The sequence below is a fragment of the Borostomias antarcticus genome (genome assembly GCF_949987555.1).
Source record: "Borostomias antarcticus genome assembly, chromosome: 5".
Taxonomy (NCBI): Eukaryota; Metazoa; Chordata; class Actinopteri; order Stomiiformes; family Stomiidae; genus Borostomias; species Borostomias antarcticus.
Window position 1 is genome coordinate 31,190,204 of NC_140238.1, and position 61,335 is coordinate 31,251,538.

General features: G+C 45.3%; 3 protein-coding genes across 5 annotated transcripts in view; all 3 read left to right on the top strand.

Annotated features, from left to right (window-relative positions):
* Positions 1–4,199: 4,199 nt before the first annotated feature.
* LOC311309393 (metalloproteinase inhibitor 2-like) lies at positions 4,200–14,222 on the top strand. The gene is made up of 5 exons (XM_084438662.1): positions 4,200–4,553; positions 11,626–11,726; positions 11,883–11,991; positions 12,200–12,324; positions 12,721–14,222. The coding sequence occupies exons 1-5, from the start codon at positions 4,427–4,429 to the stop codon at positions 12,916–12,918; spliced, it is 660 nt and encodes a 219-aa protein (XP_084294788.1). The 5' UTR covers positions 4,200–4,426; the 3' UTR covers positions 12,919–14,222.
* A 928-nt stretch (positions 14,223–15,150) lies between these two features.
* Positions 15,151–42,774, top strand: usp36 (ubiquitin specific peptidase 36). Of its 3 annotated transcripts, XM_084438845.1 has the most exons (20): positions 15,158–15,243; positions 17,058–17,186; positions 22,452–22,717; positions 23,048–23,269; positions 23,407–23,517; positions 26,692–26,794; positions 26,944–27,011; positions 27,114–27,184; positions 27,320–27,402; positions 27,495–27,747; positions 27,870–27,970; positions 28,054–28,192; positions 29,076–29,438; positions 29,980–30,201; positions 32,548–32,669; positions 35,678–36,598; positions 37,451–37,653; positions 39,213–39,410; positions 39,744–39,859; positions 40,456–42,774. In XM_084438845.1, the coding sequence occupies exons 3-20, from the start codon at positions 22,465–22,467 to the stop codon at positions 40,585–40,587; spliced, it is 3,681 nt and encodes a 1,226-aa protein (XP_084294971.1). In that variant the 5' UTR covers positions 15,158–15,243; positions 17,058–17,186; positions 22,452–22,464; the 3' UTR covers positions 40,588–42,774. The 3 variants fall into 3 exon arrangements, with proteins under 3 accessions (XP_084294972.1, XP_084294971.1, XP_084294973.1); XM_084438846.1 differs by lacking the exon at positions 17,058–17,186 and having other exon boundaries at positions 15,151–15,243; XM_084438847.1 differs by lacking the exon at positions 40,456–42,774 and having other exon boundaries at positions 39,213–39,481; positions 39,744–39,793.
* A 15,888-nt stretch (positions 42,775–58,662) lies between these two features.
* The window catches only part of cyth1a (cytohesin 1a), a 33,734-nt gene continuing 31,061 nt past the window's right edge, over positions 58,663–61,335 (top strand). Inside the window, exon 1 of the mRNA XM_084438243.1 lies at positions 58,663–58,846. Coding sequence (XP_084294369.1) covers positions 58,819–58,846 — 28 coding nt within the window. The 5' untranslated portion in view covers positions 58,663–58,818. The remainder of the gene's footprint in view (positions 58,847–61,335) is intronic.

Below are 61,335 nucleotides of genomic sequence, written 5' to 3' on the forward strand. Positions count from 1 at the left end.
ATACTTCATATAGTTCTGTCATTCAGGTACCGGGTGGCCTGGGGGAAGAAACTCTTCCTGAGTCTCCCTGTGCCTGCCATGTGGTACTGTCCCTCTTCCCTATCCGTAGCAGAGAGTCCATTGTCATGACATCAGCTGTAGATGTTGCCCAGCAGCAGAGCAGGTTGTCAAAGTACCACAGCACTTCACCGAAAACGGGTGTAGTACCTCGATATAGTGTTAAAATAGCAATTCAAGCCTTGCTATTTCAGACACGAACTTTGTGCCCATGTCTGCACAGAGAGAGAGAGAGAGAGAGAGAGAAAGTGTCCTCTCTTATCACTGAATCATGGAATATTCCAGGCATATGTGAGTAGTCAATAGTCATGGTACGTTTCCATTTCTAATTGTCAGAGGGTTTAGAATGATGCAAGCGGACTTGTCTGAGCAGGTCGGGAAAAAAAGCATGAATCACAAGAATTCGTACGGGTGAGTTATTATTGAAAGTTTATTGGGATAACCCCTTGAGATGAATCATCTCGTTTTCAAGGGGGATCCAGCTCAAAACATACAATACAACACAACACAATACAACACAGTACAAAGCAATTCAACACGACACAATACAACACAGTACAACGCAATACAACACAGTTGTTTCTGGGATTGCGTCTACACTGTACGTGAGGGAAGAGGTGCTCCGCATATTACTGATGTGATACAGGAAGTAATAGTTTAGTCTGGTGAGGATGGATGATGGAGTATATGAATCATCTAATTATATGCACACCCGTTTGACAAAGTGTGTTTTTGTTAGCCTCAGAAGAGTTTCATATTTCAAAAACCTTTCAAGTTCAAAATTAAATCAGATATGTTTCTGTTTTGCTATCAGTAATAACTCGTAAGATATTTGTCTCTGTATTGATATTTACAAGCCACTGCATTGCAACAACTTTACCAGATAGGCAGGACTCAACACCTCCAAAGCTCAGTGATGTACCTGTATAACTCCATCATCACAGCCTTGGGAATAATTAATAATAATTATAATTACAGTATAGGGATCTTTAATCAGCCACACAGCAAGTGACACACACATGTACACAGGTAAACGGCAACACCGGTAGAATTTGTCCTCTACATTTTCCCATCCCAGCCGTCCTCCTCCAGGGGCATCCAGGCCCAGATAGCAAGCGGATGTGTAATGATTCTGGGCCGTATATGGGCCGGAACTAAGCCACAAGGGCCAGATCTGGCTTGTATATGGCCCAGATCCGCTTGCTATCTGGGGGAGCAGTGGGCAGCCTCGTCAGTGGCGCCCAGGAAGTCTTAAGTGCTCGGTTCAGGTCCTGGTCATACAGGGACAGAAGAATATCTGTTCATCTGAATGGGTTTTTATGTATTGGGTTCTTGGGAGGAAACCCTCGCGAACACGGGGAGAACATGTGTGACCCAGGTGAGACCCCGCCTTGATGTGTCGTCTGAGTTCAAAAGATCACATAGCCTCCCTGACCTCTCCCTGGCGACATAAGTATGACTCATACGCACACTTGCACAACATCAGTCTCGATGTCCTAACATCAGTAAATGCCTGGTGAATGTCAAGTACTTTCCCCCTCCAGGAAAAGTGATGTTAATTTCCTTGTCATATCCTGGTCGACCTTGTGTTAGTAATAGGTTAGATGAAAGCGCACGCACATGGAGGTATTTCGTGAAAGTAGAAGTTCCCCTGTTGTGGTGAATAAGTAACGACATTACGGTAGCCTACGTAGCCACCACCGAAATTTCACTTGAAATATGACTGTGCATTCACTGAGGTTGCGCTACAGACAGACGTCAGACTGTTGACTCATCATCACATAGCACACATTGAAGACCACTTGACCCCAAATCTCTAATGGCAACACCCTGTCTGGCTCTTCCTGGTTACAGCAGAAAGACCCAGTCATGTACTGTGCCACCGCAAATGTCCAACTCCAACTCATCATACCGAGCCGGAAACCATATCCGGTGTTTTAGTCAGGGAAATCTCTCGTGAGATGTAGCTTTGCTGATAAATGGAAGACTGTGGGAAGGGTCCAGTGGGCTACATCTGGCACTAATTTAAGGAAGCAAAAAACAGGCAGAGCAGTGACAGAGAGGGCGGAGGAGGAGGTGGAGGGCAGGGTGGTGGTGCTCAGGTCACCGTTGAGCCCATTCCTCTCAAAACTGCACGAGCAATGATGGAGGATCAGGGAGGATGTGGGTCACTGCCACCGCACCCACAATTCCCCACAATGAGACCCTCGTTTTTCTGTCTCGCTGGGTACTTCCTTTAGAGAGTATTTCTGTCCTTGCGAGTCTATAATTTGGGCCGGTGAAGTCCGACCATTTCCATACCCCTCCGGGTGCTTGTAGTGTGTGTCTACAGAGGAGCTGCTTACATTGCAATTCTTTGCCAAATTCAGTCCAGCCTCACTGTACAAATGAAAACCTCACGTCCATTCAATAATACAAACAGATATAAACTAGTGAATGCAGGCCTGTATACTTCTTGTGCTATGTTTTTTTGTTTACTGTTGACTTTCTGTAATAGCCTAATAATAAAGCATAGGAAGCCATATCTTCAACAGAATTCCCCAAATGTTTTCCCACGATAAGAGGTGAGAAATGTTTATCAACAACATGTCCGCTTCATGCCATCAAAATGCTGGAGTCGGAGTGGGTAGGAGGTGAAGGTGTCTGGATTAGGACCGGCGGCCAGGACAGAGCTGTGATCTGAGCCGAGTGCACCACATCAGTCGGCATCACGGCGCAGAGGAAGCTGGTTGTTTTGACAGGGGGGTGGCTGGCCTTGCCCAGAAATAGAGACGCCTACTGTTCCCCGGTGGCTTTGGGCACACTGTGGAACGGAGACGAAAGCATATTTCTACCCATTTGATCTGGGATCTACCACTTCCTTTCACATCGGCTTGATTTGCTCCCTAAATCCCAGATGCTCGGCTCAGACATACTCCTCAGGCTTAATCCAAGCACATTTCTGGATGAGTTGTCAACATCTGAGTGCGTCAGGTGTCAAACGATTGCAGGGGTTTAGATGAATCATGCTGGTTTGTGAAAGGGAATTTTACAACCTGCTACCTTGCGAGCACCATCTGATTTCCCTATGACTGAAGCAAGTACAAGTAAGATACCTTGGTTAGGGATGCAGCCCCCCCCCCCCTCTCCCATGTACAGACATGGAGTAGGACAGACCTGTGGAAAAGCAACCCAGCAAAAAATACTTAATTGTGGAAAAGACTGGAGAACCCAATGGACCTACAGACTAAAGCCAACGATGATGTCAGAGATGTGGAGCAAGGCGACCACAGCAGATACAACTCATTCTGATCTGTCCTGCTCATTATTCACTGGAAGGCCCCGTCATGCACTCTTCGTGATCTCTGCCACTCGGCCAGAAACAACATTTGAGACCAGAAACAACATTTGAGGCCACAAACCCGACTCCTTTCTTGGAGTGGTGTTGCAGTGGTAAAGTTTCCAACAAAGGGACCATCCAGTTTTGTGCCTGAGTAGCAGATGAGAAATGCCCAAAGAATTTGACTATAGCATAGGCCTACCCTTTCTTTCAGTCGGGCGGGGCAAGGGAGGATAATATGGGGAGCTTATGCTGGGGGAATCGCTACCAGATTGAATCTATTAACTTTAATGGGATGATGTCACCCCTGTTGCCCATAGGCCCCCCCTTTCCCCGTCTCTCCCTTTTTCTTTCTTTCTTTCTTTCTCTCTCTCTCTCTCTCTCTCTCCCTCCATTATTTCCATGTGTTGTGGTATCTTATTCTTCTTAGCTACTGTATTTCTGTTTGGCAATGGTACACTAGGCAATCATTGTACACAGCATAAAGGCACATGATGTACCGCATGTGGGACTATAGTTTACTAGTGCAAAATCTTTTAATAGGCTACAAGATACCTACTTCTAAACAATTCAAAGAATAATCAAAATACTTTTGTGAAGTAAAATATGAATACAAATGTGATGACTACATATAGGCTACAATATTAACAAATATGTGTCAATTATGTATCTTGGTGATGAAATTAAACTTGAATTGCTACAACTCATTCAACATCCCTGCGCTGACAGAGCGCTCATTGGCTGAGCCTACAAAGGGGGAGGAGCTCAGACAGCAATATAAAGAGACTGTTCTCGATCGTAGCAGAAAACAGATTTCAAGGAGGTGTCTGTTTGGGTGCAGTCTTCAATGGAAGTGGACACGTACATGATGCCTATCATACTTTGACAAGTGGAGCTTTTTTGATGTTCACCGGCAAGGCACAGTTTACGACTCTTTGAAAACCTTAAGGGCATTCTGTCTAGCTACTGTAGCCTACAGTGTGTAGATTATTCCTCAGTCACACGACTGCTGTAAATATCTTCCTTATAGCAGACGAAATAATTTAAAGAATGACTTGGACAGTTAGCAGTTGCATCACTCTAGTCCTTCTATTCCTTTGGCGGGTGGAAGAAATAGCGGAGGCTTGCAGTTGCTCCCCTGCGCATCCCCAACAGGCATTTTGCAATGCAGATGTCGGTAAGTAGCCTATTGGCAGTATTTTTGTCGCCTACTTCCACACAGCCATTTGAATTCACGTGTGAAAATAGAAGTGCGCGAGACTGTATTGGTCTACGCCCCATTGGGAATGCTTAATTAATGGGTCGACTGGCCCATTTATTAAAAAGTGATGCTAGTCACTTTCATTTTCGGGACAACAGGCCTACAGGTAGCCTATAGCCTATAGTTTCCACCACCTGGGCCTTGATAGTTCCATGCTGCTGGTAAGAGACGCACCTCTTTTAAAAAGCTGTTATTCTGGTCCATGTGTTCCCACCAGTCAATCTAAACACCTAGCGCTAAACCCAAGTGTTATGACTGGACCACACATAAAAAAAGTTAATTTTGAAAGATGTAATGGCTGGTCGGGAGCTAATAGGCCTAGGGGATATGAGATCATCTTGCATGTCTCCTCTTTACCCCTTTCAAGTTTAGTCAGGCTAGAGAGAGCTTTAGAAATTCTCCCAGTTCAGGGCTTGTTGTGGAAAAACCTACAGTAGCCTATGCCAAATTCATTCTGATGACCCAAGGAAGCATGTGGAGTTTTAGGGTGAGGTCAGTGGTGTAAACTACAGATCCCAATTTAATACCTAAAGAAAACAAAACAATGGAAACCCCTTACACTTGTATTCGATATTTCTTTGCCAATGACCTTGTGAATCCTGCTGCAGTCAACAGCTTTGACTTTACATAAACTTATGCTAACAAGAATCTCAACAGGGACTGACTTGTCTGGCTATTCAAATAGGGGTTTGCTGACCGTCTTTTTTTTCTCCGTTGTGAGCTTGCCACTGAGTGTGGTATGTACAGTATGTATACAACAGTTTACTTATTCATAAATTCTGCCATATGTTTCCAGAAGAAAACACCTTCCTCTGTCTAACATTTCTGGAAATGAATTAGGAACCTAGCTTCATAGAAGTTCGCTGAAATGAACTTTTGTGCTTCATTAAACTGGCAATTGCATAGACAGTTTGGACAGTTCAACTGCACCTCTCATGATCTGTGAACTAAACACGCCTTTTTCCGAATAGGTTTTTCGCAGAAGTAGCCTATATCGCATTCGTTTGCAATAAATATTGCAAAACAATATCTTTGAGACACCTCAATATTTCAGTAAATCCAGTGACGACATTCAATTTCCTCTTCTCTGACCATGCCATTTCCAAAGCAATCAGACCATCTAGAACCTCCAGATAACTGACATGACCTCCTCTGAACCTCTTGCCTAATATCTCTTTTGGCTAAAGGGTGGTGGTCCACCATTACAAACAATTCCATCTATTCAAACAGACTACAGTATTATAACAGGATAAGGAATGGAACAAAAGCAAATATCTGTCATTATATCCTCATGATGTGAAATCGCTCCCTCGGGCTTGAAGCTCTGGAAAGCCGGTCTCATGTCATGTGTTATCCTCATCATACTGTCTGCTGCATAATGCTGAGTTAAGGGGTGTACCTGAACGCCGTTGAGGAGGGAACGCAAACCATTTGGGAGCTGGAAAGTAGGCTGGCTGAACTCGGATTCCTGGTCTGAATTCAGCCCCTCCAAGCTTTGTAAACAGCTGAAAAATATTCAATTGAGTCTTTCATGGCCAGGTCACTTATTTGAAGGGGAGATAGTCATGATAATATTAGCTGATTATTGGTATGGTTATTATTATTTTGTTCTACCTTGTTGGCCAGACCAACACGCGAGAGGGGAAAGCAGAGAGGAGAGTCAGTCTCCTGTAATTACAGGACAAGCATGTGTACACATCCCTCTTGCCTATTGTCTTAAATGCTTTCTCAAACTAGTCTGTTTATTGTTTGTGGAACTGGAGAATTACATCCAGTTCCCTGGTTCTGTGCCAGTCGACCAGTCAATTCTGCCCTTTGGTCAACCGTGTCCAGTAAACATTGTCATTTCCTATAATGATTTTTATCTCTGGACAGAGAGTCATTGCTCATGAAGTTCAACTGACATTTAGAGGTTGATAGGGTTAGGGTCACACACACACACACACACACACACAGTTGTCTTGTCATTCAGTGGGTCATTAAATGGGCGGCTTTGTCTCAGGAGGTAGAGCAGATTGTCCAATGATCGTAGGGTTGGCGGTTTGAATCCCGGTCCCTCCTGTCCACATATCCAAGTGTCCTTGGTCAAGACACTGAACCCCAAATTGCTCCCAATGAGCAGGCTAGCACCTTGCATGGCAGTTGCCGCCATTGGTGTGTGAATGAGAGGCCATTATAAAGTGCTTTGGATAAAAGCGCTATATAAGTGGAGTCCATTTACCATTCAATGGCCTCCTAGCCTGGTAGCTAGTAGCCTGGAGTTTTAGGATGAGTCACTTTGTGGTCCCCACAGGTTAAACAAGAATTACAAGAAGAACACTTTAAATGGGAAGACATATTTGAGCTGCTTTTAAGACACCTCACTGTATAACACACATGCTGCTTTGGAGGGACCACAAACTGGGGGGAAATCCATAGGTCACTGATTTTGAATGCACCATTAATCCATAACTCATTATGGTTTCTGTTTGTCAGTTTTCTCTACTTGTCCCTGTTGTTGTTGCTGTTGTTGTTGTTTTACATTCTAAGGGCCAGTGAACATGCTCTGTTATCCTATTGTAGCCTAGTTGTTCCTCATCTTGAGGCCAGTGGTTTGGTTTCAATACTGTTATGGAGCCAGAGCCAGTGGCAGTGCTGAACAGAGAGTGCGTAACATGCATCTCTTTTCAGATCCTAATGTTGTGTGTCATCCATACATCCTCAACAGGCCTCCTGGGACTCATTAGAGCAGTCCTTGTACAATAACAGCTCCACTCTTCCAACATCTCCACTGTAAGAAATCAGATGGATGGTTACTGGGAACAGTTCAGTCATTCAGAGATGAGGCACAATTGTATTTCCCTTGGTGCTAAAACCTATGCAAATATATCAGCTGACTGTAGGAAATGGGCTGTGTAAATCATAGACTGATTGTTGAAGTGTTTCTGTGAGTGAGTGAGTCATGATTACCTCCGCCCCAGCAACAGCGCAGGGAGAGGGGTAATGTTTTTGGTGGTGTGTGTCATGTTTATTTGTCTCTTAGCAGGATTACACAAAAACTACTGGAATGATTTTTATGAAACTCAGTGGAAGGGTTTAACATGATCCATCTTAGAAACCCTTACATTTTGGAGTGGATCCGAATCACAGGGGAGGTCCACGAAACGTTTCTTGGTTTGCCCATTCACCTCCATTCAAATTTTGGACTAGGATTATGAAAAAATTACCTGAATGATTTTCGTGAACTCAGTTGAGGGGTGTAGCATGGCTGATCTGAATCATGGGGCGGGTCCATGAGCCGTTGTTGGTTTGTTTGTTTGTTAGCAGGATTATGCAAAACTATCTGACCTATTTTCTTGAAACTCAGTGGAGCGATGTAGTATGGGCCAACCTATAATGCAATCAATTTTGGAGTGGATCCGAATCACAGGGCGGGTCCATGAGCCGCCCAAAGACGGCTAGCCATTCACCTCCATTCATTTTTTTAGACCAGGTTTATGTTACAACTACCTGACTGATTTTCATGAAACTCAGTGGAGGGGTATAGCATGGGTCAACTAACAACCCATTCAATTCTGAAGCAGATCCGGATCATGGGGAGGGTCCACGAGCCCAAACACAGCCAGGCCAGCCATTCACCTCCATTCATTTCTTGGACTAGGATTATGCCAAAACTACCAAACCGCTTTTCATGAAACTCGGTGGAGGGGTGTAGCATGGGCCAATTTAGAACCTAATCAATTTTAGAGCTGATCCAAATCACGGGGCGGGTCCACAAACTGCCCAAACATGGCCGGCCATTCACCTCCATTCATTTTTTGGACTCTGAATTCCCCCATATTCATTGTCAATGAGAGGGGGGGGGTTAAAACAGCCATATCTCGAGATGGGAAGGTCACAGAGACACGGAGTTTGGACTGATTTGGTCTCAACCTAACAAATGCAGCAATACCAAACATGTCCTGCTCACACGCACACAGAGCCTTCATGGGCAGAGGTCTGTTCTCTGAGCATCATTTCTTGTTTTAAAGTATTTTAGGTGAGTCCGAATTTAGAATCAGGGAGAAGGATCATCTAGTGAGTGTCAGTGGTGCTTCAAGTTCGGTTTGAGAACAGCCCAGTTGACAACTTGAGATTCACTGAATACAGACACAGAATACATCTATCCCTCATTTTCAAGGTTAAAACTGACACCGTCGGTATTCGATGAGAGGCAGCAAGAGCGTGAATCCATAGCCCTGGCCCTGCATGTGGCCCATTTCACCAGGCCTTCTTACAATAGCAGGGGATAAGTGGTGGTTCCTGGCTTCACTGAGCATGGCCCTGCGCACCCAGGGAAGAGATGGTCACCAATGACTCTGCAAACGGACTTTGTGAGACTCTATCCCCTCCCTTCTCTCTCTCTCTGTTCTTCCCTGTAGCCGTAACACTAGCACTGTGTGTCTCAGAGAGGCGGCGAGGGTGGAAAAGTGTGTGTTTGTCCTTGTGTGTGTGCGTTGCGTTGCTTGCTTGCTTGATTATTGTGAAGGATCACTCAGTGCAGTTCGGGATCCCCAGGGCACCTTTGGCATCCTGTGTGTGTGGCCTAGAGAAAAGGTACTCTGTGCTCCAGGCTGGGAGTGTGTGTATGTGGAGTCTGTATGGCTGCCCTCTGAGAGTGGCCCTGATGCACATGGAAAAGCATGCAAACCTGGATGGAGCAGGGAGTCTTTGGCACTTCTTACTGAACTGAATCCTACTAGTAACTCTCTCTCTTCCTCCCTACCTCTACTATATCTTTGTTTGTGCTAGTATATGACTTTGCTATGCAAGCCTGTCATCCCCCTTCCTACTTACTGGGGATAATTCTACCACTGCATTGTGATTGATATTCCTGTCACTCCCTTTCTCTCTTTCCTTGTCTGCAGAATGCAGATGTCCTACTTCTCTCCATCACTCTCCCTAATCTCATCTCCTAGTACACACACTCTCTCCATCACTGTCTTTGATCCCATCTCCTCGTATACACACTCTACATCACTCTCTTTAATCTCGTCTCCTAGTACACACTCCATCATTGTATTTAATCCCATCTCTTCGTACACACTCTCTCCATCACTCTCTCTAATCCCATCTCCTAGTACACCCTCTCTCCATCACTCTCTCTAATCCCATCTCCTAGTATACACTCTCTCCATCACTGTCTTTAATCCCATCTCCTAGTATACACACTCTCCATCACTCTCTTTAATCCCATCTCCTAGTATACACAATCTCTATTACTCTCTCTAATCCCATCTCCTAGTACACACTCTCACCATCACTCCTAGTACACACTCTCTCCATCACTTTCTCTAATCCCATCTCCTAGTATACACATTCTCTCCATCACTCCTAGTACACACTGTCACCATCATCATCACTCTCTCTAATCCCATCTCCTAGTATACACACTCTCTATTACTCTCTCTAATCCCATCTCCTAGTACACACTCTCACCATCACTCCTAGAACACACTCTCTCCATCACTTTCTCTAATCCCATCTCCTAGTATACACATTCTCTCCATCACTCCTAGTACACACTGTCACCATCATCATCACTCTCTCTAATCCCATCTCCTAGTACACACTCTCTCTAATCCCATCTCAGTATACACTCTCTCCATCATTCTCTCTAATCCCATCTCCAAGTACACTCTCTCTAATCCCATCTCTCCTAGTATACTCTCCCTAATCCCATCTCCTAGTATACTCTCTCTCTCTAATCCCATCTCCTAGTATACACACTCTCCCCATCTTTCTCTCTAATCCCATCTCCTAGTACACAGTCTCTCTCTAATCACTTCTCCAGTATACTCTCTCTTCACCCCTTTCTGTCCCTCCCTTCGTTTCCCTTCTTTCAGCAGTTGACTTTTTAAACCCTTAAAAGGAGATGTTCTCTAAGCCTGTATTATAATCGAATTGGGGAACATATGGCTCACAGCCTCCTACCTTGGTCAAAAAATAAAAAGCGCCTCTAAAGCTTACTTGGTAAGGTAGCAGCTCTAAGACAGGCCGCAGCTGCCATCCTGGGAAAATGTCTTGATCCGAGAGCGGACATCTGTTTGACATTACCCCTGTCCCCTGTGTGCTATACAAATAAAGTTTGATTTGATTTGATCTGTGTCAGTGCCCTGCCTGAAGACAGGGCTTTGAAAGCATCAAGGTGAACTTCTTCACCCTTAGTTTGAGTCACGAGTTGTTACCCCTCAGTCGTGTCTGCCACCTCTCCATGTGCAGGCAATGAATACTAAAGTACTAATAAAGTCACTGTCGCTGTATGCGTCCGAAAAATAATGAAGTGCAGGCTGTTGAACGGGCTGTATGCCACTACAGAGCAAAGCTCATCTGTTTGGCACTGACTCTGTTTTTCCACTTCCAGCAAAGCTTCTCGTATATCTCCGATTTTGACTGAAGCAGAGGGTTAGGAGAAGCAGAGAATAACAGGAGAGAGTGAGAGGTTGTGAGAGGTGTGCATGTCAGCACCTTCACCCAGCCAGAGGCAGACAGGCGGGCAGGCGGGTAGAAGGGCAAGGGGGCATTCTGGGTACGTTTTTCAAAGATCGCTGACTGGTTTCCTCCCGTGTCGGCTCCGGAGCCTGGGAGCAGGCAGCGTACATTCCTCTCTCTCTCTCTCTGATTGCAGCTGATCAAACACTCACGTGACTCTTGTGTTCTTCTCAGCACCTGGCACCAGCCAAATCTGCAGATGAAGATCGCCAAAGCACAAGCAGGCTTGCTGAAATAAAGCAAAGTTGAAACGAGAGTGACGCGGAAAAAGCAAAGCTTAGCTTAGACAAAGAGAAAAAGACACAATTCACCAAGTCATTTTTGTTCATTGAAAGTGGCCCAGAATGATTGTGCTGTGTGCCTTCCTTGAAGTTCTCGAGGAGATACTCGACTTGTCAATAATGCACTGTAAATGTCTCTCTTCTGTAATAATGCACTGTCTCTCAACTGTCATGTCTCTCTTCTGTACCCTTTCCAGTGATCAGGGCAAAGGTTGTTGCAGGCAACGAGTTTGACTCAGGCAACGATGTCTATGGCAACCCAATCAAACGATTCAAGTATGACATCAAACAGGTCAAGGTACTGTATTACAGGTTTATTTAGGGTTATTCTGATGGTGAAACTTTCAACCACAGAATCCATCCAGTGATGTCTCAATACGGTCGCACAATGCAGCGCTCATGTTTATGTCTGTCTACAGAACCTCATCTTTCTCTCCTCTATTTGATTTGGTAGATGTTCAAAGGTCCTAGCCGGGATATTGACGCCATCTTCACGGCCCCCTCCTCAGCAATGTGTGGAGTGACACTGGAGACCAATGGAAAAAAGGAGTACCTCTTCACAGGTGGGTCTCAGACTACATTACCCATCCAACACCATTACAAACTCAATGGGACAACCTAGAGAAATGTTTACCTTTATCATGGCCCACTCTGGACTATTGCTTATCCAAAAGACTCTTGCTCTACAGCCTCATATCCAGAATTCTCAAGAGTTTATTAATTCACTATGATTTTATTATGCCTTGCTGGATATCTATTTTCCCACTTCAGGTAAGCTGGAGAGTGATGGAACAATGCATGTGACCCTGTGCGACTTCATTGAGTCTTGGGAGGCCATGAGTGCGACACAGAAGAAGAGCTTGACTCAGCGCTATGAAATGGGCTGTGACTGCAAGGTAAGACTGGGATTGTAAAGCGAAAGGGACTGTAATTATTTTGCTATCTCTCACTATCCACATGTCCACAGTTCACTCATTTGAAATGAGTGTAATAATCTAGAGGTGTCAGTAAAGTCAAAAAAGAAAAGTTAATCCAGGCACTCAAAATAAGTATTCGGGAGGGAAGTGGTAATTGTAAAAAGCCTCTAATATATCGGGCTTACATAATTAAAAATGTTGACATGTTTCGACCTTGTCGGTCTTCATCGGGAAATGACGTGTCAGCAAAGTATTTATATGTCAGTCTAGCAAATATGTGCAATGTTACATATACAGCATAGGACTGCAAGAGCCTAATTATCTCAGCCTCTCTCCCTGCTCAGATAACTTAATTGTGAATGATTGATCCCACAGATCACACGCTGCACCTCCATCCCGTGTGCGATCAACTCCCCAGAGGAATGCCTGTGGACTGACTGGGTGATTGAGAAGAGCATCAGTGGACCCCAGGCCAAACACTTCGCCTGTATCAAGAGGAGTGATGGTTCGTGCGCCTGGTACAGAGGATCCGCACCACCCAAGAAGGAGTTCCTGGACATTGAAGACCCCTAAGTCGACAACTTCCTGCTGACAAGTCACTGCTCCGCGTGACCGAAGAGGCCTGCAATTTAAAAAATAAATAAATAAAGCAATTATTTTTTATTATTTTTTATGAATCAGTAAATAATTGTTCATATCACCAAGGGCATACAAATTGATTAGTTGCAGGAAATAAAAATGTGTATAAGGGCAACAATTCTATGAAAACAGCACTTACTGATCACCACCCCAAAATGTCCAAGGCTCTTACTTGTCACCACTTGTATGATTAAAATAAAAAGAAACTACAAATCTAAATGTACCTTTCCAGGTCTCATGTGCCATTCATTCCTCGCTAGCTACCTGAACCAAAGGTGTTATTGAAACATAAATGGCAAAGTGTTGTTTTATTGTGTTGCTGTGATCATACATTAAATTATATTCCTGCAAAATATCACCCTACCCAAAAGCTTGAAGTGGTTTTGCAGTAGCTTGTTTTGATTTTACACTAGTGGTTCAGATTAGTTTTAATGCCGATAACCAACTGAAACATATAGTCACTGATTTTTTTTGTCTTTGCATTATGATTTTGATAATGATTCTTGCTTCAGTAGGATGGAAATGTAATATAAAAGTGTGGTATTACAAAGAGGGCCACACTGACCACATTGTTGTAATCACTATATTTGCTTAAACTCTTCATTTATTGTGATATTTACCTGCCTATTTGTTACAATGAACCCTTACATGTTCCTTCAATGAACATGGCAGACCTGTCTAGGTCAACACAGTGCTATGCTTTTGTTATAAGCGTTCAGTATTTTTCCTGTATTCACAGTAGCTTTTAACCTGTTATCTTGGATAGAGTTGTGCACTTTGAACAGAGTTGTTGCAGCAGACACGTTTTTTTTAGTGTGTTCTGATTACAGGGGGATTGAATCCTCCGACTTTACTTTGTATTTTATGTCTTATTGCAGCTGTGATGCCTGTCATGTGTGCTTGGTTATGTATTTCTATCTCTTTGTACTGCTTTGTTGAACAAGATTTAAAAATATATATTTAAGGAAGGTGGATGTTTCATTTTACTATTATACAAATTGTAATGGTTTTGATTATAAAGAAATACATTATCGGAACATTCTAAAGAATCAGTTTTCCACTCATATCAGACCTTTTATCAAATACATCGAGCATCTTTCTGATGTGTTTATATGAAGCATTCAAAAGCATTTAACTTTACTGACTACAGGGCTCAGCATTAAGGGGTCTCTGTGAATGAAGGACACATACAGTAGGCTAGCTAAATACCATAGCCATTCAAGCTGCTCTAATTACTCCAGCAAAGGCCAAAATGCATGTTTACACCAATTATAGTTGGTTACATTGTTTGGCTTTAGCACATTCTATAGTATAACTTCCATCTGGAAACAATTTCAAGTGATGTATCCTTGAAATGAACGTGGCATCCATTCTTTATGACTGTATCTTATCTTTTTTGAATTAGATGAGAATGGCTAGATGTCCCGTGCTGGATTCACATGGGACTTTGTAAAGAGGCATATTTTTGCATGCATACGTTTTTTTTGGGTCATTTAAAATGTATTGTATTTTAAGAAGATGAAAAAAACAAGTAAATAAAAGGTTAGAACAATCCTTCAACGTGTGTTTGACTACTCATTTTTGCTGATGGCTTCAGAACCACATTCCAATACACACGCTTGATGGCCTATCAGTGATATTAGATAAAGAGGGCAATGGCGCCCTCCTTAGGAACACAGAGACAAATGTAGAGACATGGCATAATAGCACTAGGTCCGCACTTCCTCGGATCTAATAGTCCATGAGGACAGTGCAAAGATCGATTGGCCATTTTAGCCTGCAACATACAGTAGTATGCACAATTCAAACCCCCGAAAGTCGCATGTGTCATATTTGAAAAACGACGTAGCCTACTTAAAATGCGCATACATTGTCATGCAACAAAATGATATCATGTACAACCTGAATGTCCTTGTGACAGTACAAGAGTATATTTGATAGACAAAATGATATAAGACTCCTGGACTGCTGTGCAGTTCAACACTATCGCTTTCCGGACGTCACATTGGCTATTTTGTTGCTCCATCAGCAGGACAGAAGATTGACCACTGATTGGCTGGTCACACGAGTGAACGAATCGTCTCCTCCTGACTCGCACTAGGATTGGCTGCAGCGTTACGCCAGTCATCGTTGCTCACGCCCCTCTCATAATGCAGCATGGGCGAAAGAATGTAACAAAATGAAGGAACTGTTTGCTCAAAAACGTAGCGAGTGCCAGTAACGCCAAACAGTTCTTGATTTCGGATGATTAAACGAAAGGTGAGTGTTCGGTCAAAATTTAGCTACAGTACGTCGATGATGATCAGTTCAACGCGCATTTTGTCAGCCTATTTTATAACGTAATCCCAGTGTGACCAATGTGAGGGTGGGCAATGTAGAGAACCACATTGCAGCATTGAGACGACGCTTTCGCCACGTTAGCGGACAGGCTAACTAGCAGCAGTAACGTTAGCTAGCTAGCTAGCAAGAACAGATATCAAGCTGGCTAGTTACCGTGGCTTACAAGGCAGTGAGTTGTCGAAAAATCATGCCATTGTATTTTTTTTTAATCATGCTTTGACAATACGTAGTATTGAAATGTACAACGCTGTTTGTTTGAAGCTAAATATGTGATACAGTAAAGAGAAGCATGACCAAATGGCTTGCTAGCTAACGTTAGCCAGACTGGTCCGCATGTAGCTAACGTTAGTCAGCTGTCTAGCCCTCGTTACTGGAGCTACTAGCCTCTTGCGACTCACATTGCTGCCCACACAGCTGCCGCGTGGGGAGTGGGGGTACACGTTTGCAGACACGTTGTCATGTAGTTTGCGACGTGTTGACATTAACATTACTGAACATTTGATCGTAACATTGGGTCATTGGGTAGGTAGTTAGCCGCCTACATAGCCGTGACGCCTAAACGTCAGTTGAAGTTAAATTAAATGTTGCTAGCTGGGTCTAGCTAGTCTCAGGCTCAGATGCCTAGCTAGCTCACTGACTAACGTTAGCTATATCGAGCAGTACCACTAGTAGCTAGACGGTACTAGGTAGTTAATGGCTGCGCTAGTAATGGCTTTTTTGTAAACACTTTGTAGATAGGTAAGTTTGTGACCCACTGCAAGTTGTCAGTGCACTGCCAAGTTTTAAATGAACACTTGCTTGAGATTCCAGAAATGCCACTCACGATTAAGCAACACACTAGGAGACATTTATCTCTGCAGTTGAAGTGGCCCCTCTACAGATGAGAATCATTCATAGACTAGGTTTATGAATGTCTACACATAGAAAGGAAAGTTGGATGGAATGGAAATGTTACCTACATGTTTTATCGAGTCTTACTCAGGTGTGCAGTGATTGAACCCTTTTGCTAGATTGAACCCTTTTGCTAGACTATCGTGAGTAGGGAAATGTGTTGACCTACAATAATTAAGTGTATCCAGCACGATTGCCCAGTTACGTTACATACATGCACTGTTTTTTCTTTTCTTGCCTACTTGAAGGAGCTAGCATTGAAAGGTCTACTATTCCATGTCTGTTGCAACTGTAATGTAATCCTCAAATGTTACTAATGAGTGACAGTAGGCTAGTCAAGTTCCTCAGAACACATAGCCTGGTGATTAACAGTGTGGTCAGCGTGGCCCTATCCATATCCATCTTACTGAAGCAAGAATCTTGTCATCAAACAAATCATAAGGAAAACACACACACAACCTTTGTACCTGTGTTAGTCCATGGTATTAAGGGGTTGTTAAGGTTTTCATAAAAGCCATGGGGCAAGGCAAGTTTATTTGTATAGCACATTTCAGCAACAAGGCGATTCAAAGTGCTTTACATGAGACATTAAAAGCATCAAGACAGTGCAAGAAACACATAAAAGGTCATATAAAACGCAAATGCAAAAAGCTGTTTAAAACAAAATGCAGGTGAATTTTATTCATAAAGCACATTTTAAAAGCAACTCGCATTGACCAAAGTGCCGTACAAATTGGAGCAGGCAGTACAATCACAATGAAAAAAGACAAAAAACACTCACATGAGCAATGCGTAAAATTAATAAGTGTTAATAACATTATGTTTCACCCCTATTGGATCAGGCAGGTGAATAAACCGTACCGATTCCCGTCTGGTGACTGGTCCTCCAGTTACGTCACTGCAGTCAGCTGTGCCATCTCCCCGTGGGCTGTGTCATTCTTAATTGTATCAGTACCAGGCAGCACATGAAGGTTGGTGTGCCCTTGTGCATGCTATGCATGTACAGCCCTCCCTCCTTCCCTCCCTCCATCCCTCCCTCCTCACTACGTCACTCCCCCTCTGATGAGCAACGCTCTGATGCTCCCCCTCTCTGCTATTGGTCATTTTTGTGAATAAATGTCCAATAGCCTGTCTCCAATCTGTGTTCAATTGTCTGTGTGTTTATCTCTCTGTTGTTGTCAGTGCTTTCTTGCTATGGACATATGTTTTATTTTTTACAGGCCCTAGCTCGTGAAGGATTTCTAGTTGTCTTTTATGTTCCTCATAAGATGGATTACTCTACCCAGACACTATATCCTAGGTCTAGCATATTACTGTTGAAGGTAGGGCTGGCCCGAATGTCATTTTTTAGGGATCAACTGTTCATTGGTGTTTGCGAAGGAAGCTCCAAACGTTCGTTCTCAAAGAGGGAAAAAAAAAAAAAAAGCGTTGATTTGAAATCTCTTAGTGGTTAATATGAGATGAGCACGTTCCCACTTTCAACTGTATCATGGCTAAGCGGCACGTGCTAAGATTATTCCACAGCAATCGCACTAAAGGATGCAGGCAGAGACGTTTCTGCACTCTGCAATTTCTTTATCGGCCTTGTGAGCACAGAGATCGGCATATGCCGATTTACCTCAAAAGGGCATTATAGTGGTCCAATTAATCTGCCTGCTGATTGGTCAACCTTAATAAATAGCCTTAATAATGGTCACGGAGTGTCTCATGACATAGGCCTTACCTAGCCTATACTCTATTCAGGTTGTGTGCCAAGAAGATGGGTTTGAGAAGGGAATTCTTCGTCTTGTTGACAATATATCCAGCGTATACGCTCCGCTATTTCCACATAGCAGATTTCTTCGCCATAGTGCTTAACAGCGTTACACATACACTGAAGCATTTATAGATTGAGTGTGTTATAGATTTATTCTAATAATTAAGAAAAGAGTAGTCGAGAATCCCAAGGTTCATCTTTGAAAGTCCAAGCTGGTTACCTTTATTCCAGATAAGTTACGAGTTTGCAAAGTCGGGCTCAAAGAGAAAGGAACATCCACCAAGAGCCAAGATTATCAGGAAAACGGAGCATTATAAACGGTGTGGGTGTGACCATACCTGTATATGCAAATACCTCACTAGCCAATTATCAGTGATAAGGCTAGGTCAGAGGGTCAACAGTAAAGTGAACAAGAGAGATCCGAGATAGTTGGGAGGAGGGGACCCTTGGGGGAGGTCTCCTGCCATAAAGTCAATTAGAAGGCCTGGAGATAGGGGTCAGGGCAATAATCAGGACAGCTGGTCACATTACACAATGTCTTACACAGAGAATACACTCATTTGAATGTATCTTACAAGTGACTCATATTGTGTGTGCTCTTTATTTTTTTTAAATTTATTTTGTTCATAACATGATGCAGTTATCTAGGCTTAATAGGCTACCCTATCCTAAAATAATAAACAATTCTGAACTGAGAAACACATTCTGAACATTTCGAGCTTGAAATGTCTGAATTGAGATTCGATTGTCAATACAACGAACCTTTGAACGTTCGGGGCCAGCTCTAGCTGAAGGACTGAGCTAAAAACAAAGCAGTACATCATAGTTGTCAAGGAAAACTCTTTTCTGGTTCAGAGATTTGGCTATTTGCTTTAGTTCATCTGGCTATCCGTATTGTGTTGAGTACTGAGATTGGGCCAGACGTTGAATGATTTCTGTCACTATACACAGTCATCATTTCCCATTGAACCCAGTCAGCCAGCCTGCTGCCACACACACCGGAAATGACCTGCCCGGAGTCGATCACTCCCCAAACGGCTGACACATGCAGACGGCGGTTGAGAAAACGTGCATGCTCTTGTTTTCTGCACAGACGCTGCGTTTTTATTGAAGGGGTTCTGTTAAAGTGACAGTTCTAACATAATTATGTCGGCCTACATGAACGTTGCCAGTGTTATTTTGGACTTATTTTTTCTAGGCTACTTGCGTGTCATCCTGAAGTCAGTGGTGTTCAGATTGCATGATGAATAGGCATGTAAGCTAAAGCTCAGACCACGACCGCTGATTGTACTACATACTGTATTACAACGGCGCAGACATTGTTTAAATGGCATCGCACACACATCACACTTTACTCGGCACACATTATTCTCACCACACTCCATTCTGTATTATATTGATACATGCTTTTGTACTTTTTCTTTGTTTTGCATATACTGGTACTATTTTGTATTTCCACTGCCCTGTCCTGCACCCTGTCTAATCTTGTCTCCATCAGTGTATGCATGTAACGTAATGACGTTTAGCCCTATTTGTGGTCTGTCTACCATGAATCTGAAACATACTCATACAACATAATTTCACTGATCATTCCAGTATTGACCAAGCGGCAGTTTTTGTGCAGGCTCTCACTGGGCTACAATGGAAGGTAATGAGGCACACGTACATATGATGAATGTGCTTTTCTGAGACGGAAAGCACAGGGTGTAATCTTACCAGTCTCAGAATGCTCTCCTGTGAAATGTATCGCAATCCGAGTATTTTTAAGCGTTTGGCTTGACTCGCACATAGTCCTCTGTGGGAACAGTGAAAACAAGCGCCAGGGCAATGCCCATGTCCAAGCCATGCCAAACATGTAAAAATATTCGGATTGCGATACATTTCACAGGTGAGCATACTGAGACTGGTAAGATTACACCCTGTGCTTTCCGTCTCGGAAAACCATTTTATCATAGTTTTTCCAACGCATTTACGTGTGCCCCATCGACTTCCATTGTAGCCCAGTGAAAGCCTGCATAGGGCTAAATGTCCAAGATGGCACACTACCCCTTAAGCTAATTCATGGTATGGATAAACCATACACATGTTAATAAACTGATCTTGAATCATGACTGTGTGACAGAGCAGGCCTTCACTTGTTGTGATGGAGTGGTGAGGTATTGCAATCAGATTGATTGCTGTAGGCAACAGACAACACGAGTATCTGACCTGTGAGTCATGGCGGTTGCATCCACCCCTCCCTTCCTCATTCCCTTCCTCCCTCCCTCTCCTCCACCCCTCCCTCGTTGCCTTCTCCGTTTCTTCTTTCTCCTTGAGCGCTCATGCACACTCCCACTCTTAAACATTTTGCCTCCCTGTGCCTGCTGCTGCCTCGTCTTGCATAACTGCAGGGACAGCCTCCAAGTACCAACCTGGCTCCTAAGAGGCACTTAGCTGTTCACTTCAAGTATGTCCATAACACTGGGCCTCGGAGCCTGCCCTGAAGCCGAGCCAGTCGTGGACAGGAACCCGACTCGGCGGGCGCTAGGCCGAGCTGCAGCGGACTGGATGTAGAGAATACCAGATCCTGTTCCCCAAGATGCGGTTTATGGTAGCTCGCTCGCAGCTGGTTACTCGCTGCTTGTTTTTCCGCTCGTCGCAAGGTTCAAAGATTATGCGCAAATAAATCGGACAACAAATACATTCACCACAGAAACCTCTTCCCAGTAGCCTTGGTGGATCATATAGCAAGGACAACTTTTTTTTTTGCTATTAAATATCAGCCGTTGATAGCTCAGCGCGAGTGAGATTTGTAAAATCAGCTTTGCTTTACAGCGCAGTGCGCACAGGTGAATGAGCTTGGTGATGTGCGCAGCTCGCATTAAAAATGCAGTCTTTCTCAGCGGACCTGCTGCTGCTGTGCATCATAAACGAAACATGCTGTAAAATGATTTGTGGGACTCTAGCCTGCTAGGTACAGTTAGCATACTAATTAGCTAACATTTGTCATGTAGTGTCGGCCCATGAAATACCATGATGGTGAAATGCAGCGGCAGGGATAAGTGCTGGAGGTTACCCTCTGTAGGAAGCTAGCAAAGTCAATGTGGCCCAGCTGGCATAAATGCTCATTTCTGTGGGATAGTTAGCAAAGTATTTTGTCTGTCAGTATATGTCTACGCGACACAAAAGGCTGCACATATGTTTTGAGGCTGGTAAAAAAAAAAATTGTCAGGTAGAATTTTCATCTACCAGACATTTGGCTGTTGAGCTACTTCCACTCAGTTGTAAAGGTGTTGGACAGGTTTATTGATTTTGATACACTTGAGCCCTGTGTGGTATTCATTGCCAACCCTTTCATGGAGGTAGATGTGCAGTAGATGGGGTTTCAGAGCGGATGGCGGAACTGTTCAGTCTCAATCCTATGGAGAGGGAAGTTAAATCTTAAAAATCATCTTCAAAAACGTAAAAGCTCAACAACATGTACAACATTTTGGAGCCTGGTAGACCCAAAAAGCTATAAGAACATTCACAAACCTTCATTTCCTGCATTCTGGTGAATTTTCTGTGCACTGTACTGGATTAGCTTGTCTGCCTAACTATATTAGCCTACATTATCCACTTTCATTGTGTATTTATTTTTAAATGACAAACGGCCTTGAACATTTGCGTGGGTACTTCAAGGCACTGTGACTATAATGTAGGTTGTCAGGCCAAACTTGTAGGCTACTGCAGACTATCGGTTTTATGTCAATGAATGGAGAAGAGGTTCCACACTCCCATAGAGAAAGCATTGTCTGTTTGATAGTCTCTCCAGGCTCAAATATTATGTTGGATCGCTGCACTCTGTAAACTACAGAGTCTGTGCCACTTTGCCGACCAAGCTGGTGTTCTGAGGGCGTATCGACGGGTCAGAATTGACAGGTCGTAGCAGCAATGAATTGCCAGGATTTGAACACCAGATTTTTGAATGAAGTATCCCAGACCCATAGTGATCTACAGCATTAGTTACCGTAGCTTACTTAGTTTATCAGCAAAACTCTCATGGGTCTGGCGTTGAGACTACATGTTTGATATATGTTTGATAACCTGAGTTTGATGAGTTTGAAGTCAAGCTTTGTCCCAGTCCAACCAGTCCTGTGTTTCTGCATCCCTCCTAAGTCAAGATATGGCTGTTTAAGTCATGAGGGTTTAAGTCATGGGGGGAAACTTTTGCTACCACAAACAACGCCACACCTGAGTGTAACTTGCAAATAGTGTGAATGGAAAAAAGGCTGCACTAGAAAAATAATGTGCACTCGCACAAACGCTCCCAATTATACACTGATCAAAGAAATTACAGGAACACCCAGAGGCATCATGCCTATAGAACTTGAGGGGGCACGTGCCCCCTCAGATTTTTTTTTTTTTTTTTAATATATATATATATTTTAGAAATGGGTGCATGTCGTTTCAAATGAGCTACTAAACCAGTCCAACGCAATTTCTCCCGTCTTCTCCTCAGTGATGCCCCAACAATGCCGATAGTGGACAAACTCAAGGAGGCCCTGAAACCCGGGCGCAAGGACTCCAGCGACGAGGGGGACCTCAACAAACTGCTGGTCTCTTCCGCCAAGAAGGTCCTTCTGCAGAAGATTGAGTTCGAGCCGGCCAGCAAGGGCTTCTCTTACCAGCTAGACAACCTCAAGGCCAAGTATGTGATCCTTAACCCCCGGACTGAGGGGGCCTCTGGACAGAGGGCCACAGAGCCTGCCCAGATCAAGAGGCAAGGTACGGTGCATTTAGAGATTAAATGTTTCAATCCACAGTATTATTTTTTTTTTGTCTTTCTCAGCTCACTATGCACAGTTAAAGGACTGGTTTGGTATTTAGCATTATACGCCATGTTATAAGGGGTTTTACGATCATATACAATATCAACGTTTTGACAAACTTTGCACTCGTTATGACATGTCGCTGCTAACGCACGATGGATCTCTAGGTGCATCTAGAAAATCGCCGTGGGACGTTTTATATGTAAATAACCTTATAATTATAACATGGCTTACGCTAAATACAGAACCAGAAAGACGAATGTGGTTCTCCTCACTCCTATGACAGCGTCTGAGAACGTGGTCGGGAGCCAGAGTGATGGGATCCCTGCCCCACAGAAGATGCTCTTCCCAGGGAACAGGCTGTCCATGAGGTGGGAACGTGTGTACAGGGTGGGGGCAGGCCTCCATAACCTGGGCAACACCTGCTTCCTCAACTCGACGGTGCAGTGCCTGACCTACACACCGCCCCTGGCCAACTACCTACTGTCCAAGGAGCATAGCCGTGCCTGTGAGTAGCTCTCTACACGGCTATTGTAGCGTTTGAAGCCCTGAGGGTGTGCTACGTGACTCTGATTTTGTGTCGTGGTGTTGCACCCCTTCTTTATTCGGTGTGATTGTTTAACTCTCTGTCCTTCTGTGTTTCAGGTCACCAGTCGGGATTCTGTATGATATGTATAATGCAGAACCACATCATCCAAGCCTTTGCCAACACGGGCAATGCCATCAAGCCTGTCTCCTTCATCAGAGACTTGAAGAGTAAGAACCTCCTCCACTACAACAGATAGGATCATGAATTAACTTGAGAGCCAGTGTTCGGGATGTTTTATAAATCTTTTTTTTTTTTTTTAATTAAAAAGTATAATAAAAAATATTATACAAAAATGGCGAGGCTCGGCGAGAGAGAGCACCCCGGTTACCGGGCTTGTCATTTTTGGCATCTGGTGGTAGGCTAGCTAGCTAATTCAGGGCAAGACGGATATAAGGTGTTTTTTTGTTTGTTTTTTTTAAAGAAAAGGGATGAAGGCGACGAGGCGCGGGCAAGGCTAGAGGAGGCGGCGGATGAGTTCTCTCCTGTCGCTGTAGCAGCAGATGACACATGAGAGTGCCACCGCCTCGTCTACAAGCTCCGCCGGGGGTGGGGTGGGGTGGGGGGGGGCACAAGAGAAAGCACCACGAATAATTGATAGTCTATCGTGTAAAATAAATTGATAAATAACATGCTTATTAGCTAATCATCACATAAAATTTGAGATTTGGTTAGCCTTGATTTTGTCTGGCATATGCTGATTGCATCCTCAGATCGGACTGGAGAGGAGAGAGGAGGAAAGAGCAGAGGAGATGGGGAGTGTGACAGGCAGGTGACACTCCCAAGGAGCTACTGTAGAGGTGAAGGAGGAGGAGAGTAGGCCTATCAGATAGGCATATAGGACAAGAGTTTACACAGTCTGTCAAATTCGTCACAGTTTAAAAAGAGAAATAGTGACGGAAAATACACAACATCCAAGAGAGAGAAGTGACAGTTGCTAGACCAAAAACTATAAACTGAAGAAAGAAGAAAGTTCTGCACACGGTTTCCAAAGATCCCAAGTGATTTATTTAAAGCACAACGTTTCAGCCAGCGTGGGCTTCTTAAGGTGCAAGCGTTGAGCTTTAAATAAATCACTTGGGAGCTTTGGAAACTGTGTGCAGACCTCTCTTCTTTCTACAGTTCAAAAAGAGCCCTTGTCAGAGAATAGAGACGGAAGCTTTGAGACCAGGGTGGGTCAATTTTCAAAATTAGCGATATACAATCTAGAATATGACTGCATCATCAACGTCAAGGGAAGGGCTCTTGTATTTGATTTCATGCTGTGAAAGCCAGCCTACCTGACCGGAACCTTGTGGTAGAGCACAGTGCCTCACATCGATCTTAAACATTAATTTTACCCTGGAAGAATCTGGTGGAATTATCGGGAGAAAATCTAAAGATTTCTGGGGATAAGCAGCTAGGTAGTTAGCGAGCTATTGATTGCAAGTAGCCTATTTTGTTCAAGTTGAGTTACAGTAGGCCTTTATGTAAAATTTAGCATGCGCCAAACTCAAACTCTTCTTGGAGCTAAGTTGATTCTTAGAAATGCCCCTGCTGAGAATCTATTGATCAATATGGTATAGGATAAAGTCTCATTGTGTGATGACTCAAATCTTTTATTTTTGTCATTGTCAGCATAGTAGTGCTGAAATCCAAACTGGCCCCTACTAATAATTGCAGCGGCTGGCACCCCAGACAGGCCTGCGTATTGGCTTCACGGTTCACGTAGCTGGAGGTGCTCCCGAGACTCCGGCAGCGTGACTCTAGCGATGACATAACACCCCGAGTGGAGGTGTGTGATGACGGCAGCTGGCGACTGCAGCAGCACATGGGAGGAGCTGCAGCAGCCCGTAGACTGAACACGGTAGAGGGAGCAGGGCGGCTCCTCCTCCTGTGAGCTCACCCGGATTCAGAGAGGCACTGGTGCTCTACTCTCGAGGGAGTACCTCTCCTCCTCCCTCCGCTATCGTGGCTTTGTCCACCTCTCCCTCCTCCTCTATCCCCCCCCCCCCCACACACACACACACACACACACAACCTCTACCCACCTCTCTCCTTATCTATTGCTGCAGTACCCTCTGTTTCCTCCTGGGTCCCCCCCCCCCTACCCCCCTTTCCGATGCCCTCTCTGTCTCCTTGTGACTGCGGGCTGGGAAGCAGCATTAGCGCAAAGCATAACATTTACAATATACGGCCTTCTGTGCTAACACGGTCGCTTTTTACATTACCTCGGAATAGAAGAGACGGGCTACACCTTTTCTTTCACTCCTTTCTGACACCTATTCTCTCTTCTTTCTCACCTCGGCTCTCATAGTTTATCGGTCTGTGTTCCCCTCTTCTCGCTGTCTGGTGGCAGGGGACTCGGAAAGCACCGAGCAGGTCATAAGCATCTGTTTATCTTCCGCCTGAGGCTATGGGCTTTTTAACGATCAGGTTATTATGGCGGCTGAGCCCCCGAAAAGTCGTCGAGCCGAATCATCAGTCGGAGACCCTCAAGTCGACTGAGATTCTTGAAGTCAAGTCGTTTTTTTTGCTCTGTCAAGATGCGCTGGTGGGCTAAGACGGCATACCTGCCTTGTGATTTCTATAGGACATACCTGCCTTGTGATTTATACAGGACAGGCCAATCATTCGTATTAGACCTAGGCTATTACTGGAGCTATTTGTTGTGCAGTAAAAGGAGAATTAAGAGTGATATAGAGGAGGGAAGGCAATCCTTCACCCCTCCGCTGTGAGCCTGGACGACTGTGAGTCAGCAATCACCTGCATTTCCCAAACGGAATATCGCAGCACACAACTGCTTTCCTAGATCAATCATCTTGATATTCGCTGGAAAAAAGATTTTCCCCACAGACAGATTGAGCTCTAACGTCCACAAAAATGCTTGTGACAGCCAAAACAGTTCCTTGTTGACTGCTGCCCAACGCATGAGCCTATTCGTGCACGCTTTGAAATGCGCAGTTGAGGAGACTTATCGTCAAGTCGTCCAACCTTAATGTAGGCTATGGGAAACACTGCATAAAAACATGGGGGCATCTGAAGTACATGGACAATGTGGGCTAGATGATTCATGTTTAGCAAGAAAACAGGCGTCTTTTATTGTGCTGCCTGCGAGTTTGAGTTAGTTTGACAGCTGTCCCGACTCCCGCGGTCTCCCCTCAGCCTAACGTTAGACATATGGGGGGGAAAAAGGAGGAACGAATCATTGAATCTCTGGTTTGAATAGGCGAATTCGACTCACAAAATTCGGAGTCGGGTACAGCCCTAGATATCATCTCATCAGTGTAGTATCTCCCAGCAATAGATCAGAGGTCTTTGACTGTGACATAATATAATGTAAGTGGTATGGTATGTTCTTTCAGAGATCGCCAGGCATTTTCGCTTTGGGAGCCAGGAGGATGCCCATGAATTTTTGCGCTACACCATCGATGCCATGCAGAAAGCCTGCCTGAACGGCTATCCCAAGTAAGCTTCTATTGATTTAAAATGAGCGAGTGGGTGTTGGAGCTCTTGAGTGCTTCTAGTCTGAGTTAGCGTATGCTGGTTAGTTACATAACCGTGACTTGGGTCTCCTTTACCCTGTATTTTCTCTTCCCTTTCTCTGCTATTTGTAGGTTAGACAGGCAGACACAGGCCACCACCTTGGTTCACCAGATCTTTGGAGGTTACCTCAGGTCACGAGGTACATCATCCCAGATTCACTGCGATGGCAGCCATTTTGAACGACGCCCCAAATTGCAATCAAATTCTGAGACCACATTTTTGCCCGTTCTCTCTCTTTCAGTCAAGTGTTCCATTTGCAAAAGTGTGTCCGACACGTACGACCCTTACCTGGACATCGCTGTCGAGATCCGGGTAACTCGCTAACACCTGTACTCTCTCAATCCTCCTTGAATAATGCATGTTTTTTTTTCTCTGTCGCCTCAAATTAACTGATCTGATTTGTTTGATGGCACAAGCGTTTCTAAGTCCTACCTCTGTCTCTTTCAGCAAGCAGCAAACATCGTCAGAGCCCTTGAGCTATTTGTCAAGCCTGACGTTCTCAGTGGGGAGAACGCTTACATGTGTGCCAAGTAAGCTCACTGTATCCCTTTTGAATTGCTTCGAATAGTCTACTGAATTAGCATTACTGCGGTGAACATTCACTCTTCGCTTTTCTCATCAGGTGTAAGAAAAAAGTTCCGGCCACAAAGCGGTTCACGGTCCACCGGGCGTCCAACGTGCTGACCCTCTCTCTCAAGAGGTTCGCCAACTTCAGCGGAGGGAAGATCACCAAGGACGTGGGCTACCCGGAGTTCCTCAACATCCGCCCCTACATGTCCCAGAGTTTGGGCGACCCCGTCATGTATGGCCTCTACGCTGTGCTGGTGCACTCTGGGTACAGCTGTCACGCCGGCCACTACTACTGCTATGTCAAGGTGAGGAGTTTGGGTGTGCCGAAGCTCAGATTCGTTTTTTCCCCTGAAGGCTTGCTAGTTCCGCAGTGCGGTTTAATGTGTTAATGTCCCTGAAACGTCGTTTTTCTTCTTTGCACTTGTAGGCCAGCAACGGGCAATGGTACCAGATGAACGACTCTATGGCCCATTCTAGCAACATCAAAGTAGTTCTTAACCAGCAGGCCTATGTCCTCTTCTACCTTAGGTAAGCTATCTGTCAGGTCATTCTGATCCATCTGCTGGATTTCGATCTGTCTGATGTATTAACCCAACAACTCTGTCTATAAGGATCCCCGACACCAAGAAGAATGTGGACGGGCAAATCACAAAGCAGGGAATGGTGCATTCTGGGAAGAACAGTGTGTTGGGTGAGCAGCTGAAGAAGAGCAACCTGAACGGGCCCCTCTCCTCCCCACAGGTCACCAAGGTATGGGACATGATGGTGGAAACCGTCCAATCGTACGAGGCGCAGACAATTTTACAGAATGTTTAGTAGCGGGTTCTGAATAGGCAGTAGGTTTCTCCTAGAATAGGCAGTAGGTTTCTCCTAGAATAGGCAGTAGGTTTCTCCTAGAATAGGCAGTAGGTTTCCCCTAGAATAGGCAGTAGGTTTCTCCTAGAATAGGCAGTAGGTTTCCCCTAGAATAGGCAGTAGGTTTCTCCTAGAATAGGCAGTAGGTTTCTCCTAGAATAGGCAGTAGGTTTCTCCTAGAATAGGCAGTAGGTTTCTCCTAGAATAGGCAGTAGGTTTCTCCTAGAATAGGCAGTAGGTTTCCCCTAGAATGTTTTTTTAAAGCCTGGTGGTTTGCACCTGGGGGGGGTCGATGAGCGCCAGGCCTGTACGATTATAGGGGAAACACTGTAAAATGCATGCAGACTCAGGGTTTTTCCAGGCTCAGAATGGGTCTTTGGGGGGGGTGCGCAAACAATTTTTGGGGGAAACCTCCGTTTTATTCTGAGTAGCCTACCAGCATGTATAGGCCTATATTCTTAACTGATCTCTTAGTAGTTGTTCAAACCATAGACAATGCAAGAAAGAGGGATGGGTTGCACTTGAACCAAGCTATCAAACACATTTGGAGAGGATTTGAACTTTATATCATATTTTTATTCTAAATTTTTTGCATTTTAGCACTGATGATTTTCCTTTGGCTCTGGCTAAAATCTCTTTGGGGGGGGGGGGGCGCCGACGCCGTAAAATCTCTTTGGGGGGGGGGGCAAAAAACCCTCTATGCAGGAAGAACCCTGAGTCTATTTCCCATAGTGCTTGATAATCTGATGGCGCTCTGCTGGGTTTGTCACTTGCACAGAAGCTGGAGCCCTCCCAGCTGCGTAAGATCCAGTCCATGGACGGGGGCCTGGGTTTCCCCTTGTCCAGGAACGGCGTGGGCGTGGGCCAGCAGCCCAAGCTGTCCAACGGGATGTCCTCCGTCCACGGACCCCCCAAGGCGCCCGGCGGACCCACCGTGATCGAGGAGCCCTTCAAGAAGCTGAAGAAGCCCTCTCCCCAGGGCCAGGCCCAGTCCCGCTGCAGCACCCCCGCCCCCTCCAACGGCGTCGGGAGATCAGAGGGAGACAGGAGGCATGCTGGGAACGACGGCCGGGGTCTGGCAGCATCTACCTCACTCAAGTCCCTGTCAGACTCCTCCTCAGCGGACACCTCCGACTCCAAGGTACACACACATTGCGGTAACACTTTACAATAAAGGTACATTAATAAGCATTAGTTAATGCATTATTAAGCATTAAGTAACAGTTAACTAATGTCTCTATTAACCATTTACTAATGTTATTTATGTTAACTAAGGTTAACTCACCTAACCCTAACCCTAACCTTAACTAAGGTATTAATTGACATTAGTAACCTAACCTAACCCTAAATAAGCATTAGTTAACTAATGTTTTTTGTGACCCACATTTCCATTACATGTCCATTTAATGGACAATAAAGTTTATAACCCCCTCCCCTCCTGCAATGGCCGTATTTGGAACTGGAGTGAAAGATGAAAGTTGGATTTAGAGTTGTTTTTTTTAAGAGATGGGAGCAAGAGAAAGCTGGGGTACAGTCTCTGGCTGCACCTAAAGAGATGAAGAAGACTTTTTCAGAAGGCTGGGGATGTTGACAGACTCCACTTATTGCAATTCAATTTAAATTACTTGTGATTTGGGTATGTTATTTCGCTAGAACAACACAGTTGTCATTGTGTGTGTCAGGATTCCGTCGGTCCTAAAAGTGCGCCCGTCGGGGAGACCTCCGCCCCCCCCAGGAGTGGCTCCAACGGTATGGCGTCCCCGGCTAAGAGCGTGGAGCGCGTCGGCACGGAGGAGCAGAAAACTGTCAAGCTAAAACCGCCGGCCCTCAACAACATAACGTCTGAACCCACCAGCACCATGTCCCCACCACCCGCCAAGAAGCTGGCGCTGTCCGCCAAGAAGGTATGACGAGCCGGCTACGCTGGCGGTGTCGCAACACCCTGCCCCCTCTCCTCTGTCTTGTCTTGGTTGCCTGCTGCCTAAACTTCACCCCTGTCCCTTCGTTGTAAATGTCCTGTTGATATGCCCCCATAAGGCCTTGACACACCAACCCGACATCAAAGAATTAGCGCCGACGAGGACAACTGTGGCGTCGCCTCGCGTCGCCTGTTTCAGGGCCGACACGTTTCACTTGAACACACCAAGCGGACGACAGCCAGCAGCCGACGAACGTGTACGTTACGCTCGCGTGAGACGAAATAACTCCACACCACCAGGTGGCAGTAGGCTAGTCTGTATCGTCAAGGGAAAACGGAAGACCGCCGTATGTGTAAACCGTAAACAATGCGGCGTTTGTTTAGCTACAAATACAGAACTCTCGCTCAGCATAGATGGTCATCTCTGAGAATGTCGACTAAATTGTGTGAATTGAAGAGGTTTGGTAAATTGAAATGAGCACAGTCGTTATCAGCCCCGGCTCCTTGTGTTGTAGACCAGAAGAGACGTAGGTGAAGGATAAGGAGAAACCGCACAAAATGGGTGAACGCATGCACGGATCCTACAGTGACAGTCAGGGGACTTTCCCGAACTTGTGTCAAGAGCTAGAGATAAATATCCAAGTTTAAAAAAGTTTGCTCGGCTCTTTCCTGATCAGCTCCACGAGTTGAAGGAACTAGTCAGTCCACTCATCCAGAGACAAAACCACGAACTACTGCGATTATATCTCCGTAGGTAAACGTCTGACGATTACTGCGCTTCTTGGCAACAGGTGAGCTAAAGGGTTAGTTACATTAATTTTACAGCATTTTTCAGTTTGTGTATTATGTTTTCTGATGGTCAATGACATGATCTTTTCCGTCTACATCAGACTAAGTTATTCCACGTATTTTACAAAATTTGTATTTTTTTTGCAAAGATATTGAGCTTTTCTCCATGTTTTTTTTTGTCACCGTAATAGTAGCCATATTAAATATCACTGGCCTGAGTTTGCCTTGTTTTTCGTCACTTCCGTGACTTCTGTAAGCCAATCACAGAGATCTCTCTGTTCCCGACGTGCCCGCTCACTCCGACGCCGATTACACACGCTCAGAAGTCCCGACTAGTCCCGAAAATTCGAGCCACCGACACTGGCGAGCACATTCGAGCACCAACTCGAGCCACCGACACTCACGACGCTCACGGACGTTCGCGACGGCCGATTATCGGCCTGGTGTGTCAGAGGCTGTAGACTGCAGGTCATTTGAGAGACTGGTACACAGCAGGGCTCCAGACTAATTTACCCTGGTGGTAGTGCTGCCACTACGTTTTCCAGTTGGTGGCAGTATCTCACATTGGTAGCAGAAAAAAGTACGTACAAAAAAATAAAACGTGCAAAAATGAATTTTTATTAGCCTAGTTCTAGTTATTTTAATTTCTAGCCCGTACTTAGTATAAAATGTCGACTGACTGCAGTTTATTTTGTTAACGAAGTGCTTACAATAACAAAAACATCCCCTTTTACCGCCCTGTCCCCTTTACAAGAGACCCCTAGAAGCCCCAGGGTCCGCAGATGACCATCCCCTTTAATTTGGTGTTCTTGCCCTTTGTCCCTGGGTGAACCAAGTGCACTCCCCCTAAACTAGGAGAGGCCTCAACGCTGCTTCTGATAAGGTCCTCCGCTGTGTATGGAGAGGTGCTCTGACATCCCATTTGATCCTCTTTTGAGGGGGGGGAAAAAACGCCAATGAAAGTCAAATGGCAGCATTGCCACCAAATGGGCTCTGTGCACCAGCTCCACTACTTCCTGAAAGTCACTTGGCATCTTTATTTCCTGTCCTATATGATTGGCTTAAGTGATTAATCAGGTGTGCGGAAGACCCAGCGCATACCTGATTAATCACTTAATCCAATCATATTGGACAGGAAATAAAGAAGCCAAGTGACTTTCAGGAAGTAGTGAAGCTGGTGCACAGAGCCTATTATGCATTTTTGCCACCAAATTGTTGCCAGTCTGGAGCCCTGTACAGAATTAGTTGGATTTGTTGTAGTCAGCGGCAGAATGAATCCACTTTGCTCCTGTTTAACCGAACACATACCGTAGTGCTGTTGTTTAGAATTTCTTTGTCTTCTTTTCCTTTAGTTTCAGTTCTTTTCTTCTAACCATTTCTAATTCTTCTCTGCCATATCCTCCTCTTTTTGTTCTCCTCCCTTCATTTTCCCCTCTTCCGTCTTTCGATGGTTACCTCCTCCTTATTTGACCCCTTCCCTTTTGTCACAACCATGGCAATTTTCTTTAGACCACCAAGTTTTTATTTATGTCGATAACTGCAGGCCAGGCGCAGCCGGAGTCCGAGCAGCACTGATGCTCCGCCCCCTCTGCCGCGCCAGCGTGACCCCACGCATCCAGCTCAACTTCACACTCTCACCTCCACCTCACCCCCTTACACTTACAGGTATGACCCCAACCAACACACACACACACACACACACTCTCACCTCCACCTCACCCCCTTACACTTACAGGTATGACCCCACCCAACACACACACACACACACACACACTCTCACCTCCACCTCACCCCCTTACACTTACAGGTATGACCCCAACCAACACACACACACACACACACTCTCACCTCCACCTCACCCCCTTACACTTACAGGTATGACCCCAACCAACACACACACACACACACACTCTCACCTCCACCTCACCCCCTTACACTTACAGGTATGACCCCAACCAACATACACACACACACACACACACACACACACACACACACACACACACACACACACACTCACCTCCACCTCACCCCCTTACACTTACAGGTATGACCCCACCCAACACACACACACTCACCTCCACCTCACCCCCTTACACTTACAGGTATGACCCCACCCAACACACACACACACACTCTCACCTCCACCTCACCCCCTTACACTTACAGGTATGACCCCAACCAACATACACACACACACACACACACACACACACACACACACTCACCTCCACCTCACCCCCTTACACTTACAGGTATGACCCCACCCAACACACACACACACTCACCTCCACCTCACCCCCTTACACTTACAGGTATGACCCCACCCAACACACACACACACACTCTCACCTCCACCTCACATGACCCCACCCAACACACACACACACTCTCACCTCCACCTCACCCCCTTACACTTACAGGTACGACCCCACCCAACACACACACACACACTCTCACCTCCACCTCACCCCCTTACACTTACAGGTATGACCCCACCCAACACACACACACACTCACCTCCACCTCACCCCCTTACACTTACAGGTATGACCCCACCCAACACACACACACACACACTCTCACCTCCACCTCACCCCCTTACACTTACAGGTATGACCCCACCCAACACACACACACACACACTCTCACCTCCACCTCACCCCCTTACACTTACAGGTATGACCCCACCCAACACACTAGGGCTGGGAGTCCGAACTTCGGGATTCGAATATAATTCGAATATTGACAGAAATACTGGTATTCGAACGAATATTAGGCAGCCCTTAATATTCGAACCTGTTATAGGCATAATTTTTTGTAAATGTGTTGGCTAGCAAACGTTGCTTTTGATTCAGATTCAGAGGGTTTTTCACGCCTGGTGAAGTTGCAATCGCGAGCTCATTAGCAAGGCTATTGGACACCTGGGCTCCTGTAGGAGGTGACGTTAGTTAGCACGCGTTCCAGGCAACCCGTAACTCGTGTTTTTCCGACCTCCTACACGTGAAAATGCTCTGGAATGGCAGTCAAACCCGTAACTTCCCACCCGTGAACTCGTACAGATCGATGTAGGCTACTGCCATTCCAGAGCATTTTCACGTGTAGGACGTCGGAAAAACACGAGTTACGGGTTGCCTGGAACGCACCATAAACCCAAGCATGTAGTCATGCCTAAACACTGACTAAACTCTTAGTTGCTACTAGTTAGTCGCATATTAGTTTGGTGTCTAATTTCGGTTGCACCACGGCAATTTAGGCGTTGTCTTAACTAGTAACTACTAACTAGTTACTAAAAAATAGTCGTTGTATGACTGTGACGGCAGGATCCAAATAGCCAATCGGTAAGCAAGTAAAAATGTAAACAAGGAGGTTGATCGCCCTTACCCAGCCCTTACCAAGGAGCTTGGGCCGTGTCCGAATGTCCATATTACATACTATATAGTACATACTGCAACTCGCCTACTACATGCGATTTAGTACATACCTGTACTACTCCACGAAAACATGTTTAGTATGCGAGATAAATGAAGCATGCTTCACGAGTCATCCAGTGAAAGCGACGGGCTCCGGCTCACAACAATATTGAGCTAGCCAGGCATTTGAGTTGGTCATCCAACACGCTCGATCCTCACCTTTCTGTATAATCCCAACTGTGAAATGGATGTGATAATAGTCCACAAAATATTCTTCCTTTGCCTCGTTTAGCACCAGCTGCAACTCTCCTCCAAATGCATTATCTCCGTTAGCAAGGCTAACGTTGCACTCGGTAGCTTGTGCTTATTATTATTATTATTATTATTATTGGGGTTGGTGCTTGTGCAGTGGAGGGGTTCTTTTGGGGGAGTTGGAGCCGTTGGATTGTTATGCTTAAATGATCCTAGCCAGCTAGTTTGATAACCTTCTTTGATTCAGACATAGCGTAGGCTGCCTGGTACCGTCCACTGACCAGTTGCTGGTTAACTATGAGAGGCAGGATCCCAGCCGACCGTTGCTTCCCCCCAACCCGCAACGGAGGGTTATCAGCTGGGCTGGGACTCCCCTCGCAGTTAATCTTGATATAACTAAGACATCTGATAAAAAAATCATTCTGAAAACATCATTGCTTATCGATATTGCCTATGATACAATGCCCACTAGTGGACAGAATGTGCACAACTTTATTTTAAAACCTAGGTAGGTCTTTCTGTAAGAATTTAATGGTAAAAAATATTATTAATAATAATTCGAATATATTCGAATATTATTATTAATAAATAAACGAACTTCGAATATGATTTTTGGGCAAAAGTCCCAGCCCTACAACACACACACACACACACACACACTCTCACCTCCACCTCACCCCCTTACACTTACAGGTATGACCCCACCCAACACACACACACACACTCACCTCCACCTCACCCCCTTACACTTACAGGTATGACCCCACCCAACACACACACACACACACACACACACACACACACACACACTCTCACCTCCACCTCACCCCCTTACACTTACAGGTATGACCCCACCCAACACACACACACTCACCTCCACCTCACCCCCTTACACTTACAGGTATGACCCCACCCAACACACACACACACACACACACACACACACACACACACTCTCACCGAAAATGTTTACCCTAAATGTTGTCTCCTGTTCTTCCTTCTCCCCAGGGCCGGTCCATTCCATTCACCTAAACATCAATCTCCACCTGCAACCCAGGTCCACTCAGGCAGCCCGCTTAAACACCCGAGTCCCCAGAAACAGCCCCCTCTTTCCACCCCGCACAAACCAAACTCCAGCCTCTCTCACCAAACCAACGGGATTCAGTCCCACTCTCCAAAGACCTCCGAACCCGCCCGCCACCCCTGGCCCGCGTCCTCGGAGCCGCTCCCGAACAGCTTCCCGGGGCACATCGCCTCTCCACACCCCAAGAAAAAGAAGAAGAAGAAACGTCGTCATTCTGAGGTGGAGGGAGAGCCAGAACCGGCCGCCACGCCGGCCGCCCCCGCCGAGTCCGAACGGGAACAACCCGCCAGCGAGCCAGAACCGGTAGAACCCGTCACCCAGCCGACACGGGCGGAACCTGCCAGCGAGAACAAGAGGAAGAAAAAGAAAAAGAGGCAGAGAGAGGAGGAGGAGGAGGAGAGTGAAGATAAGGGTAAGAAGAAGAGCGAGGAGGAGGAGGAGAAGAGTGGAGAGAAGAGGAGGAGGAAGAAGAGGCAGAGAGAGGAGGGGGAGAGCGGGGATCAGTCCGTGAAGCAGAGGGAGTGCGTACAGTCTCATCTGGAGCTCCCGTCCCAGGAAGAGGAGTGGTGTCATGGGGGCGCCTGGAGTCTCAACCCCCCTGCCAAAGCTGCCCTGGAGCAGGCCAAGCAGCAGCAGCCCCAGGCCCAGCAAGTACAAGCCCCGGCCCAGCCTGGGGAGGCCACATCGTCTCCCACACACCCCCGGTCCGAGTCTTGTCAGAGGGAGCAGGGCCCCGACGCCACAGAGGTCCTGAAGAAGAAGAAGAGGAAGAAGAAGAGAAAACGGAGGAGACTGGAGGACGAGGGCCTGGAGGACAAAACGTCAACAAGATCCGTTTTAGAAAGGTCAGTTGGAGTCTAGCGTGATGTGTCATGCCTAAAATGCTGAAATTCCAATTTCTTGCTTCTCCTCCACAACATGAAAGACAGGGCAGTCACCGACTCCAGCCACTCAGTCATGGGCATTTAGGAAGATGAGGAACGCTCCACGAATTTGCAAGGAAGTAGGCTAGCTAGGCTATTCAGTATGATCCCGCAAGTAACTCTAAACTGATGTCATTCAATTTTCTCTGTAATCCGCAAAGTCTGATCGTTAATTCCTTGTGTCAATTATGTTTTTTATCACCAACCGCACCAAAGTTTTGCTGTTACCAATGACATTGGCTGCGTTTCCCGAAACCTTCTTAGCGCTAAGAAGCTCTTTGAGTTGCTTGCCGAAACAAGCAAACGGGAGCCTTAAGAAGACTCAGAGCTTCTTGGCGCTAAGAAGGGTTTCGGGAAACGAGGCCATTGTTGTTGATAACGGCAAAGTGTTACACAAGTGTCCTCCTCTTTGCTGCATCTTCCATGTAAGCTACATGTTCGTTTTTTTCTCCCTATTATTCATTTATTTTACATTAAATACACACAGGCTATGATTAAATGGGAAAAGTCCCATGAAACATCAAAACAAAAACAACATTAGTTGATGTGCTTGTCTACAGAGGCTGCACTGTGGGCATCAATCCTCACTGTGGGCATCAATCCGCACTGTGGGCATCAATCCGCACTGTGGGCAGCAATCCGTACTGCACTGTGGGCATCAATCCGCGCTCCGACAATCACCTCGACCCGCACTTGTTTTGGCTCTAGCAGTGAGTATTCTTGTTTGTGGACACGGTGTTAAAAATGTTAACCGATATTTACATTTCACTGCAGTTCTGGGACAAAGGACAAACTTAGTAGAAACAACGCTGGAGATTCTACGGAGCCAAAGAGAAAGTTGAAGAAGAAAAAGCGGAGGCTGAAAGAGGAGGTGAGCCTGTGGGAGGAGAGCAGGCGTCCAGCTGGCTGCCAGGACAGCGAGGCCTTTTCAACAGAGAGCCCCGCAGAAAACACCAAGACCAACATGGACAGTACAGGTACACTCACTCGCTCACTCGCTCACTCACTCACACTTTCTCACACTCACTCACTCACTCTCTCTCACACTCACTCACACTCTCTCGCTCACTCGCTCACTCTTTCTCACACACTCACTCACTCACTCTAGCTCGCTCAATTACTCTCTCACTCTTTCTCATACTCTTTCTCTCTCTCTCTCTCTCTCTCTCTCTCTCTCTCTCACACACACACACACTCGCTCACTCTTTCTCACACACTCACTCACTCACTCTAGCTCGCTCAATTACTCTCTCTCTCTCTCTCTCTCTCTCTCTCTCACACACACACACAGCGGCGGACTTACATATCAGACAAAGATAGGCAATTGCCTTGGGCCCCTACCTACAAAGGGCCCCATAAACACCTCATAAAAGTATAGTTAAGAATTATTTTTATTAACTTTTAGCTAATATTTATTTATTTCTAAAAATACATAGCTAAATGGTGTCAGAATGCCTAATTCATGAGTGTCTCAGTCAGACCCCTCCCCCTCCCAGTCTCTACATTGGACTATTCCATTACTGCTGCGGAAATTATTCTCTTCACACTCTTGGTGCACTATTTCAAAACGGAAGCAAATAAGCTAATGTTACCCCAGCAATGCTGAAAAAAGGAGGAAGCAGGAGTGAACTTAGAAAAACAGTTTCTTTTAGCAAAATTGCCCAAGGCTTTTTCACGGCGGCTACTGGCAACACTAACAAGAGCAGCAAGAAGACACTGCTTGCGCTAGTAGTAATGCTTGTAGCGAAGACGGGCTACCTGCTACCTTACAGGAGAATCCTCCTTCAACATGAGATGGTAACGTAGCTGATGAAGATGGTGATAACGCATAACAACCAATTAGTGAGTAGCAGTCACCTTACTAAACATTGTCAGGTGAGTTTCTTCCCCTAGCATTAAGTCAAGTCAAACGTAAGAAGCCCGATGACTCATAATCAATAATTAGCTAGCTAGCTAACACTAGCTTAACATGAGCTAATTAACATTATGTGAGTAAGTAGGCTCGCTAGCTAATGTATCTTCTCAAAATAGTTAATAGTTATCTTACTGACATCTTGTCAGCAGCATTGCTGTCTTTAGTAGATGGGCTAGTATCAGTGTAATGCCATCTATCCAACCAGTAAAAATACCAGTAGAGACATTAATAAATAAGGGTTGAAAAGGGTAGAGAATAAGGGATGTTTAGGGCCAAACGTTTGTGTTTGCCTTAGGCCTCAAAAGGACTGAATCCGCCCCTGCACACTCCAGTGGACAAGCTGCAGTGAATAAGGTGCTGTCTTGTTGCCATGCCAACATGAAACCTGCAATCTCACCCCTCCCCATTTGTTTTATTTATTTTTTGCCGGAAAAAAACTTCAAAATGACTTCCCCCCTCCAAAACCCTGTGCTATATGATCTGAACAAGCTCCGCCCCTTTTTGTGTGTGCAGACATGTATTTAGTGATCAGGTTCCAAAAGCTCCCGTCTTATTGCTGTACATCTGAGCCGGTGTTATGCATTGTTGTTGAACCGCGTCCCCCCTCCCCCCCCCACCTAGCTGCAGTGATCGTGTGGGACAGCCAGGTGAAGGACGGCTACAAGCGCCGCCAGGCCCCCGCGGCCGACCAGGAGGGCGGCGGAGACGCGCCCCCGCCCCGCCCGCCGCCCCGCCCCTCCGGCTGGGACGGCAAGAAGAGCAGCAGCGTGGTGGAGGAGCTCCTGAAGAACTCTGCGGACACGGCCTACGGAGCCCAGGGTGAGAACTTTACGAATCAGGCCCCCCGGACCCGCGGAGAGCCTGGGTCATGACCGTGTCTTACACGCCAAGTATGTAGCTCGCCTCTGATTGGTTAGCGAAATCCCATAGTGTAGCTGAAGTATTGCTGCTGGCTACTTATACATCCAGATGTCTGTAGTGTTTACTGATTAGGCGTGTGTCTGTCTCTCTCTCTCCTCTTTCTCCTCTCTCTCTCTCTCTCCTCTCTCCTCTCTCTTTCTCCCCTCTCCCTCTCTCTCTCTCTCTCTCTCTTTCTCTCTCTCTCTCTCTCTCTCCCTCTCCTTGTCCTTCTGTGTCCTTCCGTCTGTCCAGTCCTCAGCTGGGAGGGAGAGGCCTCGGCCATCAGTAGGGACGCTATCGAGGACGCCCGCTATGCCAAACACGACACGGTGATCGATGAATGGGATGAGGACTTTGACAGTGGAAAGGTGAGAGGGGGGCATGATCACAGCTGACCAAAACCCCATACAGACATGGGTACCACTCTTATTTCGGTTGAGTAACGTGTCGCTATTTAAGACATGACACTGACTGACCTTCACCTTGAATATCATTTAAAGTAGCCTCACTGAAATATGTGACCATCACTGGAGGTTTGGTCCTGATGTAGGGCAAGGTCATTTTCGTGTTTTTTTCTTTTTTCTTTTCTTTTTTACAGATTATGAAAGTGTCAATTGTAAGCTTTCAGATGATGTGCCATATATTGAAATATTTGAAGATATGCTTCGTGAATGTTGGTACACCTGAAATCACTAAGCAGAGGAAAAAGGGCTTGAAAGATTCAGAGCTGTTCACACTTCTTGGCCACACAACATATTTTGCCCTCTAGCGCATTGAGGACTGCCTACATCAGGACCAAAACCTCAAGCGGTGGACACATTTTCTGAATATTATCCTAGTCAGCTAACATGCAGCATGATATCACTGTTAAAAGTAAAAAGCTATGGGAATACTTTATCACCGTTCCAACACTGACCTTTTCTTAACCTGACCCCTCACTGTGTTTGAATGAACAAACGAACAGGTGAAAAAAATGAAAAAGTACAAACGAGAGAAGTGGAGAAGTGGGAACATCTTCCAGAAGATTCAGGACCGGAAGAGCATGTGGTCTGTCACGCCTGGAGGAAAGAAGAGTGGTTTTGGCTTCCGGCGCTGAGGGGGCCTCTTCCAACCAAATCGCAGAATATCACGACACAAAAAAACTGTACAATTTACAGTATGACTCTTGACAGTTGAGTTCAGTTGATACCCTGATTGCAATATGACAGGCTTAACCAGTGAGGTAGATATTTTGTAATGTTTCACTGATGGAACTGACCGACATGAGATGTCGTCGTCATCGGCGTCGGGATTCAGCTACACAGCAAACTGACCACTTCTCACCGCAGTAAATGGCTGGAGCTGGTCACTGCCTATCCAGCTATTTACTGTGACCATGCAGCTCCCAACAGTAGCGCGACAGCGCCATGTGTTTAAAATTTAAATCTGATGTTTGAAACTTTGACCCTAGATGGTAGTTCTGGAAAGCTTGTATCAAATGATGTGCCCTGTATAGCTAATTTGTGTGAAAGAAGCGATATTTGATACATAACCTTCACCTATATTGGGTGAAATGTATCTATCCTATAACACGGAGGACTCCTGTGCTGCTACTTTTGGCAGAGTAATTACCTTGTAGGAGAGAGAAGCATGGACTCCAATGGCCTTTTTTTCCATTGAGGCAAAAATAGTAAATTGGCATCAGCGCACAACCCTGGACTCGGCTGTCTCCAACTTAGTTTAGCCCTGTGGTGCCCAATACACCATCTGACATGCATCATTATGGCTTGCTACACACTTTCAAGTGTGGCTAAATCCTACAGCTAGCCAACGGGGGTTGATCAGATGCTCTTCTCACACCTTGTAGCCTCCATTTTGTTTTAGATTTGATTAAATATTTTAGTTTTTATGCCTTTTATGTTGTATTTCATTTTGTCACAATGCTTCCTGGTATTTGTGTAGGGCCTCAATTTTCTCTGCTGCTGTTTAAAACCCTTGGACATACTGTACCATTGTTTCATTTGCTTGCTTGTCAACATACCTTTGCTCCTACTGAAATGGCTCCATTAATGTGGTTATGAATAGAATGAGCATGTGCAGGTGAGAGGATGAGGGTGGTTGAAATGTGAACAATTCGGGTCTGTGAATAACTTGGACTTAAGTTCTCCAGTGTAGCAACCCATGTACATCCACTGCTTGTATCACCTCTCACCTGCCCTCTGCTCATCTGTGTTATCATATACATGTTATTCAATGATTATTAGTGGAGCCGATTCAGCAGCGTCCAATATGTCAGTACCATGTCGATATGAGTTACTGGCTTTAATATGAAGTTATTTAGCATGTCCCATGCCCAAATAAAAAGGGTTACATTGTCCCGGGCATTGTGCTAGATTAAGGGTGTCCCATGCTACTGGTTTGATCGTTTCGCCAATCTGAACTTCTATGCAATTGTTCTCCGACAGTCCAACTGGTTACCTGGAACTGGGCTATGCCTTAGGAACCCAGTCATCCTACAACCCGACCACCTCTCTGACCCCAACCATACTTCTCTCCTCCCGCGTCCAAATACGCCGTCTCCCCAGACCCTCGCTCACACCATGTACATTTGTTCCTTGTAGACAGTTTTATACTAGTGTATCCGGGTGGGGAGGGGGGGTATTCTTCCACTTATCTGGGCACACGACGTACAGTATGTAGATATTCAACTCATTCTAGATCGATGCTTTGCCAATGTAGTAGATTGTTCAGTCCACCTCGTGCTTCCTGTGCTCCTCGTCTTTGCTGTACATAGTTATCCACCCACTTTCATTCTAGAGATATTGCCTTTAATCGGCTTGAAAAGTATACAATACTAAAGTATGGGATACTATACTATTATGAATATATTAATTTAAAGAAAGCCTCACAAATCTTTAATGTGCTAATAATACTCAAATCGGTTGTATTTAAGGGTCGGTGGACTGTAAACTTGAGAATTTATCTGCAGATGTTTGTTCATTGGTGCATACATGAGAGATGTCTGTTTTCATGTGAGACCTAAACTGTTACTGTAGTGTTATACAGTACAGGAAAACAGTGTCTACAGTTCCAAGTTCCATAGAATGTTTTAATGTTGACTGTGAATTAACTATGAAATTAGAACATGTTCTATTCTCAAGGATACTTAGTGACACAGAACATTATACCGGTGTGAATGAATGAATGACCCACGTTTGCGTTGATGGTTCTATATCTTGCACCGCCTTTTCTGACCACGGGGGCATTTCATAATGAAAAGGACTCTTGCAAAAACATAACATGATTATACAGGTGCAATAAAGTTGTGACTTTTGTGGAAATAAATTAGTGATTTCTTTGACTTCCATCTACTCTGAAGTTATAGTAGCCTTATTCCCAGGTAGGTGCTATAATAATTGTCAAGTGTGTTGATAGTTTGGCCCTTGATATGAAAATGGCACAATGTGGTCGACAAGTTGACAGAAAAAAGTTATAGCGGGTGACATCACATATGAAAGGCGGGGCTATGAGGTCTAATGTCCCTTGCCTTGACTGAGCAGAGAGCCAAGCGTCAAGCCCACAGCTGTAGGCTACAGTCTTATCACGCAAGAAAATAAAGAACCGGAGAAAGAATTAAGAAAGTATAGATTACTGCGGCTGTTTATCTAGGCGGACACTACGGACAGGCATAGGTGGACGTGCAGCGGACGTTATCTGCAGCTGCTTCTCAAAGGAACGCCCCGCACACTGAAGCCTGCAGTAGCGTCATGGATGGGGAGAATTACGGTGGGTCTTTTAATGTAACCAAATTCAGCAACATAGTTGTACACCTTATATTGCGAACAGGCGTATGCCGACAGAGCGGCTGCATGGAAATGACTTGTCAAAGGCAATGACTGTCAGAAAGACGGCATAGACTAGGCTACATCGCAGACATTTCTGATTCAACGGAAGTTCTCCGGTTGTCCTACCTGATGAGCAGGTAGCCTCCGGATTCATGTGATATCAAATATGATTCATTATTTAGCAACATGCTGTAGCTATGGCACCCGGGGGAACATGTGTAACACATTCATATAATTCATATGTGAGTATTCCTACAACGTGGTATGTCCATTTGAATAATGAATCATTCAGATAATTGAGAGAACATGTTTTATGTGGGGAGGTCTGGATGATTTTTTTAAAATTCACAATTTTACTTATTAGCTTTTCAAGTCAGTCATCATACATTCATAGTCAAGTGAAGTCACCGCGGACTGTAACGTAACCCTATAGAGATGAAATCCCATTACAGGATGACAGATCTAATATAGGCTACCTACATCATGACATCATATATGGTCATCCTTCCTAATGTCACGCTCCAGACATGGGCCAACCACTCCTGATTATGATGGAGGCTAGGCTATGTCTCAATTATTTAGCAGTTAGCTAGCTCGCTGAGTGCTAAATGCATCTCAAAATAGATCCAACAGCAATGGCCTCTTTGGAAGGAGATATTATCTATAGGCTCTGTTCCACTGGACGGGCCTGGTGCTGGTAAACTGATATATGTAATTGTACATGTATTGTACACAAGATCACTGTTCTCTCAGTATTTTCACAGTTTGAGTTGAGTTCTTGGAGAACATGTTCATAGCCTTATCATGCTTAAGTAATAAGATGATATGAGGAGAAAGATACAGAACAGTGATGTAGTCAGCACATTGAGACACACTCTCCCTAACACTCCTCACACCAGACCTGTGGGTCATGGATGGTTTGAGTGGGAGCTCCCTGTGTGTGCAAGACATTCAGACTAGTCAGTATATAATTGAAATCTGGAAAGGGTAAGATTACTTATTTCATTGTGTGTGTGTGTGTGTGCGAGCGCATGTGAGTGTATGTGTGTGGGGGTGTCTCACACACATTTGAATTTTACTCAAATGTGTGTGTGTGTGTGTGTGTGTGAGAGAGAGAGAGCGAGAGAGAGACATGCTCCACTGACACCACCTTCCACCTATACTGTAGACAGCCTGTACCACCCTCTCCACTGCAATGATGTTGCTAGGTGATATCACCCTGAGCAACCCTTGCTCTCCAAGGAAACTAGAGACTGCTGGGTGTGGTTAACTGCCTGTTATTGATTAAGACAGTCAGTCTTTTTACCGGCAGACAGCTCATGAGTCAAGTTCATTTTCTTCTTTTTTTTCTCATTTTTGTTCTCTATTTTTAATCTTAGTTAAATGCACAATTATTCTGTTCAAAATCTGTTTGCTTTCTGCGTGATGTAGAAAGCATGTCCAGGGGGGAAGTATGGTGGCTTGGTCTGTCCACGTGCTGTCTGGTGCTCTCAGCGTGTGTGTGTGTGTGTGTGTGTGTGTGTGGTCATCATGGTTATGGCAGTTAGGCATATGTTATGACAGGTCTGTCTCTTTTGAGACAATCAGACAGACGGCCCCTCCTCATTGGCAGAGAAATCGTCATGTGTTCTTGTGCGGTGTTCTCAAAGCTCACTTTCTTGCTGGCTGGGATTGTTCCCGATACCGCGAAACACACAGGTCTGTGTCGGTAGCTCTGTTTGGATCTCCTGTACCTCACTTGCAAAACACGGTGAGACTGAAATCATGAAACCAGCCATACACCAAATCCCTGCAGAGAATCTAACCACTTCCTGTCATCGATGCAGACGGTCTGAACGTCCCGAAAGACAGAAAGATGAAAAAAAGAGAGAGAGAGGGGAAAAAACAAAACAGTCGCTTTACTTCTGAGCGGATGTGGATTAAAAAAAACAACTCCAGATTGCCTTTCAGTTCCTCCCTGAAACACATGGGCGTGTTTCTACATCAACTGTCACAAGTAATGATCTGAGCCACAAGAGACGTGATAGGCTTTGTGATGTTCAGCCTGAACAATACACCAGCCTACCGTCGGCTTCATCCTGGTGCTTGGTGGTCAGGATGGGGGATGCTACAGCAGGCTGATGTGTGGGGGTGTCGCCAACTCAGTTCTCTGTTGCTACTTAGGGGAAAATCTGGCATGTTACTACTTAGGGGAAAATCTGGCATGTTACTACTTAGGGGGAAATCTGGCATGTTGCTACTTAGGGGAAAATCTGGCATGTTGCTACTTAGCGGAAACTCAGCAGTCTGCAGATGTCATCACTTTCCACCCAGTCTGTGTAGGTGTGCTTTAAGACAAGCTTAAGGCCAGATTGTTATTAAATGATTTTAAAACATTTCTGCATATCTGCGTATTGCCTGAATGGAGACAACCAGCTAAAGCTATAGCTCAGATTCCCGATCAACCGGACGTATTAGGCGACTGAGCATTTACTGCTGCGGGCTGATAGCAGGTGTGATGTCACTCTGGGAGAACATGACCCTGTAGGACCTTGGCAGATAAACAAACGGGGGTGTGCTACCTTCAAGTTCCACAAGGTGGCAGAGATGTCCCACCGTTTCTACATCAATGACTTTCATTTGAGCAGAAGCCTTAAAGGGAGAGAGTTAACTTTTATGCACAGAATAGTTTGTCATACACAACCAGTGATTTGTCAATTAGCGATTAGCGTAGCGACAGAAAGGAAACATAATACATAAGACAAATCAATCTACTTAAACTTCAAGTTGACGTGCGTGGTGGAGGGTGTTGGCGTGTGAAGATGTTCTCTGCTCAGCTGTTTCCCCTCCAGCTTCCCTGTCGTCCTCCCCAGGGGCACAGTCCTGTTCCTCTCCGAAAGCTTGTGACTTCTGCATATTTTGGTGTGTGTGGGTGGGTGGGTGGGTGGGTGTGGGTCGGTGGGTGGGTGGGTAGGCTGGTGTGTGTTTGCATGTGGGTTGGTGTGGGTTGGTGTGTGTGTGTGTGTGTGTGTGTGTGTGTGTGTGTGTGTGTGTGTGTGTGTGTGTGTGCGTGTGTGTGAGTGTGTGTGTTGTCTGTCAGCATGTACAGACATTTGAAGAGATCCACCAACCACTCGTCCCAATGAGTACATGGGTGGACAGGATGGGTGGACAGGATGGGTGGACAGGGTGGGTGGACAGGATGGGTGGACAGGATGGGTGGACAGGGTGGGTGGACAGGGTGGGTGGACAGGGTGGGTGGACAGGGTGGGTGGACGGACAGTGGGTGCTGTTTTAAACAGCGTTGTTTTCTATTGGCTCAAACAATAACTCCAGCTCGTTATGCTTCCCTTTGCTCAGCTCATCATTGTGACATGTGGGTACAAATGTATTCCGGGGGTCCAAAATGAACGGTATGTGTTTATGTGCGACAGCGTTATGGGCGTGGCTAAAAATACTCAATATTAGACTCGATAGGGTTGTATCTATCAGCATTAACCAAAGCACTTTGGATTTATAGTATTTATTAGGATTCTTATAGTGTTATGGAGAGTGAGGCATGCCCACTGCTAGACAGTCAGTCACCACACACACAGCTGAGACCTTGATTACCATCCTACCTGTTTGCAGCCCCATGATGCCTTGCAGGGGGCGACAGCGCTTTGCCGACGGTGCAGTCTCCCTCTGAGAGGCACCGCGAAACCCCGCTGAGAAGAGAGAGGAGGGGACGGGCAAATTAAACAAGTGCACACTCACAATAGCTGCGACCGCGTACGAGCTACGTATAGACTAGGCTACAAGCATCAATCTGTCAGAATCTTCTCCTCTCTTGTCTGACTAGTGCTGTGGCGCCACAATGCTTTTGTGGAAGACAGCAGCATTCACGTTTTGTGGACATTTTTCTGGACCGACCAATCCATCGACCGACCGAACGACCGACGGATCAACAGAGCGACCGAAAACGCGGACTAAAAAGAAACCAAAAACCAAAGCAGAGGCAGCATTTCTGCAGTATCTCTCTGTCCCTCCCGTGATGGGCCTGTTCCTTGGGGTGGCCTGCAGCGGTTCGGGGTTGCAGAGGTCTGACCCGGCAGCTTGTTTTTGGGGGTCACTCCCTGGCCTTCCTCCCTTGACACTGGGCTGTGGGTGACTGTGCCACCCCAGCTCTGCCTGCTCTCTCTGCCCCTCCGTGCCCTAGCTCCTCGCTATTATTGTCACTTTTCTCGGCCCTAGCTGACCCCTCGGCCCACTGTCAGATTGGTAGAGAGGGAGGGACCGGACAGACAGACAGGGACACGTGAACGAAATCATTTTAGTTTTGCTCCGTGAAAATCAAATATTGATTTGTGAAGTGTGTGTGTGTGTGTGTGTGTGTGAGAGAGAGAGAGAGAGAGAGAGACCCATGTGTCTCCCAAGTGTGATTTGTGCTATTCTTTCACAATAACACAATCAAAACAAATGCTTCACAGATTCCCTCTCTGAAAGAACTCATTTCTGTGACCTGTTGCCAAGCAACAATGAAATCTTGATTTGTCCATAAAGGCTTTGGGAGGCGAAGCAGAGAGAGAAGTGAAAAAACACGAGAGGGTTTTGCTTCCCACTATACCTGACCACACATGTCGACTTGGACTGTAAACAATTTGATTAATTAGTTCAGATATGCAAGTTATTTCCTATTCAGCTTTTTGTCAGGTAGATGTTCTTACGTGACTCATATGAATCCTAATATGTTCAAAATGGACGTCTGATACGGAATATTCTTCGGACGGTCAATTGCACAGCTCATGCTGCTGCGTGCACACAAATATCCATCAGTGATGATTGCAGTCCTTTGGTTTCGTGCGCGCGCGCGTGCGTGTGTGTTTGTGTGTGTGTGCGGCAATACGTTTTCCATAAGGTGATTTAATCTGTGTCCATACACCCAGCCTGAGAACTTGTTTGTGTGTGCAATCTGTTCGGTCTAAGAATACCTTGCAGAGTTACTGTGCAAAGTAACAAGGGTGTGCAAGAGAGGGAGAGATAGAGGAGGAGTGAGAGGAGGAGGAGGAGGAGGAGGAGGGAGGCGCAGACACAGAGGAGAAGTAGTGAGCAAAAAGGGAAGAGGGAAAGCAGTGGGAACATCCACACACTGAAGAGAAGGCGACAGAGAGAGAGAGAGAAAGATGGAGTGAGAGAGAGAGAAAGAAAGTGTGTGTGTGAGAGAGAGAGAGAGAGAGAGAGAGAGAGAGAGAGAAGGAAGGAAGGAAGGAGAGTGGATTACTTGAAGCAGTTTGATACCCACCAGGACCAGAGCGGGGATGTATTCTTGCTCTGGGAGGCTGCCTTGACCACTTTTTGTCTCTACTCCTCTGCTTGAACCAAGGGAAAGGAGGAGAGACATAGACATATCACACACACACACATGCACAAGGACACACACACATCTTCTGAGACGGGAGCTATGGGCACTGTCAGTGAACTTTGTGTGTCCAGTTTCCAGGCGTTTCTCTGTCCACCAGTGAAGGGCCCTCCTCCTCCAGGTAAGAAATACTAACCAGGGACCCTCCTCTCTGGATGTTGTCAACAGGTGGTCTGGTCGCTTCGGCTCTGTGTCGTCTGACTGTACGGTACATACATGTCATATGAACTGGCGAAGTTCAGTTTGTGTTATGATGCATTTACTCTGTGTTGTGAATGTCTATATCTCCTGGAGACATTTGTGGTAACAGAATCATCTTTCTTCTTTTTTTTTATGTTGAGAGCTATTCAGATGACCGCCAATGATAAATGTTAGGACGCTGTATTATATCTTGGTGAACAGAGGACAAAGCAGTATGTGTGTGTGTCCGTGTGTGTGTGCATGTGTGTGTGTGTATGTATTTGTCCGCGTCCAACACATAGTTTGCCCAGAGATAACCACAGAGTTGGACAGAAATATGGAGAGCTTGTGTCTAAAAAGCTTTAGGGCTGTTTTGAGCCCTCTCTCTTCACCTCCACCTGTGGACCCCTGGTAATGCTATTATTGCCCCACCCACACACACACACTTACTCACTTGCTTACCTACTTCGCATTGATTCGCCAACACCTACGTCGTCCATGTTGTCTTATTCGGGCTTTGCATGGCTTCACACAGCTCCATCCTGTGACACCATCTTCATCTACAGCCACCAACGCTGCACCCCCACACAAAGACCCAGAACTTTGCTGTCACACACAGTACCCAGTCTCCCTTGTCCTGTCTGACGGCCATCTTATTAGGTGTACACCATTGTTTACCATGTAGGCTCTTTCTCCTCTGGAGAACGAAACGCCTCCCAGTAGACAAAGGGCAAGGCTGTGTTTACCCTGGATCATCTCCTCAACTCAGACGGGCAGCTCCTAGCTCCCTACTATAATTACAGAACAAGGAGGCAGGCTAGGAAACACATTGGCCTCTCCGCTGTGTCGATTAAGATTTCAGGCGGCTGTTTATACCAATACATCCATGGTTTATACCCACCATCTGTCCTTTTGACTTTAGCCTCTGCCTCCATTCGCGAGGATCGACGAGGACATGAAATGTGAGAACTTAATCATGCTGTACTGTGAAAAGGCGTGGGCGATTGGGAGCAGTGGAGTGCATTAATTCAGTCACATCGCTAGAAAGTGCCCTGGGGAAGGCATACTTTCGTCTGAGTGAAATAATGTTCGTGTGTTTGCTGTTGTTTGCTGTGTTGACACGTCTCTAGGGCTGTGGCCGTTGTGTCCCTGTGTCCCCGCTCGTTGTGTTGTGGAGGAAGTGATGCTGTCAAGGCGATGATGAGTCAGCAGCAAAGTGGGGGTTATGGGAAGACGACGCGTTTGGGAATAAGGGGAAGTGGAATTACGAAGCGGAATGTTCGGCAGTGTCAGCATAGTTGACCTCCCGGACATCTGGGTCGGAGTAACGTCATGTTCTGACTGGATGCGAGAGCATCGTGAAGCGTCAATGGTCTAGCAAGTATGTGTTCGCACCAGATGTGCATTTCTCCGCACTGGTGATCAAGCAACCCTGCTCCTCTGCACTTTAATCACACGCGTTTGCTTGCTTGAAAAAATAGACCGGACACCGATTCTGGCGCTACAGGGCGCGAGCCAGCTGCGGAGCTCCGCAACTAGAAGTGACCGGTGTGAACAGTCATATTAGTTTGATTATATATATATATATATATATATATATATATATATATATATATATATATATATAATCAAACATAACTAATATGACTGTTCATTGATACATTATTCATGTTTTAAACAGATTTAAAATGTCCTTAAATGTCCTCCGCCCTCAGGCGAATCTCCAGGGATCAGGGGAAGGAGTTCTATTTTTAGCCCTATTTTTTGTATCGTATTGCAACTGGAAAACATCCCATAAATAATAGTAATTCTCATTTTAAAAAATCCCATTAATTCCCACATTTACAGTTTATTCCAGTTAATTCCCCATGAATTCCCATACGTTTGTGAATATTCCTGGAATTGTATCACTCTCAGCATAACCTGTCTGTGGAGCAACCACGCTGCATCAGCTGCACTGACAGGACCAGAGCTTGTGTGTGTAGGTGTGTGTGTGTGTGTGTGTGTGTGTGTGTGTGTGTGTGTGTGTGTGTGTGTGTGTGTGTGTGTGTGCGCCATATGAGTGAGTCATGATAGGATGACTAATCTAATGTGTGGACAGTGATCTTATAAGATACAATAGCAGCAGCACCACCATCAACAACAACTCACACCTACTGTACGCAGTCAACTGCAGTTCCCTACAGTATTAAAATATATATAAGGTTGAACCCGGACAAAACGGAAATATTGATCACTGGCGAAAAGGATGAAAGAGAGAGACTATCTGTGTACTTAAAAACACTGTCACTCAATACGAAATGCCAGGCAAGAAATGTAGGACTCTGGACTCTGACCTTATAGGCCCATATCAAGAATGTAACAAGGACCTCATTTTATCACCTAAGAAATGATCTCCTTTTATGTAAAGCTCTATGTGCTACATTAATTTGTATGAACGGTGCTATATAAATGAAATGACATTGACCTATAAGGAGCACAGTGGAAGACAAACTATTATTCATTGTTTTTAAGTATCCCTTAATTGGCAGAGCTCAATTATTAATACCTGGGAAGCTTGTTTAAAGATGAGCGTCCTGTTAAACACGATCACCTGATCCGTGCGTAGATCTGATACTCCGGGTTCGTCTGTGCTGTGAGGCAGGTGCGGAGGAGATAATAACGCCCCCCCCCCCCCCCCCCCCCCCACGCCATCTGAGGTGGATGCGGCGCCATCGGTGGACTCACAGAGCAGCCGGGGACAGCTGGACAGGCTTAGATAGTCTTCCTCCTGCTCTGGGGAGATAGAATCCTCTACTGTATGCCAGCAGCTTAAAGGAGCCCATATGAGAGGGTATAAATCAGCCCATTGTGACGGGACAGCAGCTGGAGGTCGCTATACAGTAGAAGAGAGTATAGACTGGAGCAGGAAGTTGCTGGATAGCATTGCTATGATTTGTAGCCTGCCTTTGGTTGTTTGAAGTAATAACTTGGACACTATACACAGTAGAACAAGTGTTACACATAGTACTGTACCTGTAAACACACGTCAAGGATAAAAAACAATAAAGTCATGGACCTATTTACAGTGTGGTCCTTGGTCTCAAACATGTAAAAACAGTACAACAAACAGAAAGACATCGGTGCAAAATACAAGATACTAGTTATCAATTCCTAGGCTTTAACATCATTGTTTTAACCTTTTTCTTAAAAATATGTTTACTATTAGTACCCTTTATCTGCAGTGCATAAGTTACAGGGCCCACGGGCAGACTATTGACAAGCTTACATGCACAGATGTAAAAAAAAGAAAAGAAAAGAGATTTACAATGATTGGCAATCAATATCTTATTGCTGACACTTTTACCATCAATCTTAAGTGAAATACAAGGATGTGGGTCTTTGGTAGATTTGGTTGTGCAGCCCAAGTTTTTAAAGGTTTTCCACAGTGTTTGTGGGTAAACAGTGTTTGTATCTGTACAGTAGATAACTGAATATAATTGTTTCGGATATTGGTCTGTACTGTCATGCTTTGGACTACCCCAACGTCTAATATTATGTTTAATATTTAAGACTCTCTTCTAAAACTGGAAAATAATCAAGGTGTGCAGCCTCAGATACGTACTTAAGCAGTAGCCGAGAGACAGACTCAGCTCACTGACTCAGAGTTCAGAGGGATTCAGATGCCTGAGCCAAGACTCTGTCTGTCTGCCAGCTGCTTCAAAGAGGCTTGGATGTGCAAATCCAAACAGAAGCACATGGATATCCACAAGGCCCTGGCATCCGAGACGCAGCCTGTCAGCGCGACGGTGGGGCTCTCTTCTCACTACACACCTCATTTTTTATTTATCAGGAATAAAGGGAGAATGAGGCGTCATGGCCGCCGTTTTAATCCGGTCAGCCTTCCACACTTGCACACAGACACGATTGTGACAGCTCAGAGCCAGGATTGAAACTTTTAGGGTAGAGAGAGCGGAAATCTCTATGTTCTCCATGCAGGTAACAGGAAGGAAACTGACCAAGGTTAGTCCATGTACTAGACACTAGCCTGGTCTATGGCTTTGGCAGAGACATCACTCTGGCAGGGCTGGTGTCCATTGAATTGGTTGAGCTTTGACGTCTGAGAGGGTCGGAAATACCGACAGAGATGGAAACAAGACGGGGCTTTGTACAACATGTGAACAGTAAACCCTCAAGGCTGCATGTGTAAGTCTCAGAAACTCACTGTTTTGTAACTTGGCATCCAGTGGTGGAGAGGACAGAATGAGTGACTTGTCCCAGGCTGGGCTCTAGCTGGACAGGAGGTCTCTGTTTCTCGCTCTGCGTCCAAGGCTCTGACCAGTGAGGTCACATGTACTGGATTTTTTTTTTGACTGCTTAGAACCTTGATGGCCGAATGGAGGAGCTTCACTGCCATATGCTATGCTAAATCAATCAGAAAAAATGCTCTGTCTTTCTCTCTCTCTCGCTCTCCCCCACATACACACACATGCTCTCTCACTCTCTCTCCTTCTCTTTCTCCTCCTCTGACTTTTCCTAGGGTAATGTACATATCCAAGGTTAATGTCTTTGTTATTTTTATGCTGCTGGTACAAACCAGACCGTGAGCCTCTGAGATCACCAGCATTCCATTACAGGACTACCCAGTAGCTGGAGGGAGGAAATAATACATGAATATGAGTCCGTTATGTAAATAAATTATATTTGATATGATACCATAATCTGCCCTTAACCTATTCATAGCATTATTACTGTGTGAACTACAATTATCATTACCTGCACAGTGCCTGTGGAGCCATGTGGTTGTTCTGCATGTTCATTCGTTCTATCTATCTATCTATCTATCTATCTATCTATCTATCTATCGCCATGTTTACACAACAATAATTTTTCAGAAACTGAAAAGTTCTAATTTTACATCTTCCAAAACTTCTGTGTTCACACGACAATATTGTGATAACGATCCTCGTTCACACGGATCTGCAAAAATGATTGATAACGCTGTAGTAGGCTGTGCATGCCAGGCCAGCAGGCACCAGGCTGTGAACATAGCCTCTATAGAGGTTTCTCTTCCATCCATGCTCGGGTCATTCACAAAGTTGTCCCATCAAATGCTTGTTCTCCCAGGTCTTTGCCAGGTCTTTGTTTGACCTCTGTTTGCATGTAATTAATGCTTCTCCGCTGATCATAGTAGGCTAGGGCCTAAAAGTGCAGTAAATCTTTACTAGAGGCGAGTTAATGATTATATATTATATTATAATGATTATATATTATATTATAATGATTATATATTATATTATATTATATTATATTATATTATATTATATTATATTATATTATATTATATTATATTATATTATATTATATTATAATACTAAATTAAAGCTCAATGAGAGAACTTTTGATAGTTCAATATTCACCTTTACTTTACGATTAGTTTATAAATTGGCCTTAGCAAACCCCAAAAATGTTGGTTGTGACATTTAGGCTACTGTTTAATTCATTCACATCCTTTACTGTTTAATTCATTCACATCCTTTACTAACACGACTTCTGCCAGGTTTTCACACATCTGTCAGATCACTGTGTAAAATGTAGACCTGTCATTATTTCACAGTAGTAAGCACAGGCTTAACACATTCATATTTTGTTCAATCAATCAATCAAAGCTTTATTTATATAGCGCATTTCATACCCAGAGGCAACACTGGGTATGAAATATTGTTATATTAGTTAAATTAAAAACGGATGCTTAACAGCACACATATGATGTAAACCTAAAAATGAAGTGTCTTTTAGCCATATCGACTGCCTTGGACTTCATGGCCTAGCTGTTTTGTAGGCTATGCAGTGCACTCGGGGCTCTCTATCCGCACACCCCAGTCCAAACCATGTGTCTAGCGTCCCCCACACGGGGAGCTGGCTTCGCTCAGTTTTGTTTTGGTTCTGTGCGTGTGCACGTGTGTGCGAACGGTATATGTTTAGGTATTGTTGGGTTTGTTATATCGAGACCTTTCTGCCAGTCCAAACCATGTCTCTGTGACCTTATCGCGCCACGATATTTGAGATATGGCCGTTTAAATCCTGTGCTTGCATCGCCCTCTGGTGGCTAGGTGGTGAAGTGCATGGTCGACCTTCGGCTGGCCGGTCAGTCGGTCGGACCGTTTCTGTAATTATAGTATAGATGTGTGTTTGTAGATGATCCACAGGTCTATTACCCAATCATATTTCAACTTCTGGCACAAGTATGTGTGTATGAGAAGAAAAAAAAATCTTTACTACGATGACAGAAACAGGCTGGGTAGGGTCAACCAACCCTATCTCGACAACGGCCTAGCTGCCAGAGGGCGCAGTGGGCACGATATTGAAACGGCCGTATCTCGAAGTTGGAAAGATACAGAGACACATGGTTTGAACTGGCAGAAATCTCTTAATGCAGATCACTATATAAGTATGATCTAGCACTGTGACTGCTGTTACTTGTTCTTTTAGAAGGCTTTACTGATGATGACTGGGATGTCGGTTCAATTAGCCTGCTCTAATGTAGCCTACTTATTGTAAGTTGCTTTGGGTAAAAGTGTCTGCAAAATGACAAAAATGCTAAATTTGGTAAAATGTAGATACGATTTGCCGATTTGGTTTTCCCTGGTAGAAACATGGTTCTTATAGGTTTACATTATGAAGGCTGGGGACCTGTAGTACCAAAATATCACCTGAAGAGGTCACTCTTACCATCTTTTAAGTCCCCCTTGGCCCCCCTCTGCCCTCCAGTGTCCATAGGCTGTAAGTTTAGGAGTTTTAAAACCCCTGTGAAAGTATGAAAAGAGATTGTGTTAAAAAAAAATAAAAAAAAATCAGGCTTTCGTGAATGTAGAAAGGTCTCATTGTCACAGTATGGATGTATGATGATGAGCTTGTGTGCAGTGTGAGTCAGTGACCAGTCTGTCCACACAGGCTCAGACAGGAGGGGCCTGTGAGCTGGGTGGTGTCTCTCTAACAATGCCCTCCATGTTGGGTCAGGCCCATTATTCATTGTGAAGCCATAATCCCACTGGCCTCCTAGCCGGGTCAATCAGCGGTTAATTTCCTTCACAATGGGATAGGACTGCCTGTAGTGTTGTAGCCTACTGTCTGTAGCAGGCCGTTGAGTCACGTCCACACTGTAAATGTGAGGGGAAAAAAGTGTGTGTTTTTGATGAGAAACGTTCTCTAACTATTGTCTTTTCCGCTTTCGGTTTCAGACGAGGAACACAGTCGCGCAGACACAATTATATACGCCTTACAGAGTTATCCAGGAAATAAAAAGTCCAGACCTTTTAGGGCGATGTGTTTACCTCACCATGTCCCATACCGCAGCTGGAGCAGACAAGGCCTCCAGGAACAATGCAAGGAAAAACAACATTCCACAAATAACTGAGGCTGCATCTGTCCTGTTGTGTGTGGGGGGAAAAAACTCAGGTTCACAATGTCATGTGAAAGCTGAAATGTTGGTCCTTATTGCCTTGGTGTTAGTCTCAAACTGTGACAGTAGTAAAGATATATGGCATACTGTACATCATGATATTATTAGCTCACCAGCATGATTATGTCAGATATGTTTTAGAGTTGACTTATTAAGAGCTTTCATTAACATACAGATACATTTAATTACCGCTGGATTCATTTTGCAGTTCCTTGACTTGTACTTTGGGCCATGTGTTGCTGTTATATTGACTTACAGAAAATTAGGGTTTTAAAACGGTACTTTCTAGAGAAACAAGAATGTTTAAGATATTTTACAAATCAGAAAATCCCTTTTCAAGAATGTGTCCTGCTTATTAACCCTTTTAACCCTGAAAGTAGAGTGACAACATTTCGAATATTAATTGGATTTTCCCTATAATACTAGAAAGCGCAGTTTCTCAGCTTTCAGCAAGTGTTGGAGTGCGGAATTTTTTAGATTTGTTAGATATTTTCTTTATATTATTAAATATTTGTTAGATATTTCTAAAATGTTGCCGGTGACGTGGTCGTATCGAAAGGGTTAAATGCAAGCATAAACATGATGGAACAAAGCCTGGTTCAGACTTTATAAGCAATGACATTTACATCATATTCACATCAACATCCTATTTCCATCACATTTACAGAGCATTTGATTAGCATGAGTTATGTGGATTAAGATGTGAATGCGTCAGTGTTTGACATATTTCCTGTTTAGCTTACTGTTCAGACTCTTAGCTCCTTCTGGTATGAATAAGGTCGGGGGTCTTCGCATATCGCTTGTCTTTGGGTTTATGCACATATTTACAACAGGGCCTTAGGGGATGAATCGTTGACAGTGAATTACATCTTTGTGTGAGCTGGTGAGTTGCTCTTTACAGAGAACAACTGGGGCATTTATTGATCTGCCCTCAAATAAAGAGTTCTAGTTCATAGCAATCATCACCAGCAGTGGAGAGGCTCTCCAGATGTCACAGTGGGGCCTTTTCAATAATGGCCCCTGATGACTGCTCTTCCAATCACGCCTCAATCACGCCCAACTTGACATGCTGTATACTGTAGGCTCCTCCCATCCCAGGTTAGGCAGTTAGGGAAGAGAGAGAGAGAGAGAGAGAGAGATCCACCTGTCATCCCCTCTCTCCCTCCCACTGCCCAGACTGCATTCCTGCCCGGGCTGTTGTTGTCTCCCCGTACAGGCACGGACACGCTCTTCTCATATCTGACTAGCGTGGGACTCATTACCAGCGCTGTACAGTACAACTCTGCCGGCGTATTGATTCCCTGTCTGCTCTGGCCCTCTATCAAACGTCTATCAAGCCGGGGGCCGTGCAACGTCTCCGAACAGAGTGAACAACAGTAGATAGGGACAACCAGGCCACTCCTTCCTCCTCCAGTAACTAATAGCTGATGTCAGCAGGGAGAACACGCCCGTGTTGAAACGGCTCTTGTGCAACCCAATGGCAGAACCAGTTAGGCGGAGTACTAGAGTTATTGTTGGCTGCTAACTTGCTTGAGTGTGAAACTATGTTCCTTCTCTAATGGTAAATGGACTGCACTTATATAGCGCTTTTCCACCTTAGCGGCACTCAAAGCGCTTTACAATGGCCTCTCATTCACCCATTCACACACACATTCACACACCAATGGCGGTAGCTGCCATGCAAGGTGCTAACCTGCTCATTGGGAGCAATTTGGGGTTAGGTGACTTGCTCAAAGACACTTCGACATGTGGACAGTCGGAGCTGGGATTCGAACCACTGAACGACCCTCTCTACCAACTGAGCTACAGCTGGGTCTGTGCATCACTATTTAGCTGCTCAAGGTGACCTTGTCTAGAGGAGCTGGATACTTTAGCTTGCTGTTCTTTCTTCAAAGCCTCAGACAACCAAAGGCCTATATATTGTTCAAGTATGTTTTATATTTAATACTGTAATGCAATATGTGTATTATCTATCTACGGATGTGAGTGCTTCAGGAATATTGCACAGATCAGCAGTGTACAGTCTAGTGCGCTATCTGTGTGTGTCAGTCACTTTCCCTGCCCCCGCCCAATTCTGCTGCGTTTCTCTCCAACAACAGGGTGTGTGTGTGTGTGTGTGTGTGTGTGTGTGTGTGTGCGTGCGCGCGTGTGTGTGTGCGTGTGTGAAACTGAACCCAAGCGCGGCCTTGGGCAACAGGGCGGAATCAAAGAGCCACAGGGGCGGCCGCGTCATCTGCCCGGCCCATTTGCTTGCCTTCACGACTCGGGTTCGCTGCTGAGAAAAGATTGGCTGGTTAAACTCCTCGAAACCACTCCCTTGAGCTGTAGAGAACAGCCTTCCTACGCACCGCAAGCCTTCCGGTGGAGCATTACGCTCGTCATTCCGGTACATAGCCTAAAGTTAAAGTTAATCCACTTATTAGCCTAATATTGATTGCGGATCTACAAGGTAATATCAAAGAATAAGACGTATATCTTCTTTTGGAGTACCGGAGAACAGACAGAATGGTGTTGAAGTCGGAAGACGGTGTCGGTAAGTGTTTGTAAATATTCCTGTGATTTAGACTATCCAGAGTTACCTTGTATTCGATCACTCGATCGTGTCACGGTTTTGTTTTTTGAACGTGATCATTCGTAGGTGTCGAGTCGTCCGGTTAGTCAGCCCGTATCGTAACTCAGTGGCCCCGCGATTGTGTGAACTGTCTTGGCCTTGTGTTCACGTTCCTGTAACCTAACGTTAGTCTGATCAACAATTTCAAGGGGGGTCGCTTCGAAGTTGCCCGAGAGGGGTTTAATTTAATAGCCTTTAATACGGCCTATTCCTTATACTGTCGATTTACACAATTCATCACATTGTTACAGTACAATAGGCTATATTTATGCTCCAATGTCCATGGTGAGTATTCTCGGTAAATGTAATGAACTATCTTATAGGGCCATGCTTCAGCAACAGGTGTGCTGCTTAGTTGAGGCATTTGGCTGTAATGGTCTCAGACAGCTATTGAGAGCCCCTAATGACGTCATTGTTTTTCTAATTATCAGAACAATATCAATATGCAATTCCCATATTTCAGATTTAATTAGCCACGTTTCCGTGGATAGTGTGTGAGCGAACAGGCCTTCGCGATGTTGTTGTTTGGTGTTTCCTCATGCGTGTTCATTAAGAGGGCAGCTTTAACTAGCACACTTCGGTTGCGTCATAATCGCTTTACACTGAAGAGTGAACCTCTGACTGCGTGATCCTCTGGTTCTGCGTGATCCTCTGGTTCTGTGTGATCCTCTGGTTCTGCGTGATCCTCTGGTTCTGCGTGATCCTCTGGTTCTGCGTGATCCTCTGGTTCTGCGTGATCCTCTGGTTCTGTGTGAGAACCCGTCCAGATCTGGGTGAAAACCTCCCGATCAGCAGCCGTGACACAGTCCCTCACTGCCTGACACACGGCGAAAAACTACAATGAGTGCTCTCTATTAGTCCAACTATTATTAACTATGAGTTACTATTAGTCCAACTCCATTTTGTCTCTGCCACTTAAAAGTGGGTGGTCTGTAAAGATGTGTTGCTGTTGTTAATGGTGACCTAATGGCCAAAGCTGAGAGATCTAATGGATCCTTCTAGAACAATGGGATTTGGCTGATCATTAGTTCTCTCCGTATCATATTCTCGCCTCTGTCCACTCCATCCCTCTTCACGTTCTTTCTCTTCCTGCCTGTGTGTTTGTGTGCACATTTGCAGAGCCGGGAGATTGAGGGTCTGTGTGTGTGTGTGTGTGTGGGCTCTGCCTGTTTGTGACACCATTTTGTGGCAGCCACCCACTGCCACTGAATTGGCATGTGCAGGACGGTTCTGTTATTGACTTATGTTGTACTTTAGATACGCATACTTTTTCTATTACAAGTTTTTGCTACGGTATCTCTCACATGTCAAACATATTAGAGGCCTAGTTCTGCTTTGGCTGATATCCAGTATTAGTCCAGTTTCTTATCGTCTGAATGGTATAAATAGATCACCCAGTTTAATATGTTTGTGTCTGTATGAGAGAGACACTTGAAACTGATTAGAGAAGCTATGCAGGCCAGGGTCTGGGCACAGAGATGATAACATTTCCCAATGAGCAGCTCCAACTGAACTTTCTCTCTTTCTATCTTACTTCTCTCTCTCTCTCTCTCTCTCTTTCTCTCCTTTCTTCATTCCTCTCTCTCTTCCTCTTTTCTGTTGTCTCTTTCTGTTTTTCGTATCTCGGACCCCGTGTTCCTCAGTGTTTTTCAAAGTGCAGGTAGCAACACGTTTTCTTTTTACTGATAACACAGAGCACATGATTGCACAGAGAGATTGTTTGATTTCCCCCTGCGGGTCAAGAAAGTACTACTTCCATAGTAGTAATATACACAAATGCTCCTTTGTTCGGTTTAAAAGCAACTAGACGTTTTGTCTGTGCGCATGTGTGTGCGTGTGCGTGCATGCGAGTGTGTGTGTGCGCGTGTACACGTGTGTGTGTGTGTGTGTGTGTGTGCATGCGAGTGTGTGTGCGTGTACACGTGTATGTGTGTGACTCCGCACAGCCTGTCTCTGAAAGAGAGAGTGTGAAAGGGAGAAAGACCTGCTACCAGAGACACAATCCGAGAGGTAAACAATCGGTCTAAACGACGCCGGCCCATTGGTGGAACCGTCGGTGGGCTGGCGCCCCGGGGGGGGCAGGGGGGGGGGGGGGCACTGATTCACGTGACCCCTGGCCTGAGTTCGAAGCATTCGTGGAGCCGGTGAGGAAGTGTGTCTCAGGGTGGAGGACTTTGTGTTTGGGGGGGCGCTGCCTTTCTCACAACATGGGCGGGTGCTAGACGCTGAGAGAGCTGTGAGAAAACAGGAAGTGGGCGAGCTCACACAATCGACCTGGCGCAAGGTGACGGCCCACAGCTTGGCTGGGTGACACATTCGGTGCAGGAGCAGGCGGGGGGGGCTGCGTGTGGGTGGCGCCCCACCCTGAGTTGTGATACGATGGCTCCGGCGAGCGGAGGGAGGGACTCCGT

Excerpts from the sequence above, each read along its gene's own strand:
- usp36 (XM_084438846.1), top strand. The coding sequence starts at position 22,465 with ATGCCGATAGTGGACAAACTCAAGGAGGCCCTGAAACCCGGGCGCAAG. Across the intron at positions 37,654-39,212 it reads GACCAACATGGACAGTACAG|CTGCAGTGATCGTGTGGGAC; the intron begins GTACACTCACTC and ends CCCCCCACCTAG. Across the intron at positions 39,411-39,743 it reads CACGGCCTACGGAGCCCAGG|TCCTCAGCTGGGAGGGAGAG; the intron begins GTGAGAACTTTA and ends CCGTCTGTCCAG.
- LOC311309393 (XM_084438662.1), top strand. The coding sequence starts at position 4,427 with ATGACTTGGACAGTTAGCAGTTGCATCACTCTAGTCCTTCTATTCCTT. Across the intron at positions 4,554-11,625 it reads ATTTTGCAATGCAGATGTCG|TGATCAGGGCAAAGGTTGTT; the intron begins GTAAGTAGCCTA and ends TACCCTTTCCAG. Across the intron at positions 12,325-12,720 it reads AAATGGGCTGTGACTGCAAG|ATCACACGCTGCACCTCCAT; the intron begins GTAAGACTGGGA and ends TTGATCCCACAG.